At 40.5% G+C, this 65,335-nt stretch overlaps 5 protein-coding genes and 1 pseudogene across 7 annotated transcripts in view; 1 reads left to right on the top strand and 5 right to left on the bottom strand.

Annotated features, from left to right (window-relative positions):
• Positions 1 to 244, top strand: part of LOC149118474 (uncharacterized) — a gene marked incomplete at its 5' end in the record, with an annotated part of 894 nt that extends 650 nt beyond the window's left edge. The window contains one exon of the mRNA XM_089286929.1: positions 20 to 244. Within this exon, the coding sequence (XP_089143055.1) occupies positions 20 to 217 (198 nt within the window). The remainder of the gene's footprint in view (positions 1 to 19) is intronic.
• An 8,399-nt stretch (positions 245 to 8,643) lies between these two features.
• LOC110054555 (heat shock cognate 71 kDa protein-like) lies at positions 8,644 to 17,797 on the bottom strand. Of its 3 annotated transcripts, XM_089272854.1 has the most exons (9): positions 17,610 to 17,797; positions 17,185 to 17,441; positions 15,552 to 15,625; positions 15,386 to 15,460; positions 14,038 to 14,167; positions 11,683 to 11,805; positions 11,031 to 11,091; positions 10,443 to 10,863; positions 8,644 to 9,544 (listed from the first exon to the last, which is right to left on the bottom strand). In XM_089272854.1, the coding sequence occupies exons 2-9, from the start codon at positions 17,387 to 17,389 to the stop codon at positions 9,290 to 9,292; spliced, it is 1,344 nt and encodes a 447-aa protein (XP_089128980.1). In that variant the 5' UTR covers positions 17,390 to 17,441; positions 17,610 to 17,797; the 3' UTR covers positions 8,644 to 9,289. The 3 variants fall into 3 exon arrangements, with proteins under 3 accessions (XP_089128980.1, XP_089128908.1, XP_089128939.1); XM_089272782.1 differs by lacking the exon at positions 11,031 to 11,091 and having other exon boundaries at positions 11,400 to 11,805; positions 17,610 to 17,796; XM_089272813.1 differs by lacking the exon at positions 11,031 to 11,091 and having other exon boundaries at positions 11,400 to 11,805; positions 17,645 to 17,796.
• Positions 17,798 to 25,218: 7,421 nt separating this feature from the next.
• LOC149118472 (heat shock cognate 71 kDa protein-like) lies at positions 25,219 to 40,897 on the bottom strand. The gene is made up of 8 exons (XM_089286860.1): positions 40,861 to 40,897; positions 40,421 to 40,627; positions 33,272 to 33,345; positions 33,106 to 33,180; positions 31,993 to 32,122; positions 29,741 to 30,158; positions 26,632 to 27,052; positions 25,219 to 25,635 (listed from the first exon to the last, which is right to left on the bottom strand). The coding sequence occupies exons 1-8, from the start codon at positions 40,895 to 40,897 to the stop codon at positions 25,381 to 25,383; spliced, it is 1,617 nt and encodes a 538-aa protein (XP_089142986.1). The 3' UTR covers positions 25,219 to 25,380.
• Positions 38,140 to 40,387, bottom strand: LOC149118473 (uncharacterized). Its single transcript, XM_089273419.1, has one exon. It carries the CDS (start codon positions 39,529 to 39,531, stop codon positions 38,332 to 38,334), a length of 1,200 nt encoding a protein of 399 aa, XP_089129545.1. The 5' UTR covers positions 39,532 to 40,387; the 3' UTR covers positions 38,140 to 38,331.
• A 2,658-nt stretch (positions 40,898 to 43,555) lies between the features above and the next one.
• Positions 43,556 to 54,504, bottom strand: LOC110054571 (heat shock 70 kDa protein 1-like; annotated as a pseudogene).
• An 86-nt stretch (positions 54,505 to 54,590) lies between these two features.
• Positions 54,591 to 64,768, bottom strand: LOC110054601 (uncharacterized). The gene is made up of 5 exons (XM_020760949.2): positions 62,896 to 64,768; positions 57,408 to 59,052; positions 56,311 to 56,808; positions 55,559 to 55,693; positions 54,591 to 54,802 (listed from the first exon to the last, which is right to left on the bottom strand). Exons 1-4 carry the CDS (start codon positions 64,654 to 64,656, stop codon positions 55,578 to 55,580), a joined length of 4,020 nt encoding a protein of 1,339 aa, XP_020616608.2. The 5' UTR covers positions 64,657 to 64,768; the 3' UTR covers positions 54,591 to 54,802; positions 55,559 to 55,577.
• Between the last annotated feature and the right edge of the window lie 567 nt (positions 64,769 to 65,335).

Below are 65,335 nucleotides of genomic sequence, written 5' to 3'. Positions count from 1 at the left end.
ACACATATTGTAACCTTTTCTCACCACTTACAATTTTCTGACAGTACAACATGTTCCTGTTAAGCGCCATTTAATGAATTCCTTCAATGGAGGTCCGTTCCCAGAAGGCGTCACTCCCTTCAGCTTTCCCTCCAGTTTCCCTGTAGTCAATGGTTTTCCCGTCAAGCCACAAGGTTTTCTGCAGGCGCCGTACAATCCAGGACCTTTAAGAGTGTAATACGACGGGCAAACGGCGTCCTTAAGAACTAAAGGTAACTTGCAGCCCAAATACGCTATGGAAGAAAACGTGATACTAGAAGGCATAACGTTCGCAATTTTTATGTCACAATTGTTCAGATTTTAATTTACCAATGCAAACTATACATATTGAACTGAAAATAGTATAGTACCAGAAGTAATATTTTAAAAGCACTATAGTTACTTTTATTTCGTCGCTTTGTATCACTTTCTGATCAATGACGATCCTTTATGTAAAATCCCTCATTTTTTATTGCACTTGGCAAAAGAAATCTTAAGAGTGTAATGTGATTTAAATAAGAAATAGAAACTGAATGCATGTTTTGCAATCCACTGATTTGTCTTAACATGCATCCATGTTCAATTGCTTTCTTTTATGATACTTCATCACTAGATGTGACCAGAAACATATTGAAGATCAGACCGCCAATTTGTTTTAAACGAATTAACGTTCAAAATCATAATGAAATTATCTCTTTTGTTTTATCTTTAAAGGTTGCTCTACTCACTATTAGCGATGTCCAGAATTTACGCAGATGTTTCCCCCGTTAGGTTACGCAAGAGGAGTGCTAGTCATTTCACGATCCCACTTGTTGTTACTAGCTATTTTTAAAATGTTGAATAAACTATTATTGATAAAACCACGTCTGATGTTATGTGTAAAGTACTTGCTAGAAGTTACGGGCTGATATGCAAAAGTAAGCCACCAAAACCCGCTTGAATATATGTCCATGTGCTTATACCCAGAAAAAGGAGAGAATTAGCCTGCGAACGCAGACGTATTTCCGGCTGTTGCTTGTGATCGCCGAGAACTGAAGAGGTTGAGAAGCCGAAACACTGATGCTCTCACAGGCTAAGAGGGAATACACTTAGTTCAGGAGATACTTTAAAAGGACGGTTGTTTCCACTACAGAATGAAGAATGGATAAATGTCTTGCTAGAAGCTAGAATAAAGTCTCAGATAGACAGAAAGAAAACCGCGATAGAATTATCTGTGTCGTCATGATTACAAACAGTACCCAAGAGATGAAATTACTTGAAATATCCTTTTATGGTCAGTAGAAGCCTTGATGTCAGTACTATTACACCACACAAAATCCCACTTTGTACAAAATATTGCTTATTTACCGAGATCGCTGGGAACGGATGTCATTCGGAATAAATTAGAATTGCTTATTGAAAGAAGGTGAAATATACAATTACTAAAAATTGGTGAGAGAAAGAGTAACTAAAATTGATGTGGGTCTTTCTAACTAAGAAAACTAAGAAAAGAGTGCCTTTAGTCATTTTAAAATTCAACACTATCTCTTCCTCGTTCTTAACATCAGCCTAGGACAGATTAGGTGCCTTGCAGTTCAAATGTTTACTGCATGTACTTTACAGCTTCCAAAATGATCCCGGCCGCGAGGTAATCGCCAGCAGTCAAAGATCAACCTTTAAATTACACTAAAGAGAATTGTCTTCCCAAAAATTACGTGGATTATGTAGGGGTCATCAAGAGTTAACGTTCAGTCACAAAAAGTTATTAGACCAGAAAATTTCAACTTCGTTACAAGATATCGGCCATGTTAAACCATCATGGCCGTTGTTTGGACTTCATCCTTTTTTCAACCAGTGAACGAGATTGGATTTTAATATCGGGAGACGAAGTTTCTGGCGACAGTAGACTGTCTTGATGTAAAGACAAAAACTAGCAAGGTATTAGGAAAAACGCTATTAGACCTGAAATGTTGAACGTCGTCTTAAGATTGGGGCCATACCAGACTAACACTGCCGATGTTTGACATCATTTTGTTTTTCACCCGTTGAAGAGATGGGATTCTACCATTGAGAGATGAAGTTTTACGCTACAATTTTATATTTTGATATCCACACAAAAACTACCAAGCTGCTTCATAAAAAGTTATTAGACCAGAAAATTTACACTTTGTTTTAAGATGGCGGCCATGTATATTAAACTATCATGGCCGTTGTTTAGACTTCATCCTCTTTTTAACCCGTGAAAGAAATGGGATTCTAATATCGAGAGATGAAGTTCCAGGCCACAGTAGACCGTCTTGATATAAACACAAAAACTAGCAAGGTACTAGGAAAAACGCTGTTAGAACTAAAATGTTGGACTTCGTGTCAAGATGGGGGCCATTATAGACTAACACTGCCGATGTTTGACATCATTCTATTCTTCACCCGTTGAAGAGATGGGATTCTACCATCGAGAAATAAAGTTTTACGTTACAATTTTATATCGTGATATCCACACAAAAACTACCAAGTTACTACAGTTACTAGAGCTACAAGATGGCGGCCATATTAGAGACTATCATGGCCGTTGTTTTAGACCTCATCGATCTTCTTTTAAACCCGTGAAAGAGATGGGATTCTAATATCGAGAGATGAAGCTCCAGGTGACATTAGACTGTCTTGATGTAAGGACAAAAAGTAGCAAGGTACTAGGAAAAACGCTATTAGACCTGAAATGTTGGTTTTCGTGTCAAGATGGGGGCCATATCAGACTAACACTGCCGATGTTTGATATCATTCTGTTTCCGTTGAAGAGATGGGATTCTACCATCGGGGGAAAGGATAAGTTCTAAAAACTTTTTATCTTTTGACTTTTTGTATTTCCTTTTTAAGTAAGTTAGAGTAGGAAAAAGCAGTAAACCGTGGTGTTTGATATCATTCACCACGTTATAAAGATTGGTTTTTTTAACGCTGCCGTGATCATCTGACGTACCTTGTGACGCATTTACTCCTATCTACAGTTTTGACTCAGGTTGATGGTTTCAGCGTAGTGTGTGTGAGAATTAATTGAAGCATAATCGTTTCGCTGTTGTCTATTGTAAATCTGGCCAGAATTTCATGGTTACTATTTTGCTTTTGAACTCAGCTATGGTTGATAAAACGCCTATTTCACGCAGTTACGACTACAGCCGAATACAAAATCCCATAAAATTTAGTTAACTGAGAGAATTATAAAATGTCCTTAGATCCAGTAGCGGCGTTCATTTCCAAGAACTGGAATCGGGAATCATTTGCAGTCAGGATCATTTCAGCGCCGATATCTTTTTTTGCGTCGTGCATACAGTATAGTTACAAAACTATGGCTAACAAACAAAGTGAAGGGCTTCAAGCATTTTCTTAATAAATTATTGAAATATATCTTCTTCCAAGAACAGGAAAATGTTTCTGGTTTTTATTTCAAAGACAGTGGAAATGTAATCGAATTTTGAGAATATAAAAACCAATTTCTCTTACAAATCCAGAGAAAAGTAATGCTTTTTTGGTATTTACGAAGTTGAGGTCTTTGTTTATTAAATTTTGCCATATACCGAATTAACACATGCGATGCAAAACTGGAGGCAAGTTCAACCAATTAAAATATTTTTCCTTTAAGTCATTGTCTAGGCCTTCCAAATAACTACATGTAGAAGTATTTTAGAAAAAAACAACTAAACTTGTTTTCTTTTCCTGATCACCACCAACGTAATTTGGTGTTTTTTTTTCATTTGAAGAAGTGAAGAGTTTCAATGTGGCCATAACAGCGATGGCCATCCAAAAGTTTCCTTCCCACTAGAAACGAAAACTATTCCCTGTTTGCGTTTTGGTAAAAAGCTAACTTTCTTCTTTTTAAATTATGTTAAGGTACTGATTAACTCTTTCGGTGTTTATATTGTGTTGAGCGACAGATCAACCTGTAATATAGAACTAAGGGAATGTTTGTGACCTTACTTAAACCGGAAATCGTTCGAAAATAGGTTCCACTCAACCAGCATGCAAATGTAAAAACAAGGAACAAGTTTCTGTAGAAAGGGAGGATGCTGTTGCAGAAGCGAAAATGTTTCATCAAAGAGACATTTCGACTGACATTGTTATGGTGTATTGGCGTTGTTTTGAATCTACATTGTAACTGCCTGGCATCCAAGTCGCCCGATGACGTTAGTCCCACACGGAATACAAACTTGGTCTATAACCTACGTGCTAACTTAAAATCTCCAAACGAAACTTCTTCACCTTTCCACTATAACAAGAACCGTCGAAAGAACAAGGCAGTGAGAAGAATGTTCGCGTCCAAGAGCAAACATCCTTCTGACGGGAATGGCTCCGCAAAAAATCTCAACGCAGCTAAAATAAAACGAGTTTGTAGACTTTTAGAGAGGGCTTTGAATGGTCTCAAGGAATTCAGCAAAAGCGCTCCAGTAGGAGGTGTCTCAAAATTAAGGGACAAGTCTTCAAAGACGAAGCCATCTCTCTGCTGTTGCCCTTGTGGTTGCGGTGGATGTTGTCTTATGCGCCCAATAATAATGTGCAAAGTCAAATACACTCCTCCGAAATTTAAGATGAGGCCGCTAAAATCGAAAACAAAATGTGGCTGTCCACATTATGGCATTCATCTTGGTAGGAAAAGGAGATAGCTTTTAATAAAGAATCAGCTAATCACTCTAAAGTGAATTTTTTGCGAGAAGTTGCTGATCCGCGTGGACATAACTGGGTTTGATATTAGGTTTGCTTAGTCAAAGCTACTTTTAATTGTAGTTACCAGGATATCGGGAAATTATTACCTACAGAGTATGACACAGACACTTGACATTAATCAAAGTACAACACGTATAGCAGATTGAATCCTTTGTGTCGAAATTATCGTAACCAATGTCAAATTTGGCTATAAGAATGTAAATGAAGGCGGTCCTAGTATAATTCACAAAGGTAACTAATCAATGCAGATGCTGTAAATCATTGCTAATTTAAATAAAATGTGAAATCAAATAAACCAACGTTGACTTTCAGTGAGTTTGTTTCTTTACCTTTTTTACTCACAGAATTAAATTGGGTGGATGAGCTGAAAACGTATAACTTCTTCGGTTGAACACATTTAAAAACAATAAGGATAAATGTTTGATAACCATATGGACTTAAACAATACAGTGACCTGCTATTTTGTGTACTTAATAGGACTGAAAGTCAAGGTGGCAGTGAATTAGCTCTTGACATTTCTTTTATAGAACTGACGCACTTAATGAAGACAAAAAAGACCCTCGACAGAAGAAGAGAATATGGTACTCCAAGAAAGCGTTACTTATTGACAACTAAAAGATGTGGTCGCAGTTTAACGCAAAGAAGAATGGCAATGGACCGAAATGTATAACGCATCCAAGCCTTTCGTACTATTAACTTTATTTTACTTCGCAGTGGCTGGAGGATACAATGGCAAATCGATTCAAGATGATTACTTTACCTTTTACAGACTTTTACAACAAATTCAGGATTTCAATGGCCTAGTTGTTAAAACGTTTCGTAACTCAAGACATATGGAAAATTCAGTGCTGTTGATTCAAAGACACGGCCATGGCTTTTCTGTTACCAAAAGAATGGAGGAGGAGAAACCCGATGGTCCAGTTCATGAGATTTCACGGGAGGATTTTAAGAAGCTATATATGATTTTGGAAAACGCATTGAGGACGTTGAATGAAAAAGACAACGACGGAGACTTCGAGGACAGTTTAAGGACTGACTCGGATAATGTTAATGATAATAATAATCATGAAAATTCGAGAAAATACGCGAAAAAGCATAAAGATAATGGAAATCACAAGGCAAAGATGAACGAAGTTCAGTCTGGCGATTCTCCTGAAAATGATGGATCCATATGCTTCATGCCTTGTGGAGGAGGAGGGGCTTGTTTTAATCCCTCAGCATGCGGTTGTCCATGTTCTGATTGCTTGCCGTGCCAACCGCAATCATGCATGATGCCACCATGTTGTCCTTGTTGCTGCAATTCCGATGGCAAAAAACTGGAAGACGTCTGGACGATGCCAACACTGATCGTAGCTAAGCCTGTTCCAGCTCCACTACCACCTGGAGAAAGCCCAAAGCTCTGGCTACCATCTTGGTTAACCGACAAGCTTGGTCTTCCTCCCGCCGCTGGTGAGGAAGGTAAAGAAGCTGGCGGGAAAACGGACGGCCAAAAAGCTGGTGGGGGTCCAGCCGGTGGGGGTCCAGCCGGTGGGGGAGCAGTTGGTGGGGAAGCAGCTGGAGGTAGGGGTGCAGCTGGTGGGGGAGCAGCTGGTGGTGAAGTTGCTGGTGGTGGAGCAGCTGGTGGTGGAGCAGTTGGAGGTGGGGGTGCAGCTGGTGAGGGCGCAGCTGGAGGTGAGGGTGTAGCTGGTGGTGGAACAGCTGGAGGTGGAGGCGCAGCTGGTGGGGGAACAGCTGGAGGTGGAAGAGCAGCTGGTGAGGCAGCAGCTACTGGGGGTGTAGCTGGTGGAGTAGCAGCTGGCGGAGAAGGCGAGGGCGGGAGAGAGGCTGGTGCAGGGACAGCAGGTGCGGGTGCAGCTGGTGGAGAAGCAGCCGGTGGGGGAGCAGCCGGTGGGGGAGCAGCCGGTGGGGGTGGAAAAGATGGGAGAGAGACTGGTGGGGGAACAGCTGGTGGGGAAGGAGAGGGTGGTGGAGCAGTTGGAGGTGGGGGTGCAGCTGGTGAGGGTGCAGCTGGAGGTGAGGGTGTAACTGGTGGTGGAACAGCTGGAGGTGGAGGCGCAGCTGGTGGGGGAACAGCTGGAGGTGGAAGAGCAGCTGGTGAGGCAGCAGCTACTGGGGGTGTAGCTGGTGGAGTAGCAGCTGGCGGAGAAGGCGAGGGCGGGAGAGAGGCTGGTGCAGGGACAGCTGGTGGGGGTGCAGCTGGTGGAGAAGCAGCCGGTGGGGTTGCAGCTGGTGGGGGAGCAGCCGGTGGGGGTGGAAAAGGTGGGAGAGAGACTGGTGGGGGAACAGCTGGTGGGGAAGGAGAGGGTGGAGGAGGGGCTGTTGGGGGAGCAGCTGGTGGCGGCGCAGCTGGTGGGGGAGCAGTTGGTGGTGGTGCAGCTGGTGGGGGTGCTGTTGGTGGGGGAACAGCGGGTGGGGCTGTAGCTGGTACAGAGGCAGTTGTTGGTGGTGCCGGTGGTGGGGGTGCAACTGGCGAGGGCGCAGTTGGTGGAGGAACTGTCGGCGGAGGAGCAACTGGTGGGGGAGTAGCTGGTGGGGGAGCAGCTGGTGGAGGAGGTGCTGGCGGGGCAGGAGCTGGTGGGGGAGCAGCTGTTGGAGGAGCAGTTAGTGGTGGTGCAGCTGGTGGGGGAGGTGCTGGCGGGGGAGGAGCTGGTGAGGGAGGTGGTGGTAGTTGGGGAGCAGCAGGAGGTGGAGGAGGTGGTGGTAGTTGGGGGACAGCAGGAGCTGGAGGTGATGGTGATAGTTGGGGAAAAGCAGGAGGTGGTGGTGGTAGCTGGGGAACAGCAGGGGGTGGAGAAGCCTCTGACGGGCAAGGAGAAGGATGGAGAGCAGCTGGAAGTGGAGGAGCAGATAGTAGGGGAGCCACTGGTGAGATTACAGTTGGTGGAAAAGTAGGTAACAAAGGAGTAGGGGAAGTAGGCGCAAGTACAGATGTAGAGGGCAAAGGAGCAGAAGGCAGAGGTGCAAAAGGCCGAGGAGCAGGAGATGGAAACGATAGTATGAGTGGCAAAATCTTCGGTAAAATACAAGCAGAAGACTCTAACAATAGACAAAGTGTAGCGTCCATAGCTGGTGGGTCAACTATGAACTCTAAAATGTATGAGACAACTTCAAACGGATTAGGTACTTTCACTCAAATTTTAGGATCAATTAGAAAACCAAGAGGAACTTAAAATGCCAAGCCGCGCAGTTCGAGAACAGATAAACAAGGTTCGATTTACAGGTACTAGGTAAAGGAGCCCTGACAACACTTGTATCTTCTTATAGTGGAAAACAGATATGGAGGGCGGTAACGTTAATTATTTACAGGACACTTTGTTTAAATATAAGCTACCAGCTGGACAAAAAGTTAAAGATCAACAGTACACCCATAACATTAAGCCATTTGTCAGTACTATATAAATAAGAAACGCAAGGTGTTCGGTGGACTATAATAACCCTATATATTTATTTCTCAATGCAAGAACTTGAATACTTGTGTTGTCGTCCTGAGGGTGGGATGGGACTTTTATCCCCGTGTACGCTCCGCCTTTTGTATTAATACTTAAAATATTGAATGGTTGACTTGGCCTAGATGTTCCAAAGCCTTTGTACATCCGAACCTAGAGGTTACTTTCATTTAGTAAATATAGAAGTCTAAGCTGTGAATTACACTGCGATAAAAGACGACGGGCATTTGAGAACACGAGGGAAATGTAGAAAACACGAGCTGCAGGGGAGTGTTTTCTATATCTCTCGAGTGTTCTCAAATGTCTGGAGCATTTTATTACAGTGTAACACATGGCTTAGGCCTCTTCATTTACTTTATGATATAAAGGTAATGTGGCGAAAAAGAATAAAATACGCCTTTTTCTATGTTTTAAAAATACGGCTTTTTGACCAATCAGAGCGTGCGCAGGGTCCTATCTATATTATAATAACAAAATGAAACCAGGCTTTTGGGTGCACATTATTTTAATATATCGTTGACATGTAAACTAAGACAGTCTCATCTTAATGTCGTTGACTACTGGATATATTTGCATGACCGCTGTTAACCAGCAGTGACATTGTTTATACTATGTCAATACAGCTCTCGAATGATCGCTTTACAACAACATTTACTCAAATCAATGGTAGTTTACCTTTGGGACATTTTGCGATGAAACCTGATAATATACTTCAAAACTAGCGCGCCACGCAAACAACACCAATCTCGGTGTGTCTCCTGGTATCGGGATATAAACGGAAAATACCTCAATGTAATGTACTGTGGCTGCCAAAAGTTCCCACACTTCCAGCAGTTATACTTTCATGGATCAGTACTACCTCACTTAATAAAGTCATGTTACAATATCTGATCGTGTCACACAAGTACACAAGCATTGTTAAACAACAGCTTACCATAACAACGAGGTAACCTGTTGAAAACGCCCTTAATTTCATCTTTAGGTGCTTGTAGCTCAAAAAAGGCTCAATAAACCCCACTTTTTATTGTTGCATTGTGGTCAGCAGGTTATAATACAACTATCTGCAAAGATTTAAAACAAATCCGTTGCTAGGTATCTTGATAGATTACACCTTGATTAAGTACTTTCCATAACTATAGTCTGCATTGTGCCATTTCCTCGACCAATCGATCCATATCCTCTTTGGACAATCCTCCCTTGTCCGTCATCACCTGGATCCCCGCCATCGTGGCAGTATCGACCGCTGACACACTGAGAATGCCATCTTTGTCTACTTCAAATGCTACGTCGATCTGAGGCACGCCGCGTGGAGCCGGTGCAATGTCCACGAGATCAAAGCCGCCAAGAAGATTGTTGGCTTTAGTCATAGGCCTCTCGCCTTCGAAGACCTTAACACAAGAATTCAAACAGGTTTTTATTAATCGAGATTAAAGAACAAGACAAAGCATCTCTTTACTTTCCTCGAGTGGACACACAGGCGCATTCAATTTAACAAATTGACGTCAGTTTTTCATGCGTCTGTCCTGTTACTGATCATGAATTTACGTCAATTTGTTTTTTACGATAACAAATTGTCCGCTCTCGCTCGTTGACGCATCGCTTAAATTATAAATTCATCTGTCTGTCCGCTTATTGACCATGAAAATTAGCCAATGAGCGCGCGCGAATTTCTGCAGTTATCGTAAAAAGAGTCACTACTGCTCATATATGTAACATCGGTACCAGGAAACACAACATTGAAATTTTTTCCAGCAGAAGTCAGTTAATATCAGGAAAGAGACTTACGAAAAATGCGTAGACCTACTTTGTTGTTTTGACGTCACTGCCTGATTAGTCCCAGGTCTCAACCCTCCGCGGTTTCTCACCCAACCCCGGGAGTGAAATTTCACGCCAGTTATCAGACGCCGGCTAGAGTGCGGTGGGGAAAAGAATGTATCCTTTTTTTTTTTCAATTTCCACCATGCGATTGTCAAGAAGGTTCAATCAAGCAAATAAAGAATATTTGCAATATGGACTTAAAAGGAATAAAATTTGTTTTTATACATAATTCGAACAACAGCATATCATGTCATTTCGCTTCAACGAGTGGCTGAGAGCAAACAAGATCACAGGCCTGAATTTGATTTGTGCCTCCCATCTCTCATTTGTGTCATTTTCTATTTTAGCATAAAGACAAGGAATCGGGGGCTTCATTCCTTAAATACACTTCCCTCTTAAAAACAGCTTTCAAACCCAATGGTATAACTTCAGAAAACAACATCTGATATACATTAAGCGATTAAATACCTGGATTTTAATAACATTTTGGTTGTCGGCGTAAGTGGTAAACTTTTGCGCTTGTTTTGTTGGCACAGCTGAATTTCGCTTGATTAATGTCGTCATCACCCCTCCAGCCGTCTCAATTCCCAGGGACACCGGTGTGATATCCAACAGAATTAGGTCTTGGATTGCAGCACTTCCTTCGTTTGCTAATATGGCAGCATTAACAGCGGCTCCATACACCACAGCTTCTTGTGGATGGAGGCTTTTGTTCAGTGTTTTTACATCGAAAAAATCTTCCAGTAGGTACTGAACGTTTGAAATGTGCATAGACCCACCAGTCACCAGAATTTCATGAATTTCACCCTTTTGGAACGGGCTATCTTCCAGAGCTTTCTCCACTATCTTTAGCGTGCTCATAAATAAGTCTTTATTTAGGTATTCAAACCTGTCAAATAAATAACGTTCATTAGTGTTGGAGCGAGGCTCATTGAGGCTTTGTCCAGTACCAAGCAATTGTCACAAAGTGAACAGGCCACATATAAGGAATTTATGACAAAGGTTTCGACTATTTTCGCCTTTTTCGAAAGGAAAAAAGTATACATCAATTATTACCCTACAAATATAACATGCTTGTAAACCAGAGGTTTGCATCTTCCATGTATCCCCCTCTTACCTGATAGAATCAAGAGAAGTTCTTTAGCAGAATTCAAAGAATCGATCAAGAACGAAACCTTTCCCGGTTAATTAAAACCTCATTGGTCGCACATGGCCTTATGACAACTACAGTATATGTTTTATCTCAGGGAGACCAGTTAGTTTTGTTTCCCTCGTCTCCGTCTCGCAAAACATCGAGATTCTCGAGAAACAAATTTAACTGTTGCCCTCAAGACCAGTCATTCAGTGTTTAATATTGTATACGCGTAAATTGCTTGATATGATAAAGCTAAATACTTCATTTTAACCACAAGTAAACAAACAAACTTAGGGCGTGTGATGGAGGTCTCCAAGTTGAAATGTTTAGCAGCAACATCAGCTGATTCGGCAGAGGATAAGGTGTGCTTTGCTTGTTCAGAGACAATACTCAATCGATGAAAAGCTTCTTTGGTGGTGATATCTTTTCCGTGGCTCTTGTTGAGAATTTCCTTTTTAAAGTGATCTGCGACTCGTAAATCGAAGTCCCTTCCACCTAAATGGGTATCCCCACTTATGGACTTGACTTCAAAGATTCCATCTTCTATCGTGAGAATAGAAACATCAAAAGTACCTCCTCCGAGATCAAAGACAAGAATGTTTCTTTGCTGATCGAATTTTGTTGCGAGTCCAAAGGTGACGGCAGCAGCAGTTGGTTCATTCATGATATTCAAAACATTGAGGCCGGCAATAATACCTGAAAAAATAACACGAGTACAGCAAGATTTATGCAATGCGGTGAGAAGTAACTAAAAAAATACACGTTTTTCTTTAAGGCCTCATTATACTCCGCATTTCAGTCGCGCCGAATGAAGTAAGCATTAGAATACTGAAATTGCTGTAAATCAGTACATGATTTCTCATGGCTACGGCAACGGAAGTAAAACACGTTGGGCTTCTTCCACTCGAGCAAACTGAACTCAGGAAATTTCTAGTTGCGAACTGATCAGTATTTTATGGGAGAACAACCTCGCGAGGTATATCGAGATTCTGGAAAAATTGTTATCGAGAACTTCCGTCACATTTGATTTTTCGGCTGAAATTTCCAGAATTTTTGGTTAAATGGTTAGCATTTCGGAATTTTGCAATTCCAGGATTTTCTGCAAACTTTTCCACGAATTTTGCCTCTGTAATCCGGGGTCAACGGGTTCAAATCTTCTTCCCTGCAACTAAATTGATTTGGTATCTGGCCAAAATCCCGCCAGTTGGATTTTTAACACATTTTCTGTTATATTTATAAGATTTGTTCCTCGATTGATAGTGCTAGTGTCGCAAATTAGCACAGCATTCAGTTAGTTGGGGCGCAGCGCGAAAAACGGCGCGCGAAAAAATAAAAAAAGCGCGGCGAGGGAAAGCGAAAAACGCCTGTGGGCAAACTTTAATAACAAAAGGTCCTTCCGCCCACTTATAGACCGCCTACAGGGGGCCCGTAACATGACCGCCAGCTTGTGGTTTTCATTTGTCAACAATATAGAACGCACCTTAGCAACATGTCCCTCGAAAGCCAATTATATTCTAATTCGCTGCCCCGCTCAACCGAATATAAAACATTTATCATGTGATAAGCAACCACTTGTGGGGTGTGTCAACACGAGCCGTGTATAAAAACATAACTTGCAATGGAAATGAGCCTAAACGAAGTATAAGCACAAACTCGGCGAAGCGAAATGTCAAGAGACCGAAAAGGTCGAAAAGAGAGTCGAAAATGTACAAATGTCACTAACCGTAGGATTTGTGTAGGCCCGTCAACCACATTTTACAGATAATCTCGCACTTTCCGTTCTTTGCGGCTTCTTCATCCATGTCTTCTCAATAGCTATTGCCGTTGATGCAGCTCCAATTTTTTCATTTGTCCACATGGTCTTTCAATGTGGCCACGAGAGAAGAAACGCCGCGTGACTTGTTGAAAGGTCTCTGACCACCGCCATATCGCATTTCTCATCTACGTCAGTAACGCTCGAGTGATATAAAAACCTGTCAAAATTGACCAATCAGAGGGTACACCAGATCCAGGTATACCGGAACGACCTTTTGTTAGGTTTGCCCACAGGCGTTCATTGGCTTCCTCTCGCCGCGCTTTATTATTTTTTTTATATTTTCGCGCGCCGTTTTTCGCTCTGCGCCCCAACGAAATGAACGCCTGGAAGAGGCTACAGCAGTGTTAAATAACATATCCCCCAACTACTGTGAAGTGACTTTTTTTATATTTCACTAGCGAGATTTCCACAGCATTTAAAAAGGATTTAAAACAAGAGAAGTTGATATTTGGAGAACTTGGTAACTGATGACTGTTTTTTACAGTCAGCAGAACTTCTTAAAATTCTTCACACAGCACCAGCTAAATCTAGACCTATATCTTGAGTATAAACGGCTAAGTAAGATAACTTACATGCACACCAGACAGACGGTTCTCTAACCACACGAAGCCGAAATCTGATTCCTGGTGGTCAATCGAATAAAGTCTGTATTCCAACAACTAAACGTACAGATTGAGTCCGCTGAGTTCAGTAATTCGCTTCATGCTACTGAAACCGGGATAAGAGCCGGCCTGATGGGCCACTTGGCTCGTGAGCAGACTTAACCTAGCCTACTCCTTGTCGTGTATACCCATCCTGGATTACGGCACCAAAGTACACGACCTTGATTTTGATTCTGTTTTATCTCAACTGTTTCCAGCACTTTGAAAGGCTTAGATTTTGAAGGGTCATTAGAGATAACCACTTTTTATCAACTGATGCTACAAGCGTGGTATCAAAACACTGCCCAATCATTGGTGAATACGTTGTCACCATTTTCGTGACACAATAGGTTACCATAGCAATAGTATGACCTGCTAAAACACTTTTAATTAAGTGTTTTGAGCCACCTTAAATCGCATTTTTTATGGTTTTGGGCGGATAAAACCATGACTGAAACACAACATCCGCACCTGCATTTCGCGTGGCTTCACGTTGTGTGTCTTTGTAATAAGCAGGGACAGAGATGACAGCATCAGTAACCTCTGTACCAAGGTGCGATTCCGCTATCTTCTTCATCTTCTTAAAAATCATGGCCGCAACCTATAAAAGTCAGGTGCACCACATCCAGTAAACAAAGTTTATATGCAACTGATCAAATTATTCCCGCTACCTCAATTCCCTCAGCTGTTCATTTGCACGATATTACTGAAAACAAATAAAATGAGGGATTGTGTTTGTTCAAATTTGAGGCTTGGTTCGATTCCATCCTTTCCAGTCACTGAAAAACAACATGTAACTGAATAAACCACTTTTCAATTGCGTGCCGAAACATCAAAACGAAAATAATAAAAACTGAAGTGATTACCCAAAGTAATTACTAGTAACAAAGGACAAACACAGTCCTCTGAAGCAACTAAGACTCTAAACCAAATATAGTGCAGCTGGCACAACGCGCTCGGAAAAGTGTGCGAGCGAGACGCCATTGGTTCTGGTTTAATTTACTTCGGACTGGATGAGAAAATGGCGCAAGACTTTTCAACCAATCACAAAGCAAAGTAATGCAAAACCAAAGCTTGTGCGAATGACGTTCGACACTATAAATGATAAAAATATGAGCTGTGACTAAAGAATGTAAAGTACGTTTTCAGAACTTTTCCGTAATAGCACCCTGCGTCAACGACTCCATTTATATGCAGCCTCGTTCCCAGGGCTTTTCGGAAAAGCCCTGGGAACGAAGTTGATTTATATGGCCTCGGGTACCCGAAACAACCCTTCCCCTGAGACAACTGAGCATTTATATGTGAAAATGTTGTTCCTGAAGGCCGAGTTAAAGTTGGCCCTGCGTCATTATTCATAGCCCTTATTGAATAAACAAATATACAGATATCCCTCTTTCTTTGAGTTTCTCTCGGTCATTTGCTTACGATGGGTTTTGCCAAGCTAATTTTTTTATTCTTTGATACAAAACTCTGGTTTAAATCCTACATCTAGGCATTACTTTGCACTCCCCACGCCGAGAGTTTTCCCGGTTAGGCGAGCCACTGAAGTGTTTATATGAAGAAAAGTTGCCAGCACTGAGGGTTACCATACTTGCCGAGGCGAGACAACACGCCTACCCGAGTTGTCTTGCCCCTTGAGACGGGTTCAAGTTTCTCATGTAAACGGTTGGTTAATTTTGCAAGAAAATAAATGAAAAGTTAGCTCGGCCGGGTTGGAGGAAGGCTTGTCTCGGGTACCCAAGACCATATAAACGGGTTGGTTGGTTGGTTGGCTGGCTAACTGACTGACGAACTGGCTTATTGACTGCAGAAACCTTACCTCTTCAGGAAAGAAAGATTTCGTCTCTCCTTTAAATTGCACTTGAAACTTTGGTCTTCCCAAATCATCTACAACCTTCATCGTGAACAAAATTAATGAAAATATTACCACAAACAGATTGCTAATGGTCTAGCAGCTGACAAAATAATTCCCATCCATTTATTACCTGAAAAGGCCACTTCTCCACGTCAGAATCCACGCAAGCTTCGTCGAAACGACGACCAATAAGGCGCTTGATGTCTAATGTAAACGACACATGTAAATGGTGAGATCGAAGAATAATAAGTTCGGGACGTTTGGATCGAGAGAAACACTTATTATATTTATTATATAGCACCAAGAATATTAGGCGTGCTTTCGCGCGAAAACATACCTTCACAAGTGAAAACAACATGTTATCTTCTCATGTGAAAAGATCAGCACTGCTATGGTAACTTAATAAATCGCGCCTTTCGCAACGAAAGAGAAATGGTTTGGTACTTTATTTGTGTTTAATTGAACATTACATGGCCAGTGGGAGATACCAAATCTCTCTTCTCGAGTTGAAAAATATTTCACTCGTAAAATTTCGCATCGCGGCCAAGTCTGATACCGTCTATTTATCAAATTAACATTGCTTTCGGGCACATGAAATGTCTTTTTAAAGACCTGGAACCTAGGAAGGGCTGGGGGGGGGGAGGTGGGGGAGGGGATGGGGGTGGAAAAACATAGGAAAAATGGTAGTTCCGGGAAAATCGGTCGGTTTCCTCAGTCTAGCGTAAGCCCCATTAAAGATCATTTATTTCAATGTTATGGTTAGATCATCGGTATCTTGAATTGCTAACATGACAAGCCGTTTGGCTTTTTAGAAATATTAAGGAATTGCATTAAATAGAGGATATTACATGCCCGCGCGTGGATACGAATTATTTTATCCTCTCGCGTTCAACTCGATATCTCACGAGTGAACGCAACAAACGAGTATGATATTGAGTTGAACACGAGAAGATAAAATTCATATTCACAGAGTGGGCATGTAATATTCTGTTTATTATATAAACATACCAATGACGTCGTTCTTGACGATTTTCCGAAGATTTCCGAAGATTTTTCAAAATTGTTCCGAAGGCCAGACGAACGCTTTCGAACATTTCCGAATATTTTCCAAAGAATATCGAAGATTGCAGAAGATTGCCGAAGACGACCGAAGAAGATCCGAAGATGTTTCGATCATACATCAAGAAATTTAAGTGTAGTAAAAGGGGCAAAAGAAAAATGTTATCGAAAAGGGATGATATCTTCACAGTCTGAAAGATAAAAATAGTATCTTCACTGCGCGCGATAAAGATATGAGTTTTTAGTAAAAGGAAAAATCCTGGTATTTCACTGGTGTTTATATAATAGATTTAGAATACTTAGCCAGTACTCAAAGCATAATAAGGCTACGTAAGATTTTTCCGAAAAAAAAAAACCCAGAACTCCAGTCGGTTTGTTGATTTAAAATAATTTTAACTATTTTTCCCTCACAGTCAGAAATCATGTACCCGATTTGCATACATATTAAAAACAAGCATGGCAGCTATCAAAAATACGATCCGTTGGTTCATGGTTTCACGGTCGAGTGTCTATGGAACTAAAGCTAGTCCGAGTTAAGCCTCGAGGAACTCTTCTCGAGTGAACTTGCATCGATAGAAGTCGATCAGGAAGCGCGCTAACAATAAACCACTATCCATTGTTATAAGCTCTACAGGGTTTTACCGTTTCGCACCATCATAAATACAAAAGATTAAGTAAAATGTATGATATTGATGCACACCTACCAAACACTGTGTTGCTTGCGTTTTCAAACATTTGTTCCACTGCTGACTCGCCTACTAAAACACCTGTGTCGGTAAAAGCGACAACGCTCGGTGTAGACTCATTGCCTTTGTCGTTCTTGATTATCTCTGGCTTCTCATTCCGGTAAATAGCGACACGCGTGTAACAAGTTCCAAAATCAATTCCGATTGCTGTAGCCTTAGACATGGTTTTTAAACTTAGCTCCACTCACCAAACCTGTCTTTCACACAACGAGATTCTGCAGATTAAATAGAGCCCTGTGAAACGTGGCAAATAATGGGCGGCATATATTTTACGCCCGTCTTAACCCGCTATTCATGATCAACCCTTGAACGCCCTTCACCGCACTTGCTGCACGAAACGTTTCAAGAAATGAAACAACAACAAAAAAATAAAATGTACAAACCTTAAAAAATTTCTATTGCCGATCGCAACACTGACCAACACTGGAAGTTATACTTTAGAACTTGAACGATGATGACCTTTGAGCAAAGAGTTTTAGCAAATTTTACTGTTTGTTTGTTGTTGTACTGCGTCACGCTTTGTCCTAGGTAGTGCTTTCCTGCACTAAGAACCTTACAAATGCAAATATTTATTTCACGACCTTAGGCATGTAAATGAGATGGCACGTCTCACGCACGTCAAGTTTTGAACTGAGTGACTTTGCTGTTTATTTTATTCAGCTCGCTAGTTTCGTAAATACCTTATAAAACCACATAAATTTTAAAAGCATATGGTTGCTTCTCAGATATAGAAGATCTTTACAAAATCGTTGTAATTATAGACTAACGACTCGATCCAACGCTCTTTATCTGCATGATAGCTTTGTCGAGGATGTTTGCTCTTCGCTACAGGTAACCTTAACAGGTAACCAGGTCAGCTCTTTAAAGATTTTGACATGAAATAACAGGCCCTTATAATCGAACGGGCGGAGAATTTACATGTCTAGTGTCATAATGGGTAAATCTGCATCTGTGAGGTTGTGGTGCGGAAAAACTCTAGTGGATCACGCCACTTATCGAAGAATCGTGTTATAAAAGATACGGACCTTTTTAACCTGGGCGCTTTGTTTTCCACTACTGACCACGTGATATTCTCTAGAGAATTGTTCCTTCCAGAGCGTTTTCACTGTCACGCAATATAAAATGAAATCAAAAACCATTCAATGGTTTAAGTCAAGAAACTGTGATGTTATAGAAGTTACATAAAGAAGACAGTTCTCTAAGTTTAAGGTGTGTGCGTTGTCCCAAGATTGAGATATTTGTCGAAGTGTTCCGCGAAAATTTACAGAGCCTAGTTTGAAGCCGCCATTGGTGGTGCATCAATACTGCGGCCGGAAAATAGTGTTAACATCTGGAACTTACTTTGGCTATCTAGGACACTGATTAACTGCAATGAACAAACAAACATTTAAATAAGCACTTTTCCAAGTACTTTAACTTCTTAAATGGCTAAAAATCACGAGATAAATACAGTTTTTCGACAAATGCGATCGTAGCTTTATGTCACGCACCGCCATAACTATGTAATTCACATTGCTCTGGTTTCCAAATGAAGGACGCTATTGTGCTGGAAAGATGTAAACAGGTATAAAATTAGTACCTCTTATACCTAATGAGGATAAAAACTTTGGGGGCTCTTTAGTTTTGGATTTAAGAATTTAATGACGTCATGTAAAAACGCTCTACTCGTCTAAAAATTATTCGTTCATACGCACACGACTATAGAGCCCTGTGAAACGTGGCAAATAATGGGCGGAATATATTTTACGCCCGCTATTCATGATCAACCCTTGAACGCCCTTCACCGCCCTTGCTGCACGAAACGTTTTAAAAAATGAAACAAAAAAAATAAAATGTGCAAACCTTAAAAACTTCTATTGCCGATCGCAACACTAGAAGTTATACTTTAGAACTTGAGCGATGACTTTTGAGCAAAGAGTTTTAGCAGATTTTACTGTTTGTTTGTTGTAGTGTTGCGTCACGCTTTGTCCTAAGTAGTGCTTTTCTCCACTAAGAACCTTACAAATGCAAATATGCATCTCACGACCTCAGGCATGTAAATGAGATGGCACGTTCGGCTTTCAAGAAAGAGTCGCACGTCCAGATGTGAACTGGAGTGACTTTGCTGTTTATTTTATTCAGCTCGCTAGTTTCGCAAATACCTTATGAAACCACATAAATTTTAAAAGTATATGATTGCTTCTCAGATATAAAAGATCTTTACAAAATCGTTGTAATTATAGACTAACGACTCGATCCAATGCTCTTTATCTACATGATAGCTTTGTCGAGGTTGTTTCTTCATCGCTACAGGTCACCTTTGAATAAAGAAACATGGCGTTCAGTAACAAATGCGTACATATCTAGGTCAGCTCTTTAAAGATTTTGACATGAAGTAACAGGCCCTTACAATCGAACGGGCGGGGAATTTACATGTCTAGTGTCATAATGGGTAAAGCTGATCTGTGAGGTTGTTGTGCGGAAAAACTCTAGTGGATCACGCCACTTATCGAAGAATCGTGCTAAAGATACAGACCTCTTTAACCTGGGCGGTTTGTTTTCCATTACCGACCACGTGATATTCTCTAGAGAATTGCTCATCTAAAAATTATTCGTTCATACACACACGACTATTTAAAAATTTGAAAGCGAGAATTCGCAAGAGTATCATCACATGGTCTGAAATGGAGCAACAAAGCGCCCAAGCTAAAAAGACCTTCTCAAGGGCAACAAATTCAGCATCTTTCCATTGTTACATGCACGAAGCCACTCCCAGGTGTCAAAGTATCAATAGTAATTATAGAGTCGTGACAAAACGTTTCCAACTGATAAAATTTCGCGAATAAATCTATTTTAAAACTACGAGAATTATTTAAGTACAAAGAGGAGAGCTTGAACCTTGCAAAAGGTAGTTAAAACTGTTTCAATTTCTCCATCGATTTAGTTTAAAGACCATTTTAAAAACACTTCGCGACTAAATCAAGTAGGCATGGTAGCAGTTTCCCGGTCATTTTTTAAAAAGCAATTGAGGAATCACTTATCAAGTTAGGTTCTGGGAAATCAGTAGAGAATCTGGGGAGAGTTAAAGCTGTGACGTCAAATCCAGAACGAATGCTTCGGCTGTCCCAGTCAGATCTTTTATTTTGTCCGAGTGTAGAAGCCTTTTTGCAGCACAAGTTCTTTCGCTGGGACTCCGCAGTCGACCGATTTCTGTTTTTACTAACAATGTCTTCTAGTTCGTCTGATTCTGAAATGAGCTTTGACTCGGAAAACTCTGAAATTTATTATATCGCTGAAGAGAATGACCGCTCACGCTTATCAACATCGCAAACTGAATAGTCAAACGGTGACGACCGAGCTGATTTGTATGCTGACTACTCTCTGGCCAATGGAGAATGGACAGCCAAATACCAGGAGGTGGATGCTGACAAAGAACTCGAACGAGCTCTGATGGACAGACTCGAAGGCAATGATATGTAGAAGTCGAAGAGTGATACTAGTAAGACTGTAGCGCGTGGCGCGTCTTTACTATATCTTCGCGCCTTCGATCTCGCACTAATGTACTTTCGTAATAACAGTCAAGTCCGTTCACTTTCTCAAATTATTTTAACTTGATGCGTTTAATGTAGATCAAAATGATTATCCCATGACAGTGTTTGTGTTCTTTACGTGCAAGTGTAGAAATTGTAGCGTCGCTTCCCTTCAAAACATCAACGAATGTTATGGTTGTCAAGACTCAAAGAAGAGTGATCTTGCTCTTGAAGATATTGGCGCTGATGTTATCTTAAAGTGTGTTACTGAATATCAAGGAATTAAACCTGTATGCCTTCAGAAATGGAGTTTAAGATTAGCGGCGGGCAAATACAAAACTAAAGGGAAGCAAACCTATCATCAAACTGGCAGCAAAGAGAGGTAATTCAGGCATGCAGATGGCTGTGTAAAATAACTTAACAGTGATTCTTCCAATTTACAAGTATTAATATAGTTGTGAAACGATCAGTTACATGTATAAACAAGTCATTGTAAAGTTCCTGAGTAAGAGGGGGGTAGCTAGGGGGTTGGTTATGTTATTGCAATCTTTGTTTGGTCAAGTGTGAATTACGATTAGTGTACACCCGTTTAGTCCTGTATCACTGTAACAAACATGCTTTAGTGATTCTCGAACAATACTGTTACTTTTTGTGATTTCTTCATTGAGCTTTGTTTTTAGGTATCCTGCCCTATCCCCCCCCCCCTTCCCTCACCATAAGATGCCCACTGCTAGAAAACATTTTTCCATTAATCTTTTTTTAGTTACGAAGTGTTTCGTACTAAGAGTTCTCAAGGCTGGTGTATGGGATGTTGGGGAACAAGAGGATTCCTTTATGTAGCAATAATATTATTAGAAAGGAATTTTCAGTTGAAAAGGATGAAAGCTCTGAATGATTTGACCTTCATGACGAATTCGAACAAAACTAAAGTGGGCTTGATATTTACTGTACTTATTTTGACAAACTGCAACACCAACTGTTCTACAACTGTTCAATACTGCAAAAATATGGCATTTGTTCGAAAACATATCAGTCTTATTCACCTGGACAGTTTGTTTTACTCACACAACACACTAATAAAAAAAAGGCCCATGAAACATCAAAAGGACCCCTTTTTCTTCGCTTGTGCTTAGAAATGTGAATTATTATAATCCTGTGTTACAAACTGGAAGCAGCTGCCTTTCTTTCTGTTATTGTCAAGTGGAAAATTTAATGTTTGTGTCCCTTCACTGACCATTTACATGTCGCAATCAACCTGGACAACAATAAAATTATGTTGTTTATTTATTTATTTATTTATTTTTGATTCTGTATTCTTTAATCTATTTCCTGGCAAACAATGACAGGCTAATAATAATATGACTCTGTTTCACAAGGACTGGAAACTACCAAATTCACAAATCTGACTGGCTGAAACTGATTTTGAAAGCAGACTAGATCTTCCCATCTAGACTGGCATCTAGACTGATAATGCTTTGCAGTGAAAAAGTTGTAAACTAAAATGCAAAATCATTGTTTTCTTCTAACAATACTTATTTATGGAAGTGCCAAAAAGCCTGATGAGAAAAAAAAAAAAGCAAAGCAAAATGTCAGTTAGTACAAACCAGTTACATTAAAAGAATTAAATTGTTCTTCTTTGCAAATTATAGTAAACATCTTATTAACCAAGCTTAGTCAGTCTGTATGGGAGAATCTTAACCTCGGTCGTGTTTACAGACCTCAGTGCGTTTGGTTCTCAATCAAGATTCTCCCATACACACCTACTGCTCAGCTAATATGAACTAAATAATGATAATGATAATGATGATAATAATAATAATAATAATAGTAATAATAATAATAATAATAATAATAATAATAATAATAATAAAAAGAACAACAACAACAACAACATCAGTTCAATGATGGCTTTTCTACAGTGCAGCAAGTTGCAGATGTATTGTTATGGACACAACCATGTCCCTGTAAAAAATAATATTTATCAGAAACATTTTTTGTCACAACAATGTTTCCCATGCTGGGCAAAGAGGGAAATATTTGTGTCTTCAACAATGTTTCTGGAACAACGTGTCCTCATTTGCAAGAGCATTTGGCCAGCAGAGATGCAATCTCATTAGCACGTGTTACCATGGTATCAATAATTAAAACTTCCTATAAATACAATTAAAGTCCACAAGCCTCATGCAGAAACAGACACATACACAGACAGCTTGAAATTGTTGTGGTCCTGGCCGAAGTATGTTCTCTGTATATTGATAATACCCACATGTAAAAAAGGTTCTGAACATGTAAACTAATTCTAAGCCATTCCTTGCTTGAATGTCTCCATGGCCACATTTGTTGAACGGTGGGTCTTCCAAACTAATGTGCTTGTTTGCATGACTTTCTTGCCCAAAATACCCTTACAGATTTCTTTTTCAAAGAATTGAACAAGGAAGGAAACTAACATACAAAGGCAGGTAACATTTGCTCGGAAAAAAATATTTCACCATTTTTCTGTATCTATCGGCTGTGCTGACTGACTGCTGCTGTTTATCAGATCAGATCGATGCAACAACGGCTGCATGAATCGACGGAAAAGCGGTTATTCCAAATTCGTCTCACTTAAGCCATGGAATCAGCAAAATCCCTTCCTCTCGCTGAAAATCCAGGCGTCGAGCGAAATCATCTTGTTTGAAACGCTTAGAACAGATCACCAAACTCAGACGCCTCTTACTTTGCACGTTTCGCTTTCACGAAATCGATCCATCGCTTTGTACGTTTCTTCTTTTCAGGACGATCATCTCCCCATTAAACGGTATGGCATGAAGCGCAGTACCTCCTGTACGTTTGCTGTGTTGCTACATCCCACTACAACGCACCTGGCTAACAATTTTTCGAACTACTTTCCCAGCCTTTCCCCACAGAAACAAGTAAATATGCGAATTTACAGTGTTCTGGATTTGACGTCACAACCGGCCCTCGACCCATGCCCCGTTAAACTCGGTCGTGAACCAAGATGGCGGCGTTTTGACGTCCTTTGACGAGACATAGAAAATCAAAGATTTAACCAAATCGAAAAATTTTTGCGGCAGATCACTCCACAAAATAAGCTTTATTGTTTTAGCGAAAAAAAATGTTGGTGTTAGGTGCACTTTAAAGCTGTCAGTTTAATTTTTCGAACCAAGCGGCGCTATTTCATTTTAAAAGTACACATTGAAGTATCACTTAACAATAAAGCGAGATTCGCCTTAGTTTTCGTAATTCTTTCACTGCCCAGATTTCAAACAATTCTTGTCGTTCGTCTCCATTTAATTTTCCCTTCGTCGCTTTTTCATCCCCGTTTCGGTTGGTAGACTGATTTAGCCTATTTATTTTGGCCTACTGCTGACACAGATTATACGCTTTCAGGATGTTGTCCCAGCGACGCAAAAATTTGTCAAGTGACCTTTTGACCGAAAGAACTTATTCGCTTCGTGGGTCAATTTCGATGTATTGAAATTTGACTTGGCTCCGAGGCTTAGGGAAATGAGACAAATGGAATTAATTATTCATCCCTCATCCTCGATACGATTTCTTTTGTTTTATTCCCCTATAGCCAAGTTAGTGTTTAATATATCGAAATTGGCCCACTGGAAGCAATATATCGTGTAAAAGGTTGTGCCCGATGGTTAACAATTATTGTGTAGGTCATGCAGTTCTGCATATAGCGATTCTATTTCAAAGTCCATTACGCTCCCAAAATGAAATTTTTTGACCAAAAAATCAGTCGCCTAAAAATAGTGGTGTATCTGGAAGGAGGTTAGGAGGCCGGTCCCAGGGGTGGGAAAAACAAGGTGTACTCGGGTATAACAGCGAGGGGACTACTCGTGCGGCCATTTTTTTCTCGCGGTTTTCTTTCGCGTCACGCACGTCAGACTAAGCGAAAGAGGGACTACTCGTAGTCTAGCAGGTGCGAATGAGACTTGAAAATAGAATACAGGAAAGGTCCCATCAGTCTAAAACGAGCTAAAGCCAAAAAAATGTCCAAAGGCTCAAAATGTAATCCCAGACGTCCTTTTTTCTTTACATTAAACCAAATAAAAGACAAAACACGAAGGGAGCTCCATACAGGTTTTGCGGTCATCTTTCTTTATCGATCATTCATTTGTCACATCTTTAGGCAGACTGCAGTCATTCTTTGTAAGCGCAGAGGAAAAAAAATGTAAACAATCGCAAATGAAACTGTTAAAATTGTTTGCAACAAAACTGCAAACTTTTCACATAAAAAAGTCCTCAGATCCCAAATTTAAACCCCAGAAGGCCTCGGATCCGCATCTATCCGTCATTATTATATCCTGAAATCCCCTCCTGGGGCCTCGGGCAAAAAGAAAAGGGGTTACCAGTTGCGCTTACAACAGTTCATTTTTTAGTGCCGTTGACCAATAGAGGATATGTACCTTACTGCTATCAGTCATTTTGAACAGGAACGTTTCGCACTGACACAATAAAAATACATGTAATGTTATCATTTGATGAATTGCCAAGTATTCTTTAATGGCACCTCGATTGGTTTCACACTGATTTATCCCTTTCCAATAAATGGCAACTCGATTGGTTTCACACTAATTTAGGCCTTTCTAATTGCACCTCGATTGTTTTCACACTGATTTAGTCCATTCCATAACTATAGTTTGCATTGTGCCATTTCCTTGACCAATCGATCCATATCCTCTTTGGACAATCCTCCCTTGTCCGTCATCACCTGGATCTCCGCCATCGTAGTAGAATCGACCGCTGACACGCTCAGAATGCCATCTTTATCTACTTCAAATGCTACATTGATCTGAGGCACGCCGCGTGGAGCTGGTGCGATGTCCACGAGATCAAAGCCGCCAAGAAGATGGTTGTCTTTAGTCATATATCTCTCACCTTCGAAGACCTAGTGCAAGAATCGAGATGAAAAAGCAAGAGAAAATCGTTTTTTTTACTCTCTCCAAGTAGACATACAGGTGCATTCAATATAGTTGTTGCTGCTTATACATGCAACTCAGGACCAAAAAACACAGCATTGAAATGATTTCAAAGCAAGTCAGTTAGTTACATATCAGGACATACCTCTTACTAACCGAGTTCGAGGGCCGTACTGTAAGTTACGGACCGAGTTTTTCCCCATCGATTTATGGCCCAAGCGCGAAGCGCGCGGACCATAAATCGAAGGGGAAAACGAGGATCCTTAACTTACAGTACGGACCGAGAAAACGAGGTTAGTAAGATATTTATTATATCTCTACTGTGTGTCTGACGGGCTAGGGAACGATTTCTATTCACGCGGAACGGCTTCAAATTCTGACGCACCTCGAAAGCAAAACGTCTCCATTTGAAATCATTGTTAAGTGACTCTTAAGTCGTTAGTAGGTTTTAATACACATTTTCAGAAGTAAAAGAAAGTTTTAAACTTTTACTTGCTAAAACATTAAGAACACTTGGCGATAAATCACGAAACATTTTGGTAACAAAAACAGCTCTACATTTTAGCGGGCCGTACAGGAGAATAAGGCCCGCCAAATTGACCAATGACAGCGCGCGAACTAACTGAGAGATATGATAAAGGCAATTACGAAATTAAACATGTGTAGATCTACGTTCTTGTTTTGAGTCACAGCCTGGTTAGTCCAAGGTCTAAACCCTCCGCGGTTCAAGCTAACTCAGGAAGTAAAATTTCACGCTAGTTTTAAGACGGCTAGAGTGTGGTGAGTAAAAGAGAAAAAGATATCCCATTCTTTTTCTATTTCCATATATCCTCATGTAGATTCAATCCTTTCATTCCTTAAGGGGTTTCATTCCTTAAATACACTTTCTTCTTTACATATAGCTTTTAAATCGAGTGGCATAACATCGAAAAACAACACTTGATGTACATGAAGCGATAAAATACCTGGATTTTAATAGCGTTTTGGTTGTCTGCGTAAGTGGTAAACGTTTGAATTTGTTTTGTTGGCAGTATTGAATTTCGCTTGATTAATGACGTCATCACCCCTCCAGCCGTCTCAACTCCTAGGGACAGTGGTGCGATATCCAACAGAAGTAGGTCTTGGGTTGCAGCACTCCCTACGTTTTCTAATATCGCAGCATTAACAGCGGCTCCATACACCACAGCTTCTTGTGGATTGAGGCTTTTGTTCAGTGTTTCTCCACCGAAATTATCTCTCAGTAGCTCTTGAACCCTTGGGATGTGCATAGACCCACCAGTCACCAGCATTTCATGAATTTCACCCCTTTGGAAGTTGCTATCTCGCACAGCTTTGATCACTAGTTCTAGTGTGTATCCAAATAAGTCATCATTTAGTTCTTGAAACCTGTTAAAAAAATAACCTTTATTATGTCCAATACCAAACAGTTGCGTTGTGACTAAATGAAAAGGCGATATGTAAGAAAGTTGTGACCAAGGTTACGACTATTCTCGCCGTTTGCGAAAGGAAAAGAGCATACAGCAATTATTATGCTACAAATATCACGTGCTTGTAAATCAGAGGTTTGCATCTTCCATGTGCCCCCCCCCCCCCCCCCCCGCTCTCAATTGATAGAGGTCGTTTACTAGAGTTCAAAGAATCGATTAAGGTTACCTTATACCTTCAGGGGTGTCTCGCGTCCAAGCGATGTGACGCGTCCGGTTTAAGCGGTAGATACCTAAACCCCCATATCAAATTAAAGTTTATAGAGCTGGCTATCAAACTATACCAACAATTTTGAAATGAAATGAATTGCCGATTTTTTTCAGGAGCAGTAAATGCGAGCGCCCTAATCACCTTTGGAAGCTACAAGTCAAAGCGAATGTTGTTTTTCGCCGATTTATTTTTTCCCCGGTTTCAGGACAAAAAGCGCTAAGAAAGTGTGTCTGCGTTTTGCCTTATTCATTTTCAGTAAAAAGTTACAGACTATTTTCGAAATAGGATTTTAAAAATGTGAAGTGATCGTACCAAAAACGCTCTCAAAGAAAAAATATTTCGAAATAAACAATTCGCAGACACGTTTTTGTTTATTATAATAATTATGTTAATCTACAATCGGCGACAAAATTGTTGACACATTCAACTTTTTAACCCCCTATTTCGTCACTGTGATCCCTTTTTGCCCCACTAGCTTGTCCTTTCAGTCCCCCGTTCCCCCAAACAATGTTGTGCCGCAATTGCTGTGATCTTGAGGAGCAAACAAGCAACACTGAATGGGGGAGCGGGGTGTTTTCCACAGTTTACTGTGCGGTAAAAGAGTCGTGTTATTTGGTGCACTAAGAGTACTACGGAAAGACAATGTGTCAACTAAATATGTCGCCGATTGTAGCTACTGTCCAAATTTGAGGGCAATCGAAGAAATTTAAGCGCGAATCTCCAAAACACCCTTGTGTTTCGCAATGCGTTCAAGGCGGAGAGATAACTTTTCTGTAGCTCGGTTTTTCTTGAAGCTGGTCTGGCAAAATGGGGAAGACGAAAGAGGATATGAACGCTAGAGTGGCTGGGCGAAGAAAACAAACAAAAAAAAGCGCGGCGGAGCAAATGTGCATGGATAATATTCCAATGGATCTCAATGAGTCCGACGATTCATCGGTATCGGATTCAACAGAAGAGTTACTGTATAGCTTCATCCGCGAGGCCAATTTGCGCTTATTCACTCCGAGATGTATTTTCACTCGTTCTTCGCTGTTTTCGCTTTTTCAAACTGGTCCATGGAGTTTTCCGTGGTCCATGTTTACTTATAACTTAATAGAATTACACCTAATACGAAAAATGCCTGGATTAACAATGCTGATCAACTGAGTAGAGGTGAGTAGCCAGCCAATTCGTGGTATCTATATTGGTAATATTCCCACGGAAGTCGTCTCGGTTGATTGCATACGCGTTATAGGGCTGTCAATCAAGAGGAAACTTTTACTTCCAGCCATAACGTAAAACCTCCATTTCTCCGCCAATATTTAGTTTTTTTCATTTTTTTTCAGAAATTAGAGATTACTCTTCGACCATTACTTTGACCCAAAAATCCAAATTTGAAGAAAATTGCCGATCTGACTTAAAACATCATTGGTAGCACGTGCCGTCATGGAAACAACAACATACAATTTTAAAATAAATAAATAACAATTTGAGAAAATTTTGCAAAAAAATATTCCTATCTTAAAAAAGCCCCGGCAAAATAGGCCAATTTCGATCTCTGATTCTGATATGTTAAAATTCTAACTTGGCTCCGATGCTTCTTCGGTTCTTCCTATGCACCATGATGCGAGTGACCTTACTGATTGATCTCCTTAGTAACGTACGTAAAAACTGATGTAAGAATCCCATCTTGGTTTAAAATTTTACCTTGGCTCCGAAGTTGAAGGGAATAAAACTAAACAAAATTGAGTATTCTTCCCTCATCCTGGATGCGATTTCTTTTGTTTTATCCCCCTATGCCTCGGAGCCAAGTTAGAATATTAATATATCGAAATATTAATCGCTTAATCAGTTTAATGAAAAGTTTGAATTGGCATACGAGGATAACGCTTCCTCATAAACTTCCCGCGCAAACCCTTCACTTTCTTCAATCTTTTTCACAAAATATTCACGTGTTGCAAAGAAATCCATGTAGTAACCAGTACTCTTATATAGCAGGAGTTTTTTCCCCAATAGCGCGCGCCCTCTTGGAGGCCACAAGACATTTAGCAATGAAAGGGAGTCTAAAGGTCTCTGTTCAAAACGTCTCAGTGCAGGCAACTTTAAAACTCTATGACGTCAGAGCGTGACAGTGCACTGTTACCCAGCGAATGTTGATAGACCACCGTCGTTGCACGTGAAATCTACTAATGTACCATCTAACAAAGCACCTCATAATTGGTCCCTCGAAAGACCAGTTAATTTTCCCCGGAAAACATTGAGATTCTCGGGAACAAAAATAACTGTTTCCCTCAGGACCAGTCATTAAGTTTTCATAATTGTACACGGGTAAAATGCTACACTATAGTAAAGCTTAGTAAAACCAAACACTTCATCTTAACTACAAGTAAACAAACAAACTTAGCGCGTGTGATGGAGGTCTCGAAGTCGACATCTTGCAAAAGAGCTTTAACAGCAACGTCAGATGATTGAGCAGAGGATAAGATGAGCTTGGCTTGTTCAGAGGCAATGCTCAATCGATGAAAAGCTGGTTCTTTGGTGGTGATATCTTTTCCGTGTTTCTTCATTATTTCTTCTCTAAAGTAATCTGCGACTTGTAAATCAAAGTCCCTTCCACCTAAATGGGTATCCCCACTTGTGGACTTGACTTCAAAGATTCCTCCTCCTATTGTTAGAATGGAAACATCAAAAGTACCACCTCCGAGGTCAAAGACAACAACCTTTCTTTCCTGTTCGGATTTTGTTGCGAGTCCAAAGGTGACGGCAGCAGCAGTTGGTTCATTCATGATATTCAAAACATGGAGACCGGCAATAATACCTTAAAAATGACAAGAATACAGCAAGGGTTATGCAATGTAATGTGAAAGAACTACTAAAGTATGTTTTTCTCTAAGACTTAACTAATTCGTCGTAATTCATGTACACGGCAAAGTGAAACACTTTGGGCACTTTCCATCGGAGCAAAAATAATTGCAGCACATTTTCAGTGGCGAATTGACCAGCATTTCATGGGAGGACAACCTTGCGAGGTATACCAAGATTTTGGAAAAATCTTTATCGAGAATTTCCATCCCATTTGATTTTCACACCCAAATTTCCAGAATTTTTTAATTGAATGGTTGGCATTTCGGAAATTTGACAATTCCCGGATTTTCTGAAAACTTTTCCAGGAATTTTCTCTACCATTTTCCCCATGTTGCGAAAGTTGTCGAGCTTTTGCCATGTGGAAATTAAAAACGCCCGTTGTCCTATTCAAAGAGACTGAATCAAGTAATGCTGTGATTTTCTAATCCGGGATTCTCGGGTTCAAATCTTTCACCCTGTCACTACGTTGATTTGGTTTTTGGACAGTTTCGCGCCAGTTGGGTTTTTAGACAAGTTTTCTTTTCTATTGATAGTATTTGTTCCTGTATTTCTAGTGTCCCAAATTAGCACAACAGTGTTAAATACCATAACATCTAAATTAATTTATTCTATTTTTTTTAATTTTATTAGCTGGATTTCTGCAGCATCTAAAAGGATGTAAAACAAAAGAAGTTGACATTTGAAGAACTGGTGAAAGTTTTATAGTCAGCAGAAATTCTTAAAATACTTCACACAGTGTAAACGGACAAGGACGATAATTACTTACATGTACACCAGACAAACTGTTTTCTAACCACACAAACAAATCTGATTCCTGGTGGTTAATCGAATAAAGTCGGTCTGTACCTCAATAACTAAACGTACAGATTGAGTCAGACTACTCCTTTGATTCAGTATTGTTTTTTTGTTTTGACCAATCGAACTCCATCCAACTTTCGATCTCCGAACGGTGGTCGAACATCGATCAAGCATGGGCATAAAAATATAGAAATCTTTCAATTAACTTGCATGTTTCGTACACAAACTAACTGCTGTAGACGAGGATAAATTTTCATTCAATTCATTTTATAGCAGCCATAGTGAATCCAACATGCTTTGATATACATGCTGATAATATATTAGGACTTATTTCTTTTTCTCCAGCTTCTCAGCTGTCTGGAATCCTAAATCCTTTAGTCTGATTGGCTAATCGCGCGCGCTCCAGCGGTCCGGATTTTCCCATCGATCCGGACCCCGAGTACGGACTGCTCCGAAATTTCCAACTTTGGCAACTTTTAAAGCCTTTTGTTACACCGTAAAGCAACGTAAAATGTAAACATTCAACACTGACAACTTTTCAAGCTTACTTTATCGCTTTTAACTTGTGCCCGACTGTTACGCCGGCGTCGCCGTTTAAGCTCCCTACTGTTTCACTTTGGCAAGTGATGTTTTACGCTCGCCGATTACTCATCATGAATTTTCTTTAATTATCCTTCCTGGATTACGGCAGCTTAATACACGACTTTGATTTTGATTCTGCTTTATCTCAAGCAGCTTCTGAGTCTTAAATTTTGAAGGGTCTTTATAACCTCTCTTTATCAATTGATGCTACAGTCCCCGTGGCACGTGTATCACAAAACTGCCCAATCATTGGTAAACGCGTTGTCATCATTTTCGTGACACAATAGGTTACCGTAGCAACAGCATGACCTGCTAAAAACAACCCTAATTAACTGTTTTCAGCCACCTTAAATCCTATTTTTTATGTTTCGAGGAATAAAACCATGACTGAAAAATAACCAGTGCACCTGCGTTTCGCGTAGCTTCACGTTGGGTGTTATTGTAATAAGCAGGGACAGAGATGACAGCATCAGTAACCTCTGTACCAAGGTGCGATTCCGCTATCTTCTTCATCTTCTTAAAAATCATGGCCGCAACCTATAAAAGTCAGGTGAATCACATTCAGTAACCAAAGTTTATATGCAACTGATCGAATTATTCCCGCTACCTCAATTCCCTCAGCTGTTAATTTGCACGATATTACTGAAAACAAATAAATTGAGGGATTGTGTTTGTTCAAATTTGAGGCTTGGTTCGATTCCATCCTTTCCAGTCACTGAAAATAACACGTAACTGAATAGACCGCTTTTCTATTGAGTGCCGAAACATCAAAACGAAAATAATAAAAACTGAAGTGATGACCCAAAGTAATTACCAATAACAAAGGACAAACACCGTCCACTGGCTAATCAAGACTAATCAACTAAATATAGTGCAGCTGGCACAACGCGCTCGAAAAAGTGTGCGAGCGAGACGCCATTGGTTCTGGTTTACTTCGGAGTTGATGAGAAAATCGCGCGAGACTTTTCAACCAATCACAAAGCAATGTAATGCAAAACCAAAGCTTAATAAATATATGAGCTGTGACTAAAGAATGTATAGCACTTTTCCAAAACTTTTTCGCAAAAGCACCCTGCGTCTATGGCTCCATTTATATGGTCTCGGGTGTCCGAGAAAACCCTCCCTCTGTGAGGTAACTGAGCGCTTATATGTGATAACGTATTCATAACCCTCATTGAACAATCAAATGTGCAAATGTCGCTCTTTCTTTGAGTTTCCCTCGGTCATTCTCTTACAGTGGGTTTTGCCGAGTTAATTTTCAATTCTTTGATACAAAACTCTGGTTTAAATCTAGGCATTACTTGCCAGCAGGGTTACCATACTTGTCGAGACAGGTTCGCGATCCTCATGTAAACGGTTGGTTGAATTTTGCAAGGAAATAAGTGAAAAGTTAGCTCTACCGGGGTAACTAGGGGGAAGACTTGTCTCGGGTACCCGAGACCATATAAACGGGTTGGTTGGTTGGCTGGCTGGCTGACTGACGAACTGGCTCATTGACTAAAGCACTGCAGAAACCTTACCTCTTCAGGAAAGAAAGATTTTGTCTCTCCTTTAAATTGCACTTGAAACTTTGGTCTTCCCGAATCATCTATAACCTTCATCGTGAATAAAATTAAAGAAAATATTACCACAAACAGATTGCTAATGGTCTAGCAACTGACAAAATAATTCTCATCGGCTTATTACCTGAAAAGGCCACCTCTCCATGTCAGAAACCACGCAAGCTTCGTCGAAACGACGACCAATAAGGCGCTTGATGTCTAATGTAAACGACACATGTAAATGGTGAGATCGAAGAATAATAAGTTCGAGATGTTTGGCTCGAGTGAAACTCTTATTTATTATTATCACCTTGTCGGGCATTGTGGCGCGGCATTTTGCGGGCTAAAATGGAAAATCATTGGCGGGCTAAAAATGTGTTTTAGCCCGCTGAAATAAATCAATGAAAAGTGAGAATCAAACAGTCGTACGATATATGCAGCCAATCAAGATAGAGAAGCCATTGCAATGCTCGCGCCGTTTTCTTGCAGCGTTGGTGAAAGAAATGATGGCGCCATTTTAATTTCATGCCCAAATCATGGCTGAAAACACAGTAAACAACGAAGAAAATTTAAATTCTCAATCTTCTCAACTAGAGGAAGAAGATCTACAAAATGTAGAGGCTGATTCCGTGCCAGTAAACACCAAGAAACAGATCTCTTGGGGTTTGAAGAAGTTTACTCGGTGGCTAGAGAAGCGAAAGATAAGCTGTGATCTTTTTTGAGCCCCGCTGAACTGAAGGGATTTTTTGCCAAGGTGAAAACAAACAAGAAAACAGATATCACGCCAAGTGCCTTGGCTGGTATACGAGCTGCTACTCACCGCACAATTACGAGACAACCTATTTCAAGGTCGATAAACAACCTGGAAGATGTCGAGTTCACACAAGCGAACAAGATGTTTGAAGTCGTTTAAATCTTAAATCTTAGCCTGGCTTTCATGCGACTCGTCCCGGGCGTCGACCGAGTGATCCGCCATATTTGCATTCGGTGTATTGTACAATTAATTTCAACACTTACAAATAAGCTTTATCGAACTTTCCTTTCATGTTTTCTACAATTTTTGAAAACTCAAATGGCAAGATTTTGTAATTTCAAGCCAGCTTCGCATTATGTATTGTGTATTTTCATTGAGGGAAAATAAAAGCCATTCAACTTGTAAATGCTCGCGTGATTGTTCAAACTGTTTTGTTGTCATTTTTTTCAGTTGTTATTTTCTCAATGCCCTCCAAAGTGATCATAATAGTAATAGAGATTAAGTAGATTATTTTCTTTGGCATAAATATGTTTTGGGCCCTTCTCAGGCTCATTTAACCCTCGCCTAACGGCTTGGGCTAAAATGAGTCTGAGTCGGGCCCAGAACATATTTATGCTCAAGAACATAAACTCTATTGTGTTATTACATAGCACAAAGTGAGCTTTCGCGCGAAAACATACCTTCACAAGTGGAAATAACATGTTATCTTCTCATGTGAAAAGATCACCGCTGCTATGGTAACTTAATAAATCGCACCTTTCGCAACAAAATAGAAATGGTTTGGTATTTCATTGGTATTTATTAATATCATAATAGAACATCACATGGCCGCTTGAAGAAACTAAATTTCTCTTCCCTTGTACATGTTGAAAAATACCGTGTTTCACTCGTAAAATTTCGTAGCCAAGTAATATCGTCTATTTATCAAAGTAACGTTGATCTCGAGTGCATGAAATTTCTTTTTCAAGACCTTGCGGGGGCGGGGGGGCGGGGGGGGGGGGGAGGAGGGAACAAAGCAAAGATGATAGTTCTGGAAAAATCGGTCGGTTTGTCTAGCGAAAGCCCCATTATAGATCATTGATTTCAATGTTATGGTTAGTTCATCGATATCTTGAATTGCGAACTACGCAAGCCGCTTGGCTCTTTAGAAATACAAGTAAATTGCATAGAACTTAGAATAATTAACCAGGACTCGAAGCATAATAAGAGTACGTAAAATTTTCCCGGAAATAAAAAGGATCCAGTCGCATTTGTCGATTTTGACTTACTTGCCCCCTCAGTCAGAAATCATGTAGCCAATTTGCATACATGTTAAAAACAATCATGGCGGCTATCAAAAATACAATTGCGGCTGAAGAAGGAAATTGCACCACACTAAAATGTTCTCCGGTTAGCCTGAATATCACTCTGGTTAACCTAAATGAAACATACTAGCAAAAGTATGGCTCGGTGACATAACAACACAAGTTGACTAGGCTTGCTCAACACAACAAATTTATTCTCTAAGCATCTTGGGTAATACAACAGCTTAACACAACTTCCGGTTACGAATATATTACGCTGCTTTCCCCCAGATTTTCAGGATGTACTTATACCCAAGACATAGTGATAACCTACAGTTACAGGTTAAGTTTAACAACTGGTTTTCTAATCCTTTGAGATCTTCGCAAAACTGTAGGTGGACTACTTACAACTAAAGGAGATACAACAGTATCCTCGTTTTCAGGCAGATCTACATGTGGTTCAGAAGTACTATCGAGAGGATTCACATCATCATCATTTATTTTCTGACCACTTGATTCAGGCACCACGACATCTGGCTCACTGACATCATCTGGTACATTATCATGTGCTCTTATCATGTGATCAGTGTGCACATATCTGGTTTTGTGTCCTGTCCTAACTACATAGGTTCTGGGCCCACAAACTTTAATTATAGTGCCTGGAATCCACTTATCAGTCTTAGAATTAGCCCTCGAGTTTCGTACCCGCACCCTGTCATTTCTTACAAAGGATCTTTCCCTCTTACATTTCAAATCCTTATACATTTTCTCTTTCTCTCGCTTACTCTCTACAACTTGTGCCAGATTAGGCTTAATCAGACTTAATCTTGTTCTTAGGCAACGCTTCACCATCAACTCAGCGGGGGTCACACCAGTTGTACTGTGAGGGGTTGTGCGATACCGAAATAGAAAATTAGCAAGTCTGTGTTTCATAGAGATACCCTTTTTACCCTCAAGCACCTGTTTAACTAAAGCATCCTTAACAACTCTCACAGACCTCTCCGCTGCCCCATTAGATTGAGGGTGATAGGGTGGAACCAACGTGTGCTTGATGCCGTTTTTGCGCACGAATACGGCAAATTCAATGGACGTAAATTGTGGTCCGTTGTCAGACACCACCTCTTCAGGTAAACCATAAGTAGCAAAAATTAAACGGAGCTCATCAATAGTCCGTTCAGTAGTTGTAGAGCTCATATGTTTCACTTCAATCCACTTTGAGTGGCCATCGATTACTACAAGGAGGTAATCATTACCCTTCTGACAGAAATCAATATGGATCCGTTGAAATGGTCTAGTTGGCCACTTCCATGGGATCAGGGGTGCACTGGGTGGGGCATTTCTAACATTTTGGCATACTGTACATACTCTCACTGCTTCCTCGATTTCCTGATCCATTTTTGGCCACCACATGCATGTACGAGCAATTGCTTTCATACCACATATACCAGGGTGTTCCCAATGCAACTGCCCCAGCATTTTGGCTCTAAAGATTGGTGGAATAATCACCCTAGAGCCCCAAAGGACACAATCCTGTTCACAGGACAGCTCATTTCTTCTATTATGATAGGGTTTGAGGGTCTCATCAGGACACCCTTCTGGCCAACCTGACATCACAAATTGATGTACCTTACCAAGTACAGGATCTACAAGGGTTGCCTTTCCTATATCTTCTGCAGTGATTGGAAAATCATCATCAATTACACTCACACTGTAGACCACACCCTCACTTCCCACTGTGGAGTCCTCATGTGGTAGCCTTGAGAGAGCATCACAGTTGGCATGGTCTTCAGATCTTTTGTATTCAATCTCATAGTCATACGCCGAAAGTACTAGAGCCCACCTCTGCATTCGAGCTGCTGCTAGTGTGGGAATAGCGGATTTTGGATTGAAAATTGCCAACAATGGTTTGTGATCAGTGATCAGGGTAAATTTACGCCCATACAAAAACTGGTGAAATTTTTTCACACCAAAAACAATTGATAATGCTTCACGCTCAATTTGTGCATAGTTCCTTTCACTTGAACTCAGTGTCCGAGAGGCATAGGCTATTGGCCTCTCCTGGCCATCATCCATCACGTGGCTAATAACTGCTCCAATTCCATAGCTGGACGCATCACAAGCAAGTCTCAGTTCACGGTCCCCATCATAATGCACCAACAGTGCATCACTGGTGAGACCTTGTTTACAAGCTTCGTATGCTTGCTGACACTCTTTTGTCCATGTCCACTGGACACCCTTTTTGAGGAGCTCATGTAATGGTGCTAGTGTGGTTGCTAAACCTGGTAGAAATGGGTGATAGTACTGGACCATGCCCAAAACAGATCTCAGCTCACTGACGTTTGGTGGTACTGGTGCCCTTTTTACAGCATCTACTTTTTCCTCAACTAGATGCAAACCTTCAGCATCTATCTTCAAACCCAAATAGACAACTTCCCTCTTCAGAAATTCACACTTTTCCATCTTCAAATGCAGGTTATATTTATGCAACCTCTCCAATACCTCAGCCAGGATTTTGATGTTCTCCTGCCAACTGACACCACCAATAAGAATGTCATCCTGCTTACACACACATTTTTCTACTCCTTGCAAAATCATATCCATTTTAGCTTGGAATATTTTAGGTGCTGATTTAACCCCATATGGTAATTTGGTGCAGGAATAGAGTCCCTTGTGTGTGCTAATTGTCAGGTACTCACGACTTGTTTTATCAACACTTGGCTGAGCATATGCATGCGACAAATCAAGTTTGCTGAAAAATTTTGATCCCGAGAGGGCAGCATACAAGTCCTGTTGGGTGGGAAGGGGATACTGCTCATCTTCAACAGCTGAGTTGATGGTTACTTTGTAGTCCCCACAAATTCTAACCGATTTGTCAGCCTTTGGCACAACTACTATTGGGCTTGCCCAGTCTGATCTGTCAGTTTTAACGATTACCCCATTTTTCTCTAGTTTATCCAACTCCTTTTCAACTTCATCTTTTAGTGCATATGGAACCCTACGTGGCTTAATAAATATGGGCTCTGCACCATCTTTCATGGTGATGTGTGCTTCCAACCCTTTCATGCCCTCATAGCTATCTTTGAACAACTCACTGTGTTTAACTAGTAATCCATCAAGTTGACTTTTGGCACTTTCCAACTCGGATCTTGTTAAACTAAATATTTCACCTCACTCAAGCCTTATATGGTTTAACAAATTTCTTCCCAGCAAAGTAGGCTTCTTCTCATAATCAGCTACAATAATTGGCAATGTATATTCATGGCCCTTGCACACTACATCACACAGCATTTCACCACACACTGTAAGGGTTTCACCCGTATAGGTTTTCAATTCAACTTTTGATGGACGAAGTGGAAAATTACTGAATTTCTGAGAATGTGTGCTCTTACTCATTATTGAGTAATCAGCTGCAGTGTCTACTTCCATTGCACATGGTGAACCATTTATGGTCATTTCTACAGTATAACTTTTGTTGGTAGGATTATCTGTACCAACTCCATACATGGAATAAATACCTAACTCATCATTATCATCATAACCTTCTGTGTTTGATTCTAAGACACTATGAACAGTACCTTTAGCTCCTGGTTGTTTTGTTTTCATGCTAGACTCAACATCTTTACTGCGACAAACTGATGCAAGGTGACCTACTTTGCTACATTTGTAGCATTTTGCTGACTTAAATTTACACTTAGTTGCAGCATGCTTACCACCACACCGGTAACATGACGGTTCCTTAGTGTTTACAGTTTCCAGTTTATTTACTATGCCTTGGCTGTCATTACTTGCACTGACAGGACGGAATTCTCGGGTGTTCTTCTCTGCCATTTCCATTGACTTGGCAACCTGGCACGCTTTCTCAAAAGAAAGATCCTCGGTGTTCAAAAGTTTATTCTGTATTTTGGGATTGTTCAATCCGCACACAAAACGATCTCTCAGAGCTCGGTTGAGAAACTCTCCGTAGTTACAATGAATCGATAACTTCTTCAAGGCCACAATAAAGTCACTGATGGATTCGTCTTGTTTTTGATAGCGAGTTCCAAAATGAAAACTCTCTGCTATCTCCAATGGCGCTGGATTGTAATGTTTCTCCAATGCTTTGACAATGTCCGCAAAAGGAGTGTCTTTTGGTTTCAGTGGTGCCAGCAGATTGCTCAGGGTAGAATATGTTTCGGGTCCAATCTCAGTCAGAAAGATAGCACGTTTTCTATTTGCAACTGCGAGATTGGCTTCCTCTTTACCCTCGCCTGTTTCTTCTATGATATTATTTGCCATGAAGAACATTTCCATTCTTTCCACATAGGAACGAAAAGTCTCTCGCTCAGGGCTGAACTCGCCGACACGACCAAACAATCCAATTCCCGCCATTTTGATAGCACGTGCTCAAACTTTGATCAAGTTGCCTCGGTCGAAAACAAACCTTTTTCCTCACACAGAGAAAATCAAAACTTCACTGGATTTCTCATGCGTCTTCGTGCATGTAGAGTATCCCATCCTCGTCGCCAAAATGAAACATACTAGCAAAAGTATGGCTCGGTGACATAACAACACAAGTTGACTAGGCTTGCTCAACACAACAACTTTATTCTCTAAGCATCTTGGGTAATACAACAGCTTAACACAACTTCCGGTTACGAATATATTACACTAAACAGCACCCCGGTTAGCCTAAATACCACTTAGGGTAGCCTGAAAAGCACTCCGGTTAGCCTGAGTAGCGTTTCGGTTAGCTTAAATTAGCACTGACTTGGGAACGGTTAGCTCTTTAATGGAGTGCAATTGCTCTCTTTAGCTGCATGTAAAAATACGGTCCGTTGGTTCATGGTTTCACGATTGAGTGTCTATGATGCAAGCATGATGTTGTAGTCGTTTGGTCAGGTATGTAGACGGATAATCGGACAGATAAAAATAGACGGATTATCCGTCTTAAATGAGCACCGTTCCGTTTTCACACTAAGACGGATTATCCGTGCTGGACGGATAACCCGTCTTAGAAGCATTATCCGTCTCTGGTGTGAAAACGGCTAATGTTGCGCCAGGGCACGCGCACTAGTTCGATTTTCAACTCCCAACATGTCGCAACACGTCGCAACAGGGTGGCAAACGCGCGCAACATGTTGGGCAAAACAATGTTGCAGTATGTTGCATCGAAATGTTGCGATCGTTTGGCCGGGGCTTGCAAATACTGGGTAAACAATATTGCGATATGTTGCGTTGAACTGTTAAGTAAAATGTATTGATGTTGATGCACACCTACCAAACACTGTGTTGCTTGCGTTTTCAAACATTTGATCCACTGCTGACTCGCCTACTAAAACACCTGTGTCGGTAAAAGCGACAACGCTCGGTGTAGACTCATTGCCTTTGTCGTTCTTGATTATCTCTGGCTTCTCATTCCGGTAAATAGCGACACGTGTGTAACAAGTTCCAAAATCATTTTTAAACTTAGCTCCACTCACCAAACCTGTCTTTTAATAAACGAGATTCTGCATATTATTATTCTGCATCTTTACAAAATCGTTGTAATTATAGACTAACGACTTGATCCAACGCTCTTTATCTACATGAGCTTTGTCGAGGTTGTTTCCTCCTCGCTACAGGCTACCTTTGAATAACGAAATATGACGTTCAGTAACAAATGCGTACATTTCTAGGTCAGCTCTTTAAAGATTTTGACATGAAGTAACAGGCCCTTACAATCGAACAGGCGGGGAATGTACATGTCTAGTGTCATAATGGGTAAAGCTGATCTGTGAGGTTGTTGTGCGGAAAAACTCTAGTGGATCACGCTACTTATCGAAGAATCGTGCTAAAGATACAGACCTTTTTAACCTGGGCGGTTTGTTTTCCATTACCGACCACGTGATATTCTCTAGAAAATTGTTTATATAAAAATTATTCGTTCATACACACACGACTATTTAAAAATTTGAAAGCGAGAATTCACAAGAGTATCATCACATGGTCTGAAATGGGGCAAGAAAGCGCCCAAGCTAAAAAGATCTTTTCAAGGGCAACAAATTCAGCATAAAAAAAAAAATAATAATAAAAAATAATAATAGCGTCTTTCCATTGTTACATGCAGGAAGCCACTCCCAGGTGTCAAAGTATCATTAGTAATTATAGAATACGTGACAAAACGTTTCCAACTGATAAAATTTCGCGAATAAAATTTCTCAATCCATTTTAAAACTATGAGAATTATCTAAGTACAAAGAGGAGAGCTTGAACCTTCCAAAAGGCAGTTAAAACTGTTTCAGTTTCTCCGTCGATTTATTAAAGACCATTTTGAGAACACTTCGTGATTAAATCAAGTAGGCATAGTAGCAGTTTCCCGGCCATGAATCCGAACTTGCACGCGATCCTTACGTAGACATTACCGTGACATAACAAAGTCACGCAATGAAGGCGACATTACCCTATAGTTTCCGACAATGTTACACACAGAGCAGAAATTTCTCTGGGATTGATTGACTTTTTTTTTTATTAAAGAAAACAAAAACAAAAACCTGCCTCTTAAAGCTGTCAGTTTAATTTCTCGAACCAAGCGGCGCTATTTCATTTTTTAAGTATACACTGAAGTATCATTTAACAATAAAGCGAGATTCGCCTTGGCAGTTCGCAATTCTTTCACTGCGCAGATTTCAAAACAAGTCTTGTCGTTCGTCTCCATGTAATTGTTCCTTCGTCGCTTATTCATCGCCGTTTTGGTTGAGAGACTGATTTAGACTATTTATTTTGGCCTACTGCTGACACAGATTCCAACGCTTTCAGGATGTTGTCCCAGCGACGCAATTATGCATTTGTCAAGTGACTTTCTGACGAAAAGAACTTATTCGCTTAATGGGTCAATTTCGATATATTGAAATTTGACTTGGCTCCGAGGCTTAGGAAAATCATACAAATGAAATTAATTATTTATCCCTTATTTTCAATGCGATTTCTTTTGTTTTATTCCCCTATACAGTAAATAGCCGCCTATAAGAACCTAAGTTTTTTCAGGTTCTTAATTTTTGTTTAAAAAAAGCCAACTTGTACTCATGGGTGTGGCCTTTAGATTGAATCATTCACAGTACAGTAGTGTGGACTTATAACACTGCCAGTGTTCTGGCTAGTTTTTGTTGCCTTTTTTTGTATTGCATGTTATGTACTGTGTTTTATTTGAAAATCTCTATATTTTGAAAATAAGAACCTGTTTTTGAGATTTTAGCCTAGGATGGTTCTTATCTGAAGGGTGCCTAACTGGAAAATGTTCTTAAAGGTTCTTAAAGTTTTGGTTCTTATTCGCGGGTTTTTACTGTACTAAGCCTCGCAGCCAAGTTAGAATTTTAATATATCGAAATTGGCCCATTGGAAGCAATATATATATATCGTGTAAAGGTTGTACCCGATAGTTTACAATTATTGTGTAGGTTATGCAGTTCTGCGCGCATTTAGCACTTCTTTTTCAAAGTCCATTACGTTCCCAAAATGAAATTCTTTGGAAAAAAATGCTTTCATCTAAAAATAGTGTTGTATTGGGAGGGAAGGTGGAAGGCCGGCCCCTGGGGTGGGGGAAAAGGCAGTACTCCGGTATAATAGCGAGACCGACAGGTGCGAATGAGGCTTGATAATAGAATCCAGACAAGGTCCCATCAGACTAAAACAAGCTAAAACCAAAACTGCCCAACAGCTCAAAACATAAACCCAGAAGTTCTTTTTTTCTTTGCATTAAACCAAATAAAAGATGAAACATGCAGAGAGTTCCATACAGGCTTTGCGTTCATCTTTCTTTATCGATCATGCATTTGTCACATCTTTAGGCAGACTGGAGTCATTCTTTGTAAGTGCAGAGGAAAAAAAGTAAAGAATCACAAATTAAACTCTTAAAATTGTTTGCAACAAAAGGGCAAACTTTTTAACCAAAAAAGTCCTCAGATCCCAAATTTAAACCCCAATAGGCCCTGGATCCACACTGATCCGTCACTATTATATCCTGAGATCCCCCTCCTGGGCAAAAAAGAAAAGTGGTTACTAGTTGCGCTTACAACAATTCATTTTTTAGTGTCGCTGACCAACAGAGGATATGTACCTCGCCGCTATCAGTTAGCCTGTACAGAAGCCTTTTGTATGACACAATAAAAATACGTGTAATATTCTCATTTAATGAATTGTCAAGTATTCTTTAATAGCACCTCGATTGGTTTCACACTGAGTTAGTCCTTTCTAATTGCAACTCGATTGGTATCACACTAATTTAGTCCTTTCCAAAACTATAGTTTGCATTGTGCCATTTCCTCGATCAATCGATCCATATCCTCTTTGGATATCCTCTTTTATTATTTAGTTTTTATTATAACATTTTAGCCTTATTTTAATTTGTAGTTTTTTATTTATACGCTCACTAGAATCTTCAGAATTGAAGGAGGTGAGTCGCCCAGGAAGAAGAAGAAGACAATCCTCCCTTGTCCGTCATCACCTGGATCCCCGCCATCGTGGTGAAATCGACAGCGGACAAACTCAGAAGGCCATCTTTATCTACTTCAAATGCTACATCAATCTGAGGCACGCCGCGTGGAGTCGGTGCGATGTCCACGAGATCAAAGCCGCCAAGGAGATTGTTGTCTCGAGTCAAATATCTCTCACCTTCGAAGACCTTAACGCAAGAATCGAGATGAAAAAACAAGAGAAAATAATTTTTTTACTCTCCCTAAGTAGACACACAGGTGCATTCAATATAGTCGCTGCTGCTTTTACATGCAACTCGGGACCAAAAAACATAACATTGAAATGATTTCCAAAGCAAGTCAGTTACAATATCAGGACAGGCAATTGCGAATAATGTGTAGACCTACGTTCTTGTTTTGAGTCACAGCCTGGCTAGTCCGAGGTCTCAACCCTCCGCAGTTCAACCCAACCCGGGAAGTAAAATTTCACGCCAGTTTTTAGACGGCTAGAGTGCGGTGAGTAAAAGACGAAAAGATATTTCATTCTTTTTCTATTTCATATATCCTCATGTAGATATAATACTTTCATTCCTTAAGGAGTTTCATTCCTTAAATACACTTCCTGAAATTTAATAGCGTTTTGGTTGTCGGCGTAAGTGGTAAAGATTTGAGTTTGTTTTGTTGGCACAGTTGAATTTCGCTTGATTAATGACGTCATCACCCCTCAAGTCATCTCAATTCCTAAGGACAGCGGTGTGATATCCAACAGAAGTAGGTCTTGGATTGCAGCACTTCCTTCGTTTGCTAATATGGCAGCATTAACAGCGGCTCCATACACCACAGCTTCTTGTAAATTGAGGCTTTTGTTCAGTGGTTTTCCATTGATATTATCTCTCGGTAGCTCTTGAACCCTTGGGATCTGCATAGACCCACCAGTCACCAGCATTTCATGAATTTGACCCCTTAAGAACGTGCTATCTCACACAGCTTTGTTTACTGGCTATAGTGTGCATCCAAATAAGTCATCATTTAATTCTTCAAACCTGTTATATAAATAACCTTCAATATGTTGGAGCGAGGCTCATTGAGACTTTGCCCAATACCAAGCAATTGCGACTAAACGAAAAGACCACATGTACGAAAATTGTGCAAAGGTTACGACTATTCTCGCCGTTTCTGAAAGGAAAAGAGCATACAACAATTATTACGCTACAAATATCACGTGCTTGTAAATCAGAGGTTTGCATCTTCCATGTGCTCCCCTCTCACTGTAGAAACTGATGTAAGAATCCCATCTTGGTTTAAAATTTTACCTTGGCTCCGAAGTTTAAAGGAATGAAACAAAAAAAAACTGAGTATTCTTCCCTCATCCTGGATGCGATTTCTTTTGTTTTATCCTCTTACACCTCGGAGTCAAGTTAGAATATTAACATATGGTAATATTAATCGCTAAATCAGTTTAATGAAGAGTTTGAATTTGACATACGAGGATAACGCTTCCTCATAAACGTCCCTCGCAAACTCTTGCCTTTTTTAAAATCTTTTTCACAAAATATTCACGTGTTCCAAAGAAATCCATGTAGTAACCAGAATTATATAGCAGGAGTTTTTTTCGCCAACAGCGCGCGCCCTCTTTGGTTACTTCGAGGCCACAAGACATTAAGCAATGAAAAGGAGTCTAAAGGTCTCTGTGCAAAACGTCACAGTGCAGGCAACTTTACAAAATCTATGACGTCAGAGGGTGACAGTGCTCTGTTACCCAGCGAATGTTTACAGACCACCGTCGATGTAGATGACATCTGCTAATGTGCTATCTAACAAAGCACCTTATAACTGGTCCCTCGGGAGACCAGTGAATTTTCCTCGGAAATATTAAGATTCTCGGGAAACAAAAATAACTGTTTTCGTCAGGACCAGTCATTCAGTTTTCATAATTGTACACACGTAAAATGCTATACTATTGTAAAACCAAACACTTCATCTTAACTACATGTAAAAAAACAAACTTAGCGCGTGTGATGGAGGTCTTCAAGTCGAAATCTTGCAAAAGAGCTTTAACAGCAACATCAGATGATTGAGCAGAGGATAAGATGAGCTTGGCTTGTTCAGAGGCAATGCTCAATCAATGAAAAGCTGGTTCTCTGGTGGTGATCTCTTTTCCGTGGTTCTTCATAATTTCCCTTCTAAAGTGATCTGCGCATAGTAAATCAAAGTCCCTTCCACCTAAATGGGTATCCCCACTTGTGGACTCGACTTCAAAGATTCCTTCTCCTATTGTTAGAATGGAAACATCAAAAGTACCACCTCCGAGGTCAAAGACAAGAACATTTCCTTCTTGTTCGGATTTTGTTGCGAGTCCAAAGGTAACGGCAGCAGCAGCAGTTGGTTCATTCATGATATTCAAAACATTGAGGCCGGCAATAATACCTGATAAAATAACATGAATACAGCAAGATTTATGCAATGCAATGAGAAAGAACTAAAAAAAAAAACTGTTTTTTTTTTTTTTTTTTTTTTTTTTTAACGAGGCAAAAGTTGACCTCTAGGGGTTAATTTTTGGTCTTAGTTAGAGTTTGATTTCAAATATATATAATCCGTTTTCTTCGTGTTATATATATATATATATATATATATATATATATATATATATATCTTTCTGTTTAACGTACCGTTTACCATTAATTGGGCATTTCTTCTTACCATTCGAGTTATACTTATCATAGCATCAACTGAAAAAGAGTGTTAGTATTGATTGGGGGGGGGGGGGTGGGGGTGGCGGGGGGTAGGGGGCAGAACCCTCCGCTTCCTAAACTTTCATCTCGCGACTCCCGCCCTTGTCCGTCCTGCTCCCGTCCCCTTTAAATTAAGAGACTCAAAACTCATCCTTGTCATTTAGCTGCACAGTCCTTAGGCTTTCCTTTTCTTTTTTCCTTTGCTTCCAGCCTTGCTCCGCTTACTCGTGTTTTATGACAGGTTCAGAGCGAGAACATTTCACGACCTATGACGTAACCACCGTCAAAGGGTCTCCTATGTAACGGAAAGAGCTTCCGTTTTTTAGCCCAAGGACAAATTTTCGTTTGGTCGTCGGCCCAGAAGTCTCCAAAGACGCTAAATGCAAGTAAAAAAACATTTTGAGTTCTTGTTTTTGAAAGTATTTGAATCAGACGATTGACGAGCATCATATTACATTATTTATGCTTCATTTTTCGAACAGTTAAAAAAATGAGAACTACAGTTGTATCTAATTGAAAAACAACTGAAGACCATATCTAGCTGGATATTAAAATTGGGTAGTACTTGTTTACTCATGGGGTCTTCACTCACCCATAAGTCATGCTAGGGATCTATTTAGTGAGCATTTACTGAATAAATGCACAGCTGTATAATCAAACCTGTATATAACGGCCCTGTATATAGCGGTCACCCTGTGTATAACGGTCACTGAACAACTTACAAAAAACCATCCCTTATATTTACTGTTAAGTTAACTTGCATATAGCGGTCATCTGTATATAACGGACGAGGTCACCCTTTAGACTTCCGGAATCCACAATTTCATTATCTTTTATACCTGTATATAACGGTCACGAAATTGGGTTACGATTAACGAATAATGACAAGCTTTATTCATTAGCTCGTTAAACAGCAGCCACCAAGGCAGGGGTCTCACAAAAATACAAATATTAGTACTAAACACGATTACTAATACATAACACGAAGAACTTTCTTTCGCACTGAGTAAAGTTAATGACATACTACATGAAATCAAGCTTCGAGCTCCGAAATGTCAGAAAACTATTACCGATTGTTTTTTTCTCTTGAAATCCATATTGTTACGTTAAAAGCTTTTCCTACATGGAAACTTAGATCCAACCCCTTAACCCTTTGAATACCAACCACGCATATATGCGTAATTAATGGTCCTGCTCTTTGTACCACTTGTGGCGTCATCAATTTAAATGTCATCAGACATTCTTGACAAGCAGATAGTAGTACTAGGCTAGGCCTTTCCGCACAATGGTCAGGTTTAGATATCGACGACATTCCGACGTTGCAAATCGAAAAACAACGTAATCAGTTTTGGTGCAAAAACGGTGGTAAAATGGTCCACTACGCCTATGATTGATCAAGGTCCATTTCTAGGCTTCGCCCGTAATTAACATGCAACTTTTCACGATTGCCAGAAAGAGCATACAACGGTAGCCGGTGTAAAAGGGCTGAGAAAAACAGAAAGGAAAGGGGGAATAAACAAAATTGAGAACGGTTTAAAGTCCAAATTTTGGCTTATGCGCATGCCCGGAATGAAAATTTTGCTCAATTTTGTACCTAATCCTCGAAAAATCTCTCCTTTTAGTAAAAAAAAGCTTCCTTAGCAAAACTTAGACTTATTTAGCGTCCTGGCAGCTAAAAAACCTGACTAAACGGTTAAAAACGGTATTTTTTGACGAAAGTTTGGTATTTAAAGGGTTGAAGTACACCACGGACGTTTTGTGGGACTTTTTTCATCGTGTTTATTGCGTTGCTGTTATTCGCTATTGTCAATAAAACGTAAATTGAGTGATTATTTGCGAATAAAAATATTGTTTATTGACTTCACGGGGAGTTTAAAGGAAACTTGTGTACAGCGGTCACCCTGTACATAACGGTCACCTGGCCATTTCCTAAGGGTGACCGTTATATACAGGTTTGACTGTATTTGAGACAGTCAATTTATTAATCAACAGCTAATTTTTTTCAATGTTTTACCAATCCGCTAGAAATCTTAGCATTTCTCATCTAACAATTAACATTTTTGCCAGTTATCTGATTCCCAAATCATTAAACCCAGTCCAGACCCTAACATTTTGCTGCCTCTTCCTCTATTTGATATCACAACTTTAACCAGGAGCCATAATCGGGGACGGAGACCGTAAGTCTTGGGATCCGCGCGCACCTATGATATGGGATAATTTTTCTATTTTTAGAACAAATTGCGCCATCCTGACGTCATATACTTGTACACCAGCTACTGGAGGGCGAAAGTATTAATTATTTGTTTACGTACCGCAGGCTTAAGTGTTCAGTTCAGCCTATACCTCACTTTTGACCAAAAAAAATGATCTTGCCGTCTTTGACTACAGCACAAGGAAGGCATGTACAGATACATTTAATGTAAAACGTGTAGGCATGCCTGAGTAACAAACAGTTCCTGAACGTTGAACTTTTTCATTTTGCAAATATCACAACACACCCCTGAATGGAAAAGGCTTTATGGGCTTGTTCGAAAGCTAGACTGCCCTCACATCACAAGTAGTTCCTTAATGAGCAATGCTTCATAATGCCCTTTCATAATTTATTTTCCAAGTTCAGTGGCGCACAGCCACTTTGATTTGCAGTTAAGCTGGCCTTTGTTAATTAAGCTGACTGGCTGAATACAGGCTAGCTGACAGGCTGTCTGGCTGACAAAAAAAAAAAAAATTGTTTGTTTCAACAACATTTTTCTGACTGGCTGACTGGCTGACTGGCTGACCGGCTGACCGGCTGATTGGCTGACTGGCTGACCGGCTGACCGGCTGATTGGCTGACTGGCTGACTGAGAGAACCCAATTGCAGTCCACATACTTTACCTCCTCAGGAAAGAAGGTTTTATTCTCTCCTTTGAATTGCACTTGAAACTTTAGTCTTCCCGAATCGTCTACCAGCTTAACGGAAAAGAGAATAAATGAAAACAAACAACGTGGAAACCTAATTGTCAGTTATATCCTTTGTCGTGTAAAAGGTGTTGAAGGTGAACAAGGTTAAATAATTTGCTGGGGTAAGACAGGAGAAAGAGGTACTCATTAAACAACAACAACAACAAAAAAGAACAAGAATATTTACAAGTGTGGCAGACTTAGACAGCATACGTAGCACCTCTCTCAAACAATCCGCTTAACCTACCTGCAATTTATGCTTAACTTCTCCTTCATACTTTCATCATTACCTCGAAAGGCCAACTCTTCATGTCAGACGCCACAGAAGGCTCGTCGAAACGACGGCCAATAAGGCGCTTGATGTCTGAAAAGGACACAGATCAATACAATGCAGTAAAATTAAGTATAAATCAAAAGATTAAGGCATGATTGGTGGAGCATGGTTAAAAACTAGGTCGAAGACATGAATTGTGGTTCGAGTTCAGCACGTAAATTTATGAATGCTGATTTAATGTTCTTCGGATGCAGTTCTTCTTGACCCTATCGTATAGGCCCCGGCTTGTCCTTATGATAAAGGCTCGTAAATCACATTTCCGCAGGCATTGCAGCTTGTTTTCCACTGGATATATATATATTTTTTCAACGGATAGCGTTTTCCATCATTTGAAAACTTGCTCCTAACTATTTGTTTCTGTTATCAGCCTTTAGAAATGGGGCGAAATCTTAGCTAGACAGTATTGTCCAGTTATACGACCCCACAAGCTGAAAGCTTTGATTTGTAATCGTAGGTTGTATGTATGCATATATGTATGGAAGAAGAGGAAGGAAGGAACGAACAAACGAAACGGAACAGAGCTGCACAGGCCCTTAGCTAAGAATAATAGCTAGATTGTCGGTAAAACAATCGTTATGTAAACGATTTGCTTACATTCTAGATTCCAGCAACTAAACCCTTAAAATTATTAAATCAAATGAAACTTGAGTTAGCATAATAATTACCTAAATAATTAAGCCGTCCACATCATAGTAGAGCATCTAGGAAATGGCAGGAACTGTTCCTGATACGTCCATCGAGTTATGGTTGCACTTGGGAGATTGGGGGAGAGTAACAGAAGCAACTCGGATCTCACGCGTCTTCGCGTTTTCTTGAGCCAGGGGCACCCAACGGATCGTTTCGGTAAATTATCTTTTCGGAAGGCCTTTATTCCCTCTGATTTTCTTAAGAAAATTATCACCTCGAACTTTCGTGATATGAGAAATTTAATGTCTGTTGTTTTCGGATTGTTAAAAATGTCGTTTTGAGTACCGAAAAAAGGTCAGCTATCATTTTCAGAAAGGCGATAAGACCTAATGTTTTCGGGAAATGGACAAAAAAGCACTCATAAATTCGAGAATACTCAAGTTCCCCTAAAATAACTGAACAGATAAAATTATTTTAGCACAACCTAAAATTAACCTACAGAGCTTTAAAAGTACTCCAGATGGCCCAAAACAGCATTTAAAAGCATTCGATAGAAAACGGTCGTTGGGTGTCCCTGTTGAGCGTTGTTAGTTGCCATTCAAGTACATTCTTAACTTGATAGATGAAAGTTAAGCACGGACTGATTCTAATTACAACGACTTTATTCACGTTATTCAATACAGAATATTTGATGTACTCTATGCAAATAAGTTCTATTGTGTTTGAAGAGGTCAGGAGACCTTGTCACGCCTAAAAGACCTTTTCTTCAGGTTCACAACCGCATACGTGGTATGGAAACCATGCATGCTTATGAGGTCAGTAGTAAAATTGCTGGTTGTGGTGTCCAAGATCGGTGCGGAATCTAAACTAAGTATGGCTGCGGTATTTATCACGTTTTATTTAAGAGCTCGATCTGAAAATAGTGTCAATGCTTCCTCTGGCTAAGCCTAAATAATGCAAAAAAAGTCGTCAAGTCGGTACGCCCTGTCTATTCCGGCCCGCGAACCAACAAGAAAGATCTTGCACAATGGTCGCATAATTATTTTGGTGTCAACCGTCTCTTTCGCCCAGACACTGCAGGCTACCACTTCACGTGAGACAATGAATTTTTACGGAATTCATTAAATGTGCTGCGTGGTTTTTCGCGGTTCTCCTTCAACCTCGATTCCCGGGCTTGAGTCATTAATACATTCTGTAGTGATTGTTAAATCGGATATACAGGCTAATCACGATTTCTCGAACCCTCCATTTTCCAAACTTCCTGCCACCTCGAACAAAAAGTGATTTTCCCTTCCCTTGGTTGAACGCCACAATTCTACCTCCAAATTGCCAGACTACCCTTTCAAAATTTTCGGCGTTTCCCTTGCAGGTTCTAAAAATCGGGATTGAACTGTACTCTCTTTATAGTGGGTACATGCATGGCTCGACCTTGGTTTGACCACGGGCGCATTACCAGCAGAAGTATTCAAGGCGGTTAAGTAACATAAATGATTTGCATTGGTATTGATGCACACCTACCAAACACTGCGTTGCTTGCGTTTTCAAACATTTGTAAAAGCGACAACGCTCGGCGTAGACTCATTGCCTTTGTCGTTTTTGATTATCTCTGGCTTCTCATTTCGAAAAATAGTGACACCGGTGTAACAAGTTCCAAAATCAATTCCGATTGCTGTAGCCTTAGACATGATTTTGAAATTTCACGGCTCTTACTCTGCAAAGTTTCTCTAGCGAATAGTGCGTTGAGAGGTCGCGCATCACTTGCTTTGCAAGCAAGTATGGAGCTTTACATTTTTAAACCCCTGGGAATATTTCCCCTACAAAAGAAAAGGGATGTACGTCGTTGTGAATAGACCAATTTCGATCTATTAAAATTCAGCATAACACAACAGACCTCAGCACGAGGCTCTGGGGAATAAACCCCACAAACTCTGTAGATATTCTCCAGAGTCTCATACTGAGCTTTTTTTTTCGGCTGAATTTTTAATATATCGAAATTGGTCTTTTAGGATTACTGATTTCTTTTGGGCTCTTTGGGCGGATATTTAAAGGCAACTATTACTGGACGTTAAACTTGAAACCGAGGGAGAGTAAATAGAAAAACCGATCAAATTCTACTTCGAGAATCAAACATACACATAATTAAAAATATAAGGTCTAAACCGGGGTAACGAAAATATTATATTCTGGCATAAACCAGGGGTGTAATTTTCTACCACAGGGAGGCACACACCTTGCAATTTGTTTAATTATTTATATTGTTCCCAATTAGTACAATAGTGCTAAATAAACTAGACACTTAAATAAAGCTATTTCTTTTTTTATTGTTATTTATTTAATACAAATTTCGAAAAGTATCCCACGGTAAGGGCCAACTCCCTAACTTGTTTGGCGTCACAAAAGCCTCTTCGAAACGACGTCCAATTAAGCGCTTGATGTCCAATGTAAAAAAGGAAGCATGCTTATATTAAACAACTAGATTATGAGGCTGAAGGCCGAATCAACTATCACCTCATAGAAGTCGAGAGCGAATAATCTAATTGTTTTAGTAAAAATCGTAATAAACGAATCATATCTCGGCAAAAAAATGCCAATCTAATGTAACAACATCCACGTAAATAGTACACCTGTAGCTTACAATAGACTATCACGAGTACGAAATATTATTGACAGCTTTGAAAACTCACTTTGAAAACGAGAACGGCGCCCTAATCGAAGAGAGGCCAATCGAAAATTGGAAAAAGTCCATGAAAAATACCTCGATCACCACTCAAAGTACACAAGAGCGGCTGAAATGGTTTATCAATTACAGGAAAACTCTTTAAGGTCCTTTAATGGTAATTGTTTACGATGGACATCGTGCAATTGTGAAAACTGTGCGGCTGTGGCTGAACGAAGTTTTGGATTTGAACAACGTGCTGATTGTGTGGATGAAGCTCCGGGTGAAGCTGCGGGGTTGTCAACTGCGTCTGGTTCACGTCAAAACCACTGGTTGAAGGAACAGCTAAAGCACTAGGACGTGGACTGGATTGATCGTTAGAAGTATGGCTCTGGCCACTGTAAAATTAGAAATACAAAACAAACAAAAATCCTTTAAATACAATTTCAATTGTTTACCTTCTATAAGCCCGCTTGTTTACAGAAATATTTTCACGTACGAGTACTATCCATCCGGGTATTTTCCTCGGATGGGCACTATGGGCTGATAATGTCTCTCCTCGGATGAACACTATCGCGTCACGTGATCAATGTAAACCAATAAGAATCGGAGAAAGTTAAGCGGTGAACTATAATGGCTGATAGTGTGCAATAGCTCAGCCAATCAGATTGCGGCATTTGCATTAGTATACTAGTAGATTTTTACTAAATATATATATGCACGTAGAATTTACCGGAAAGTACAGTTATACAGCAGGCCCGAGGATATGGGCTTTGGACGGATTGCAGTATTTATAAATGCTTATTAACGCGCATCGCGGGGTTTTTGTCTATCGTACAGGTTCCACTTGTTCACCTTATAAGCCACACACCTATACAATGGACATACGTTTCCTGTGATATGAAAAAACACCCCCCCCCCCATAGTCTGCTATTATTGTGGGCTAATTCCTAACGATACGTATGTCACCTATTAGAGTCTCAGAGGATTAATTGAAAGAAAAGCTTTAATTTGACGAGACTCGAGTTGAAAAATCTACCAAAAATAAGAAGCAACCCGGTTACTAAGCGCATGTCTATCGAATTGAGGTTGCACATGAAAGGTTCGGGGAGAACGTAACGAAAGAAGCAACTCGATCTTACGCGTGTTCTCTCGACCTCCTCTGACACCAACTGCACACATAACTTTCGGTAGAGATCGATAAGCTAAAAATGGACCAATTTTAATCATACCAAATTAATTCATACCACGTTGTACATGTTCCTTCTTACTTTATTTATGCAAACGATTTCTGTTGTGTGTTTGAAGAAATCAGTACCGAGGCTCGTCATGTTTACTATTGTTTTTTAACAATTAGACTACAAGCTCAAAGAAAACGAGGCCGGGCAGTCTAATTGTTTTGCATGGAAAAAACGGGGCGAACAAGAGGGCGGCAGGAGGTGGGGAGAGGCAACTAATTTCATCAACATTCATTGAAGGGGAATGTCACATTCTCATTTCATACCCCCCAAGAAATACCATATTTTTACTGTCCAATTGAAACAAAGTCATTGACAATTGTAATTCACTTGACGGTTTGTCCTCATGGCAATTGGCGATAAGTTTCTGAATTCCAGTTAAAGGCATGTCTAACTTTGCTTTGCCTCTGTTACCAAAAAAGGATACTAATCACTATTAGGGATAAAGAGACGACACTTCTGAACAAACATATGTAAATCAATAATATCAATTTATTTTTTGACGCTTTAGAATTAAAAATGTCTCTGGTAAAGTACTCCGACGGTGACTCACTTCGTAGATGGTTACAAAATTTCCTGTAACACCTCTCTACAAAGCTTTACTTTTCTAACGATACAAAAACAAAATTTATCCATATTTCTTTTGATTTCTTGTATGATGGAGTTCTTCTGCTGTGTTTTTCAACCTGAAATGAAAAGAATATATGCATTTTTAGGGCAACATTGTATTATTGTTCTTCAACTGCACTGTAATTTCTGTTACTAACCACCTCGTTTAAAACAAAACGCAATGTTCGAGAGATCAAATAAACGACACATGAAATAATTCTCGAAAATTTGATACCGTGGCAAACGAGTGGCTTATTTAATAAAGAAAATGTTAAGAAATTCTCCAAATTCGGTAAACTCAGGTATCGAGAAATATTTCACTTCTAGAATCAAGAAATTAAGTTGTCGCGGAATTTCATTAACGAGGTGTTAGGTTATGTTCTGATTCGAACTGATGTAGATCGAATACAGTTACATGCTATCGATAAGGTCTGTATAAGGTAGTTTTCACAGGATCAAAGGAGCAAATAAAGTGAAAAAAAAAAGCTTCAGATGGTCCAAACAGAATCCATACATAAAACTGTGGAATACAAACCAACATGATCTTTTGTTTGGGGGAACGTGTATTCGATTTTGTAATTCGTTCATATTAAGCTATATGAAGTTACATACTTATACTCAAGGAACCCTAACCTGTGATCTCAATAAATTTGCCTAGTTACACGGATCAATCGTGACTTGAGAACATACTTTTCGTTAAGAAAAAAAAAAGGTTAGCAGTTTGGCATTTCCAAGATGGAACCGATCACCCAGAGTCCAATGCAATCAGCACCATAATACTGCAGGGACGACAACTACATTTTACCGCTCGGTAGTAGTAGCAGCAGTATTACCTATTTTGGTTTGTTCTGTTCACTCTTTCGGCATTTCTGATCTCTTGATATTTCCAAAGGGTGCAAAAGGCTGACCCTGCGGCATATTGGAGCGGCCAATGGCAAGTCCTCCAATGGCAGGTCCACCCAGGTGTACTGAAAATGCAACCATAAACAACAGCTTTAAGTTCTTGACGTTAATTGGACAGCAATATTAAACTCTTAGCGGAGCACACATTTACACAATTCTTGCTTTCTTTGTAAGTCATCTAAAAGTCAAACAAGTAATCAGGGCATTTGCTCGACTATTGGGGCGACTATTCAATTTCCATAACGCTGGAAAGGAGTAGTCGGAAAGGAGGAGCATTTATTTGCGTACTACAAATTTGGAATTACCGTAAATAATCTATTATCTAATATTTACCAAAAGACACAATCAGAAAGTATTCATTTTAACTGTTCCCAGTCCTTGTGTGCCCTCGGCAAATGGAATTGCTCAGAGTTAGGAGTGGTCTCATCTTCGTCAGTTCCCTTTCATATCCAGCTCAATCTTATGAAAGGGGTAACACTTCACGTAAGTCTTTCCATGGACCAGTTACACTCTACGAAATATCACGGCACTTGATTTTGTTCCTTGAATGGTCCTGTTCTTTCTACACTATCTTCTGTCGATGGAGTACTTTATAATAATAACGTAACGTAAAATTATAGTCACTCATGAAACGCGCCTTCCGGTTGGTACTAAATAAATGTAAAAATCAAGGTTTACTTACGGCCAACGGGTAGCGTAGCCGCAGGCAGGGCGCCAGTTGCGGGCACAGCGGCGAATGATGGTACAGCCGCGACTTGATGTGCGACTGGTGCAAACAGTGGGGCGTGGTAGGTGGCAGGAAGTGCCAGAGGCGTAACAGCAGCTGCGGGTAGCGCGGCCGGGAGAGAGGAGGGTACAGCCAGTGGTCCAGGACCAACCGCACCAAATGGAACTATTTGCCGCTTTTGTTTTCCCCGTTTCTGGGCAATGCTATTTTTAACATCGAATGTTGCCAAGGCATGACCAGGGAAACCAATGCTAGTAAATCCAGGATGTGTGATGGGGTGGCCATAAGGTGCGGCGTAACCCCAGCCTCCGTGTCCGTGACCAAATCCTCCATGTCCGAATCCTCCATGTCCCCAACCCCATCTTTTAAATCCTTTCAAGCTTCCCTTAGGGATTTTGGAACGATACACGGATGTACCAGTTACACCACCAACTCCATGATAGCCAGCTAAGCCTAAAACAGAGTAGAAAATTAGAATACCAAATGTTTGCTTTTTCTCGTTAGCCCCGAGTTCAAATTCTCGGTCACGCTTTGTAAATAGCCAACTGCAAGTTGGGATTTTTAACTATGTTACGTTTATTTGAAATATTTGTTTCCTTTGTTCCAATGTCATGCCTGTAAACTAGCTAAGCTTAGTGCTTATATAGTTTAGTGCATGACCACCATTACATTTTACATTGCTTCTTTACCGCGTTCTTGGAGACTATCTTCATGATATTGTCTTGATAACACGATTAGAAGCCGAACAAAAAAGATTCAGATCTTATTTAGTAGATAACAACACCTCTGATTAGCTTAAGGACTCACTACTAAAATACTTTCATTAGTTTGTACACTTATTGGATTAATTAGATCACTGACAATATTGTATCTCGAACCGTTCACGTGCAAATGGCCATTTCACTAGATTTCGATGTACAAGCGACTACATGCAGTCCACCCTCTGACTCAGACGACTAGTACTGCCCATTATACAAGTAGCAGCTTGCTTCTGTATCATATATGACAACGTTTAATGCAAGTAAATCTACATAGCTCTACTGTTGGGTTACCTCCCATTCCTCCGAATCCATATCCAAGACGGTAGTTGTCGCCACTGGCATAGCCATAACCTAGATGAATAGTTTGTTTCTTATGCTCAGAGTAATCAGCTGCCACAGGGATCTCTCCACGAGTGTTCGGCTTAACGTCCTTATTCTTCTGAGGAACTTTTGATCGGGCAAACCAGAATGGGTATCCGTAGCCATATCCATAACCTGGATATCCGAGTCCATAACCATAGCCTGGGAAACCAAATCCATGACCAAGTCCTAAGCCGCCAACGTATCCTCCAAATCCTAATCCGTAACCTCCGCATCCTCCGCATCCTCCACATCCTCCACATCCTCCGCATCCTCCGCATCCTCCGCAACCTCCGCAACCTCCGCAACCTCCACAGCCGCAGCCCCCGCAGCCCCCAAAGGGGATTCCACAGCGTTTAGATGCCTTCCCCTGGGCTGCTGGCTGATCTTGAGCTTTGGCAGGTACTGATACTGGTTGACCAGGCTTTGCAGCGCTGGCCACCGCAGCTGCAGCAACATTTGTTTTATCTCCCTGTGAGGGTTCCCCACCAGCTGGCTTTACTGACAATGGCGCCGCCTCTTTCGACGGCAATTTTTCATCATGAGCATTATCAGAAGAACCTTGGGCACCCACGTTAGATTTGCAGCACCCTTCATTGAAAAACGTCCAGGGTCCACCTCCAATGGGTGTGGGTCCACCTCCAAGACAAGGAGCTCCAAAGCCACCATAACCTCCGAAGCCACAGCCACCACAACCTCCACAACCTCCGAAACTTCCACAACCTCCACAACCTCCACAACCTCCGTAACCGCCATAGCCACCCCAGCCTCCAAGGGCGCCACATCCACCCCAGTTCCAATCACCAAGTCCTCCACAACCACCCCATGGTCCTACACCTAGGTCACCCAGCCCGCTACATCCTCCACAACCCCCCCATAGTCCCCATCGTTTGCTTGCCTTTTCGTCCTTTTTATTGGCCTTAGGGGGAGATTTGTTCTCTTTGGCTGCCTGGGGGCTGTCTTTGGATTGCTCTTCTGGTTGTTCTTTGTTGTTTTTAGCCAGGTTAGATCGGAAGATTCCGCAACCACCACATCCACCGCATCCCCCACATCCATGTCCACATCCTCCGCATCCTCCATGACAACATCCTCCACATCCTCCGTGGTGCCCATATCCCCAACCGCCACATCCTCCACATCCTCCACAGCCACCAAACCAGTCACAATGTCCGATGTCGCCATACCAGTCTCCATGACACCCCCATCCACCGTGACAACCACCACATCCGCCACATCCGCCACATCCGCCACATCCGCCACATCCGCCACATCCACCACATCCGCCACATCCGCCACATCCGCCACATCCGCCGCATCCGCCGCATCCGCCAAGTCCACCTAGTATGTAATCAAGGCCACCGTTATTGCCACATCCACAACATCCACCACAACCACCACAACCACCACAACCACCACAACCACACCGCTTGGATTCTTTCTTCTTTTCGTCTTCAGCACTCCTCTTTCCTTTCGGTGCCTCCTTCTTTTCTCCAGAGATCTTTGACTTTCCACAACAAGAAGCACAGCCAAATGGACCAGCCACTGTATTGTACCCACTTCCACATGGATCTAGGACCTGTTTGAAATAATCTTACTCAGTAAACGAGAAGACAGATTATACACTCTTAGCCTCGAGTCTTAGAAAGGCGTCTTCTTGTATATTTTAAATTCTTCCTTACGGCTTGCTCGTTACTTTTTCCCCTGAAAGAGGCTTTTAGGACAATTTGGTTGACTGGCTTACAGGACACGACCAAACTTGGTCGTACAAGTTATAAATTGTAACTGAATAAGCGCGAAGATAATACTGAGGAATATTGTTACGCCCGTAATTGTGGCAGTATAGACGAGGCCCGCACTAAAACGTCTGCACACCAATACAATAACACCGTAATTGAGCGAAAACCCACTAAACTCTATTGCGAATCCGCTCAATAGAGTTGTGTGCTTAGTACGGGTTCATGTTATAGAAAATTTGGAAAGAGTGTTCGGTACTTGCTGAGGCCGGGTGTCCGCTTAATACTAACGCCTGGTTCACACTTGTGAGATAAGCATAACACAAGCGAAATAAGCATAAGCGCAAGCACAAGAAAAAAGGAACATGTTTCTTTTTCTTGTGCTTATGCTTGTGCTTATTTCACTAGTGTTATGCTTATCTCACAAGTGTGAACTAGGCTTAAACACTCGATGTTACGGTATGACGTAACGTTAGAAAGAGTTTCCTTTGATAGCACGGTAATGATAATAACAATCAGCAAATGTTCTTATATTGAGCTATACGGGATACAAGCAATGCAAGCTTTATTTTTAACCAACTGTCATGTTCTTATTGTTTTTAACGTCGTCTGGGTTGTTCAAGGTTTTCTGTTACACTATTTCAAATGGACCAGCAAAAAATTGACTTCTTCTCCACACATTCCCTAAATAACTTAGTCCTTACAAAGTTTAGCCGTGGACTTCCAACGTTTCCGAAATTTCCCGAGGAATGTACATGTAAAGGCTTTAGAGTTATTTCCGAGGTAGATCAGGAAATGTTTCAGCTATGTTTACATTGATGGCAGCATTAAAACGTGCCGCGATCACGCTGACTTAGATGTCCATATGTGATTGGTTCTCAAGAGGTAAAGATGAGCCAGAATCAACGGTATGTCTTAAAATATATCGTGACATGGCTGTTGTGATGATATGCCAATTGTCTAGATCAGCCAATCAGCGTTAAGTTTGACTGTGTGCTCTAGTGTTGTTCGTTTTACAACATGGCCGTGTAGCAGTGCTTTGTTCTCCGAATAAAGTTCTGTTGAGTTTACTGTTTATCGAGTTTATCGAGCCTGTTTTATAAAGCTGTGTTAAAATACATTTTCTTTTTGTCGAGAGTTAGTTTACCATATCTTCGACAGCTTTTAGCAATACGAGCGCCGAGCTGAGTTTGACATACTATGTCCTTCAGTTTGTTTCCATAAGCCAATTATTTGCGAAAACGTACTACTTCAATAACTTCCTTCAAGACCAAAAAACACAACCCGTCATAATAAAGCCGTTATGTTGCTTAGGAATGAAATAAGGTACACGAGGACAGTAAAAACCGGCGTATAAGAGATTAAGAACCTATAGCCTCTAGTTTGGCTTTTAAATACCCCAAAATATAAGAACCTGTTTAGCCTAACAGAAAATAAAACAGGTTCTTATGTGAATAATCAACTAAATTATGATTATCAAAATGTGGTTTTATATATACTAAATTGAAAATAATTATGCAGTATCAGTGTTTAAGCATTTAGTCCTGATAAGTAAATTTTGATAACAGATATTGTAGTAAAGGCCACACCCAAGCTTGTAGTAGATGTTTTGGTCCACAGCAATTAAAAATCACTAGTGGAAAACAAGAACCTTTTTCAGAAACTCATTAGCCTGAATTTTCAATAAGAAAATATATAGATCAAAATACAAGAACCTGTTTAGAATGACTTAGAAAAATCTAAGTTCCTCTAGGATTTTTACTGTAAGCTTTAAAGGCAAGCGTAATAAGAATCTGCGTTAAATATAACGAAGATAAAATGCGATAAAAGAGGTATGGTTGAACAAGTAAGTAACAAACGTATTTTGTATTTCTGGAGATAGCGAATGACCACTAAACAGATAATGTCAGCATATCTCTCATTTTCCAACGATGCTCTTTTAAGAATTTTAATGGAAACAATTAAAAAAGCGGGAATGGTTATATATGTGCGCTACGCGTTGTATGAAACGGGAACAACGAGGCCAACACCTCCCAAGACTAACCGCGTTACAAGAATAAAATTAGAAAATGGGAAATGTATGTCTTTTTCTGAAAAGAGGTAAAACAAAAGTACACGCCTCAAAAAACATTTTAATTTATATATAGACAAAAAAAATTAACAAGGAAAATCAAATAAACTAAATTAAACTGCAAAAGGAGATTTAAAACCAGAGGCAACTCTTTTTTATCGATTCGTTTTCATAGCGTGAAAGATGGTAATTTTATTCTCATGTCTTTTACAGTTGTTCTGTACTTCTCGAAGTAAATAACTTTAAGTCATAGCCTATATACCACAATTTAGCTAACCACCGAAGTCACCAGTTACAACCAGCACAGAGTACAATAGGGGATATAACTGTTAAATGAAAAACAAATAAACTCAATGTTTTCTTTTATTCATATTGAAATTTCATGTCAGTGATAGCCAAAACAATGAAATATTTGGCTTGCGCCTTTTACATTGGTGTTTATATCTATACGTTCATTTTTAACTAATAAATAAGTCACTTAATGTCGTTTTAAGTGTTATTTTTGTTTTGTTTTGATTTTCTGCTTTCCTGCTTAAATATCGATTAAATTCCTGGAACATTTCTATTGCGAGCGAAGAGCAAATGCTAATTACAGAAGTCCAAAATCGCTTGATGTTGTTAAAATGAGAATAAGTAACCACCAAATAAGAGCTCAACGCCGAGGGAACACACTGAATCACGTCAAAAGACATCTCACCCTTCGTCGAAAATAAAACCGTCATTGCCATATGTTCATGATAATGATTTAGCTTAACTTAATGAAGATTTATCACAAGAAGAATGTATAACTGATGATAAAGACTTATAGAAAATGAGAACTGCGCACTCGCATTATCAACTCTTCAGATACAATTTGGGTCACCAGTTCCGGCTGGTTTTAACTAGAGCATAATGCAAGCATAAACAACGTAAACGAACATAAACATTTCCCAACAAAGATTTTATTGAACAACGCACCACTGCGTCTGCGTTTCCCGCTAATGTATATGCTTATGTGCTGATGAAAACCGGAATTCAAACGCCACTTTGACCGAAACAATGGAAAATAATTGGTTGCAGACACAGGAGAACGTAAAACGCAAATTAAATAAGTAGTGAACGCAAGGATAGAAACGACATAATTCAATTACGTAAAGTGAGATTATTGGTGGTTATCCTAATGCGTCAAAACTTAAATCAACTACTTTTCTCACTTGTTACTAAGTAAACTCGACATTTATCGCCAATCTCTACGGTACAAACACTGTCTTTTCACTGAAACACCGTGAGGTAATCCCGGTTCGTAAGTCATCTTTAGATTCGATATAACAAGGAAAGCCATAATTTAACATGTACATTTAGCCCTGGAAACTCCATTTTCTTGGGGCTAATAAGCATGTATGTAGTATCAAGGACCACTAATGGACATATTTGCGATACTAAGAAGACGTTAGTCCAACTGGAAAACTACCTCATGACGTTTTACATGAGATGGTAAAAGGAAATAATCCACCTTAAAATTCAGCGTGATTTGAGCACTGCTATATGACAGGCAGGTAAATGTTGGATGCGACGAAGGGATGGCACATTGAGACTCATAATTCTGCTAAAGACTGTCATTACTTTCATTTCTTACCTCAACATCGCCTCCACAGGGTAGGCCACAACCAGTGAAGCCACGACCGTAGCCCAATCCATATCCTAAGGCGCCATATCCCAGCCCGCCGAAGAAAGGATACCCATAGCCGTATCCTAATCCGTATCCTCCATATCCAAGTCCGCCATACCCTCCATATCCTCCATATCCTCCATACCCTCCATAGAAAGGCAATCCAAGATATCCAGCGCCGCCACAACAGTATCTTTTTCCAGCCTTGTTATTGCCAGGGTTGTCTGATGGTGGTGCACAACCGCAAGCATTCTTTTCTTTTTTATCGTCATTTGATTCTCCGCTTTCTGCTGTTTGTCCTTCTTCTCCTTTGTCTTCTACAGGCTTGTCGTCATCGGCTTCCCGTTTTGGTTTAGTCTCGGGCTGCTGCTTTTTATCCTTTTCTGAAATTTTGGATCTGTAGAAGCCACAGCCTGGGCCCCATCCACCGAAGCCTCCGAAGCCTCCAAAGCCCAAGCCACCGTATAAAGGTAAACCATATCCGCCCCATCCCCACCCACCGTGGCCAAACCCTCCATACCCTAGTCCATGCCCAATCCCTCCAAATCCACCACATCCTCCCAATCCACCCCAGCCGCCAAAACCACCACAACCTCCAAATCCACCACAACCCCCACATCCACCACATCCACCACACCCACCACATCCACCACAACCTCCAAATCCACCACAACCTCCACAGCATTTTTTGTCCGCTTTGCCTGTTGTGTCGCGCTTTGTTTTACCGCTGTCTTTCTCATCTTTAGGAATGTTGGACTTATAGAAGCAGGAACCGAAAGGCCCATAACCTAAGAAGGGGCTGTAACCACCGAAGGCAGGAACTCCGAAGCCGTATCCAGGATGTCCGTAATTAGCCCAGCCTGGATATCCGAAACCAGCGGGAACACCAACGTGTCCATAACCACCATAGCCGTAAAACCTCTTCGCTACATTTTCCCTCCTGTTTGCCCCCTTTTTACTGGATTTTGTAGGAACACCAGATCGGAAGAAGGATGTGGGAAACAATGCTGGGCTGGGTGCAAATCCAAATCCTGGCCAACCTCCCAAACCATAACCATAGGGTCCGAGTCCAACACCGTAATAACCGCCCCAAGGGCCAGCAAAACCGCCATAATATCCAAGACCATAACCCCAAGGATGTTCTACCCCAAATTTTTTAGAAGAAGCTTGGTTTTTTTTGCCTTTTGGTATGGTGGACCTGTACCAATAGCCAGGCCAGCCAAGACCTGCTCCGATTCCATATCCAGCACCAAAACCAAAACCATAGCCAGGCGAGAATCCACCGGGATAAAAACCTCCAAATCCTAATCCATGAAGTCCACCCCAACCGGGATAGCCCCATCCACCAAACTGGCCGTGGTGGAACCACCTTTTAGCACCTTTTTGTTTCTCATCTTTGCTGCTTTCGATCTCTTCATCTGCCGCCTCTCTTGAAGTTGATTCTTCTGGGGTTTGTTTAACAGAATTTGTATCTTCCAGTTTTTCCTCATTTTGCAGTTCCTGTTTTGCTTCGTCTCCCTCTGCGGACTCGTTTTGTTTATCTCCCGCTGGTTTGTCCTCTTCCTTTTCCTTTGGTTCCTCAGCTGAAGAATCAGGTGCGTCTTCTTCAGGTTCTTCTCTTTTTAACCGCTCTTTTTCGTCATGGTCTTGAGCAAGCGGTTTACCGTGTACAACGAGAAGACTTGCTATGACTAGAAATACTAATAAAAGAGAACGATGCAGTCCCATCTTGGCTACAGTCTTCCGTGAGGCACGAAAGACCAAACTAAGCCCTTGGTGAAACCACACTGATCTTGCAAATAAGAGAACTACACTTACGTAAGTTATTAAATATTCTTTTGTAATATCTAAAATAACGTGGCAAATAAAACATTTAACAGACAAAACATTTTGCCTTTGATTTTAAAATGTAAGAAAACTTCAATTGAATGATCGAAGAGTCTATATAGCGATTATCAAGTTATTTATGAAATTAAATGTGCGCTTTATTTTAAAAACGAGTTACTTTCTTTGATATTTCTAAGAGAGAAATCATTGGTCATACTGATTAATATTCAGGTCACCTGTTTGAGAAGACAGGGGTGGGTGATTTTGCTTTGTTCAAATTGTTATGGCTGTGTTGGCCCCGTGAAGAGTCAGCTGGTACCCAACCATATTTGGTTACCTCCTACAAATGGTCAACTGCGCTAATCTAGAGGAACTGTTGATCTAAAAGAAAATAAAGTCATCACGCTACGATTGCAATAAATTGCTCATTTGTATATCGCTTTAAAATTGTATTTTGAAGCGTTTTATGTTCAGACCAATTATTTTGTCTAACTTGTGGACAAAGAACAATTTCTTTAATCAATTATCATGTCACAAAGCAAAACAAACAATTAGAATTTTCACACGGATTCTGTAGAAA

This window comes from Orbicella faveolata, unplaced genomic scaffold, assembly GCF_042242905.1.
Source record: "Orbicella faveolata isolate gen_17 unplaced genomic scaffold, um_ofav_v1 contig_1, whole genome shotgun sequence".
Lineage (NCBI taxonomy): Eukaryota > Metazoa > Cnidaria > Anthozoa > Scleractinia > Merulinidae > Orbicella > Orbicella faveolata.
This window is presented reverse-complemented; position numbering and strand designations above follow the sequence as displayed.

Excerpts from the sequence above, each read along its gene's own strand:
- LOC149118473 (XM_089273419.1), bottom strand. The coding sequence starts at position 39,531 with ATGGCGGGAATTGGATTGTTTGGTCGTGTCGGCGAGTTCAGCCCTGAG.
- LOC110054601 (XM_020760949.2), bottom strand. The coding sequence starts at position 64,656 with ATGGGACTGCATCGTTCTCTTTTATTAGTATTTCTAGTCATAGCAAGT. Across the intron at positions 56,809-57,407 it reads TGGATTCGGAGGAATGGGAG|GCTTAGCTGGCTATCATGGA; the intron begins GTAACCCAACAG and ends ACTCTGTTTTAG. Across the intron at positions 55,694-56,310 it reads GGCTACGCTACCCGTTGGCC|TACACCTGGGTGGACCTGCC; the intron begins GTAAGTAAACCT and ends TTGCATTTTCAG.
- LOC149118472 (XM_089286860.1), bottom strand. The coding sequence starts at position 40,897 with ATGACACTAGACATGTACATTCCCCGCCTGTTCGATT. Across the intron at positions 33,346-40,420 it reads CGCAAGCAACACAGTGTTTG|ACATCAAGCGCCTTATTGGT; the intron begins GTAGGTGTGCAT and ends CGTTTACATTAG. Across the intron at positions 25,636-26,631 it reads AAAACGCTATTAAAATCCAG|GTCTTCGAAGGTGAGAGATA; the intron begins GTATTTTATCGC and ends TTCTTGCACTAG.
- LOC110054555 (XM_089272782.1), bottom strand. The coding sequence starts at position 17,389 with ATGTCTAAGGCTACAGCAATCGGAATTGATTTTGGAACTTGTTACACG. Across the intron at positions 15,461-15,551 it reads TGGAGAAGTGGCCTTTTCAG|GTTGTAGATGATTTGGGAAG; the intron begins GTAATAAATGGA and ends TTCACGATGAAG. Across the intron at positions 11,806-14,037 it reads TGAAGCCACGCGAAATGCAG|GTATTATTGCCGGCCTCAAT; the intron begins GTGCGGATGTTG and ends TTATTTTTTCAG.